Source organism: Miniopterus natalensis, chromosome 2, assembly GCF_054644295.1.
Source record: "Miniopterus natalensis isolate mMinNat1 chromosome 2, mMinNat1.hap1, whole genome shotgun sequence".
NCBI lineage: Eukaryota > Metazoa > Chordata > Mammalia > Chiroptera > Miniopteridae > Miniopterus > Miniopterus natalensis.
Genome location: NC_142082.1, coordinates 138,593,850 through 138,665,938, shown reverse-complemented (window position 1 = coordinate 138,665,938; position 72,089 = coordinate 138,593,850). Strand labels below are relative to the sequence as shown.

General features: G+C 41.0%; 1 protein-coding gene across 1 annotated transcript; it reads right to left on the bottom strand.

Moving 5' to 3' along the window:
- Positions 1-12,039: 12,039 nt before the first annotated feature.
- Positions 12,040-32,385, bottom strand: TESPA1 (thymocyte expressed, positive selection associated 1). Its single transcript, XM_016214344.2, is given in 10 exon segments — positions 12,040-12,245; positions 19,798-19,891; positions 21,000-21,805; positions 23,539-23,747; positions 25,508-25,606; positions 25,876-25,912; positions 26,667-26,720; positions 27,313-27,362; positions 31,285-31,327; positions 32,223-32,385. Coding segments are annotated over 10 exon segments (1,761 nt in total).
- Between the last annotated feature and the right edge of the window lie 39,704 nt (positions 32,386-72,089).

The following is a 72,089-nucleotide window of genomic DNA, read 5'->3' as shown; positions in this document are numbered from 1 at the left end:
GAGGGAGAGAGAGAGAGAGATAGAAACATCAACGATGAGAGAGTCATTGATCAGCTGCCTCCTGCACGCCCCCTACTGGGGTTCGAGCCCACAACCTGGACATGCCCTGACCAGGAATTGAACCCCGATCGCCTGGATCCTAAGTCGATGCTCAACCGCTGAGCCATGCCTGGCCAGGCTGTATTGCATTCTCGAAAGTTACTAGAAGAGATCTTAAAAGTTCACATCACAAGAAAAAAATTAAAACTATGTGAGATGCTGAATGTTAACTAAAATTATTATAATTATTTCACAATATATACATATACCAAATTATTTGTACACCTTAAATTTATACAATGTTATATGTTAATTATATTTCAGTAAAACTGGAAAAATAGCATTGGATACTTCTACCAGGAAAAATTCATGTTGGGTGGTGAGTCCTGAAAACCACTCATAGGCATAGAGATGGCTAGTTGAAGTTGGGAGCCCTTGAGCCCTCCTAACTGTGAGGTCCTAGACATGTAACAGAATATTTCTAATTTCATTTTCCTTTTTTTGAAAAATGTGAAACTAATGAGAATTGACTCACAGTGTTGTTGGAAAAATCTCATTACATAAATGTTAGGAAAGCACCTGAAATGCATGAAATGTCTTTAGTATTTGCTAGTATAGCTATAGTATGTATCCCCCTTTTTCTTGGTGAGACTATCTGGATTTACACTTGAATATTCATCTGCTCCTTGTGGTTCTGGGGAATCTGAACCTACCCAGGTCTCTAGAGGGTGAAGCATGTGGCTGAAACCTAAACAAATCAGCATATCTCAACCCCACAAAGTTCATTGTTCAGGAGTGGAGGGATGAGTGAGTGGCAAGTGACCAGGGTGAACCAATCAGACTGAAGCCCAAAACTTTTGTATTGACACAGGGGGAAGAAATTCACTCTTCAAGTTATTTATACTCAAGGAAGCATTTAGCCCAGGATTGAGTGGCCTCCATTTTTGGATTATGAAAGGGAAAGCTATTGAAAATAGAACCATCATTAAAGAAGGAGAGGTATTAAATGGGAAGAATAAACTGTTTTGGTAACATCATTTGAACTATAAGCTCAAGATTCATCTAAAAACCTCTCTACATCTGAATTTCCCAGGCATATGAGAGAATATTATTTCCATTATTATTTTAGACAGTTTGAGATTTCCCCCCTGCATATACAATTAAAACAATGTTGTACAAACATAAGACATTTAAAAAACTACCAACCAGCATGTAGATTAGTGACTGAACATGATAAATGTATTTGTCTTAAAAATGTTCTTGTATTAATAATAATAGTTAATTATTGTTATATATAATGAAGGAACCAATATTCTGCCACCCTGAAGCTGCTTTTTGGATATTAACTCAGAAAGAAACTTTGACTACCCTCCCTCCCGTTCCTGCCCAAGATGTTCAGACAGAGAAACCTGCTTCAGGAAGGAGAATTTAGGATGTCAGCTTAGCCTAATTAGAATTAAGTATGGTAAATCAAAGGGCTTCAGGCAGGTACCTGTTTGCTAGATGCCCGCTGTGTCCCATTGCTTCTGAGTTGCCTAGCAAGGATGTTCCTGCCATATGAGTTTGCACTTCCTCAACTACCTGTAAATTTCCCATTTTCACTTCTGAAATCTAATACCCCATTCCCTTCCTTTCTTCTTTGTCCAAAAATGTCTTAGATACCCAATGTTGCCTCACCGTCTTTGGAATTTTTATGAAATTATCATGCCTATGTGAATTCCCCATGCACATGTATTAATCTTTGATTTTTCTCATTAGTCTGTCTCTGTTAATTTGCTTATTAGCCCAGGCTGGAAGAACTTAGAAGGTGGAAGGAAAAGTATTAAATTTTGTTTAGCCCCCTTTTTATTGCTATATTAACAATAGTTTAATACAGCAATAAAAAGAATGATTACTTATGTGTTCATCGCCAACACCTACAAATGCATAGTCCATGTCTCAATAGAACATGAATAGATCATTGGCTCTTAAACTTGTCCCCTTTGACATTTAGACAATCGATGCTTCTCTTATTCGCCATTTATAACTTTCATAGTTTAGCATCTTTACGGGAATGCTAAAGGGGTACAGCCACATGAGGAAAATTGGTCATCTGGGATTAATCACACCTTTCTAATCCCAATACTTCTCCCTGCCTACAAGCATATGTGCTCTTTAACAACATTTCTCAATTGCCATGAATCTTTGAAGTTTTTCTGAGCTCACAACAACTTGAATTCTATGGAGAATTTTTGCTTGTTTTTGTTTGCAAGTTTCCAAAGCAGAAATTTATTGACTAAGCATCTTGCTTAGTCATCCTCACCATGTTGCTTCTTCATTATTGCTGACAGTTAAGCCCTCCCTTGGGTTTAGTCATAACTTCCTTCTGCTGAAATCTTAGCTCCCATCCTTTAGAGGGGAGGAACAGCTCTTGCCCGTTCTCCATAGGTAACAATGTGGCTTCGACATGTAAGCACTGACTCAATTCTTACTCAGTCTGCTCTTTCCTCATCTGAATCATCCTAATGCCCACTGGACAGAATGAAACTGTCCAGTCTATTTTTACGGCACTTTTGGCCACAGAGAACTTTTAAAAAACCATCTCTGTATCTGGGCAGGATCACTTCCTGCCAGGCAGAGCATTATTCTTTCTTCATTTGAAGCACTAGAATTGTAGTAGGCCATTAGACAGGCATGAACACAGCAAGGACAATAGGCCAGGTATGGAAAGTCACCAGGGCGAAAAGCCCTGGGTGCCTAGTAACAGGCAAAACTGAAAAAACAAGGACCTTGCCCTCAGGGTAACCTTTCCTTCCCCAGCATATCATTGGTCATGAGGTTTAGATCATCTGACCTTTCATATTGCTGGTCATGCGGTTCAGACCCTCTCCTGACCTTTCCACCCCTAGCATGTCACCAGTCATGTGGTAGACCCCTTTAAAGGAGGAACAAGGGGACCAGAGAATAGCCTCATATGACTCCCATATAAGCCCTTGCATGACCACTCCCTTAAGCATTAAGCCCTCAAGACAATGAGATTCTCACCCGCATCAAATAATCTTAGGATCAAGGCCTCAAGTCTGTTGACCACAGAGACAGTTTGGTCAAACTAGAGATAAAATCTAGGCGTCAACTGTGTTTCATCTCCAGGCCCAGAAAAGCAGCAAAACCAGATGAAGCAATGCCATGGCTGACATCAGGATCAGATACAATGACTAATGAGCCTTCCCTTAGTACCAACCAATCAGTAGAGACTAAGACCCTGAAAGGACACACCAGAGAGGGGATAAAAACCCTTAAGATGAAGGGCCCAGCATGTGTGCTCTCTCTCTCAGAACAAGTTCATGTCTTTCCTCGTTCTTCTTCCTTCAGGAGAGTTACCTTTGCCTTTCTCTTAAGCTCCAAGGGCCCTTCTTTTGTCTCTGTAACTTGTTTCCTGATCCCATGCAGCCCAGCTGGATCACTTCTTCCATGGCTCGCTTCTACCTCTGTGACTTTCTAGATAAACATTTACTTGTATTTGAATCTTGGCTCTGAATTCTTTCTTACCCAGTATTCAAGTACTAAGGTTGCTGACTGAACTGAGGTCCAATCACCAATAACATTCTGGTTCTACTCGCTGCTAACAGAATTCCCAAAAAGAGAGAATATGTCCCAGGCTTCCCTCACACCACTCCTTCAGATAGTCACGAAAGCCCTACTTTTAAATTGTTCACTTCTTTCTTTGGGTATATAGATAAGTTCATGAGACAATTTATTACAGTTCATTTGGGGAGGATGCTACAAGGTGGAATAAAACCAAAGGATGACATGTCTTATGACTATATAAGACATCTGAGCTAGGGATGAGCTAAGGTGCCTTGAGGCTTCAGAAGTTATTGCAGGGAGAGCACACATTCAATAATTAGTAGTTTGCCTTGCCTTTACAGGTAGGTCAAAAGAGGTTATCTCCGGTTATCTTATTATGAGCAAGACCCTTAATTCAAGTTCTGGGTAGTTAAGGGAGAGGCAGCAGTTTCTCTTGAGCCTGAGGCTAAAGCTGTTATTACTAAAAAAAATCCACACACCACAGAGGCACATCTTGGAGTGACTTGCTCAGAACCCCCATATTCACTAGGTACTTTTCTAGCCTTGAGGATACAGTTTTGAACAAAACAGACACAAAAAGAGGCAATAAATAAATTAAGTAAACATAGAATGTTAAATAATATAAGTTCTGTAGAGAAAATTATAGCAGAAAAGGGGGATATGAATTTTGGGGGCTGCTAAAAGTGTAACAGGAAGTCAGTGAAGACCCAGAAACTGAGAGATGGAAAGAGACTTGTCCAGGGTTGGGCAGCAGCTTAGAGTAAAGGTTTCTTATTCAGTCCTGTGTTCATTCCTCTATTTCTCCTGCATGTCCCAAGGTCAGAGGCACCCTTATAAAGGTTACTGCATCCTGATTTACACTGATGGGAGTCAACAGGGAAAAATTCTGAACAATATACTTTCCTTTTTTTTTTTTTTTTTTTTAATATATCTTTATTGATTTCAGAAAGAAGAAGGGAGAGGGAGAGAGAGAAACATCAATGATGAAAGAACCATTGACTGGCTGCCTCCTGCATGCCCCCAACTGGGATGGAGCCTGAAACCCTAGCATGTGCCCTGACTGGGAATCGAACCTCAATTTCATGGATCCTAGGTTGATGCTCATCTGCTAAGCCATGCCCGACTGGGCATACTTTTCTTAAAATATAGATACATTAACCTTGATTTTAATTATGGAATAAAAATTAAATTTACAGGTAAATTTGGGGAGTGGCAGGGATGTAAAGAGAGTAGCTGTGCCTTAACTGCAACTTGTAAAAAGAAATAATACAATTCTTATAATGTATATGATTTACAATTTACAAAGCACTCTCTTATTCTTTTTTCCAACTTTCATGACAATAACCTGAAAGTAAAGCAGCTTTCTTTCATATTATTAGTTCCCATTTTTAATAAATGGAGAAATTGAGGATCATAGAGAGTAAGTGATAAAGTTTTCAACTCCCACCTGTTTTTCTGACTGGGCTAATAATAAATTTAATAGGGATTAACAGGAGAAAGTCAATGTTTTAATACATATGTGTGGGGAATCCACATAGGCATGAAAATTCCAAAGACAGTGAAGCAACATTGGGTATATAAGGCATTTTTGGACAAAGGACAAAGAAGGGAGAAACAAGGTATTTGATTTCAGAAGTGAGAATGGGTGGTTTACAGGTAGTTAAGGAAGAGAACATACACAAATCCTTGCTAGGTGACTCAGAAACGATGGAACACAGGAGTTACCTAGCTAGCAGGCACCTAGTCCTCTATTTATCATAATTAATTCAAATTAAGCTAAAGTGACATCCTAAAATTTTCTTCCTGAAGCAGTGTTTCTCTGTCTCTGTCTCTTGGGCAGGAAAGGCGGGAGGGTCAAAGGTTCTTTCTGAGTCTTGTTTCTTAATAAACAGCTTAAAATCATCCCAAAAAACACCTCCAGAGTGGCAAAGCTCTGGTTCCCTTCACAAAATCCAAACTGGCACAGAACTTTTTAGGAGTTTATTTGAGCCAAACTGACAACGTACGTCCAGGAGCAAGAACTCAAATGCTCCCGAGAATAACAGGTTTTTTTACACATTTGAAATTAAGGGTGGAATAAAGGAAACTTACATGAGGGTGGGAGAAAGCAAGATGGGGTTAGATTATAGGATAGTTAAGATTATTGCTCTCTTGAGGGTGGTCAAGCTTTAGAAGGAGGGGACTCTGTCTGAAAGGGGGCATTTCAAAGGTGTGTTAACCTAGATGCACAGGGCTTTGCTTAAGGCAAAGACAAGCCTTTTATTAAAAAAGTTATATGCCTGGGGTGTGGCAACTCACCAAGACTTGCCCCATTAGGAATGTACCATCAGATTGTTAGTGTAGGTAGTTAGTTATTAATAAAGGGGGAAAGGGAATCAGACAGTAAGTACAATCCACTAGGGAGCTGAAGAGGACATTAAGCCAGTTTCACTAGGAAGTTGCTGCATTCATAGGCTCCCCAGGGGACTTCTGCGTCCTAGGCCCTTGGGACCTAATCCCTTCAACAGGCAGGAAGGATCTGTTACTGGCCATTAGCCCTGATTTCTGAGGGGGAAGGGTAAAAAAACAGGGGAAATTCCCTTGCTGGGCACATGTGCAGTAGAAGCTAAGATGGCAACCTTTGGGAAGGTGTCTAATCTGGGACCAAGACCAGACTGGTTAGGGGGAGGGCCCAGCACAAACCCCAGAAGGACTGGGGAAGAGATTGGTCAGTTTGAAAGCCGAGGTAATATAGTCAAAGCCTAACAAAGGCCTCTTGCTTGGTAACAGGCATTCGTTGGTGCACTCACCTGCTTGTTCATGAATTCTCCCCATAGCAGCCCAGCAGGCCTAGCAGCCTCATGGGCCCAAGTGTGGGCGCCTAGGCACAGCTTCAAGTGTGGCCTGGCCGCAGTGCAAGCCCAAGCGCGGGCCCCAGCCGCAGACCTGGGTACAGCAGTGCAGTGCCAGCCAGCGCACAGCCGGGAACAGAGACTAAACTAGCCGGGTGGGGACAGAGACTGAGCGGAACAAAGCTTTGGCATGGACTGAACTCAATGGCACAGAATTTCTGGACCCTGGCCCTTTTCCTGGGCTTGGTGAAGACAAGGTTGGACTTCTCGCACAGAGGGACAGAAAAAGATGAGACACCGGGAACCTGGGGCAGTCTTTTATTTCTATTCCAATAAATCTTACCATGACATCTCATCCTCCCATACGTGGGTCCTGGAAATGCTTTTCTTGTGACTCCCCGGAAGGACCCCATTTCCACCAGCAACAAGATCATCCTGTGAGGTTACTTTCCATAGAACCCCTTTCACAAAATTCACTTGGTAGAGTTTACTCAGTAATGAATAACCTCTGCTGCTGAGACCAAGTCACTCTCCCCTAATCCGTTTGATTGAGGTAGGATGTGTGCCTATGGGTGTTAACTCATGCAGCCATGTTGGCTTTTTGCTTTCGTGCATAGAAATCACCTGCTTGCATATGATTATTGATCGGTGACTAAGTATAGTCATAGTAATGGAAGAGAAGGTTGTATTAGGGAGTAGTAACTTTATCATGCACCTGAGAGGTTTTATCAGGATAGAAGATTATTGCAAAAGTTTCACTGGCATTGCCTGGAGTCTTTTGCCATCCAAGCTCCTGTCTTTTGCCCTTTGTCTCCTGTCATAGCCCTATATGGAAACATGTCCCCATGAAGAGAGGACTGAGGAAGGATGGATCAAGCAGAGGTCTTCCCTCACCACCTCCATATTATTAATTCCCATCTTCACACCAACAAAGAGGTGGGTATAGGGAAACAGGTCATGCCAGTCAGCAGGTAATACAAGTATTTTTAATTAGATCTTAACAAGCACCCAACATCAGCTTCTCCATCCCTTGAAGATTCACATATTTAATTTGGTTTGGTTTTTAAAGCCTATGAAGTCAGTTTATATTTCCTGAGACCTTAATGGCTGTGCATGTTTTCAAACAGTCAGCAGAATTTATGCTGAGCAAGGACAGAAAGGTGGCTGGAGATTGAAAGTTCACCTTGGGAAACTGCCTAAGTACAAACTGGCTTATAGTTGTTTCATGAGAAAATATTGTTTTCCTGCATTAAAGAAGAATTAATGAACCTCAGAAATGGAAGAAATCTGTTAAAATTATTGTAACAATAATTTTAAACCCTTCTCTAGTGATTAATAAGTGCAAGGCATTCTTCTCTGCTCTTTACATAGAAAAACTCATTTGATGCTAACAGCAAGCCCATGAAGTGAATATTACTATTATTGAACAAGATGAGCTTAATATTCCCTTCAACTTTTAGTTAGGCTTCTTTGTGACTCTAGGCCTTTGACCTCCATTTTAATGGAGCATTGACTTTAGAAAACTTGTCGTTGTAAATTCTTCCTCTGCCCCTTTGAGATGTAAATCTCCCTTTAGTCTCTTGCCAGTTTTACAACTCCTGGAAGTCTTTCTCTGGGACAGGGAACCCTCTCTTTGAAATGTAATCCTCAAAGATTAGCACTCTTATCTCCCAGTTTCTATGGGAGGCTAGCTCCGAGTTGCAAAACTATCTCCCATAATAAAGATATGAGAGAGATTTTTCCTTTGGATAAAGCCAATTAACTAATACAGGTATGGCCTACAATCCCCCCTAAAGTCCTCCAGTACTTTCCCATTAGCTCACTCCAGCTCTTTTTTTTTTTTTTTTTTTTTTTTTAAACATATCTTTATTGATTTCAGAGAGAGGAAGGGAGAGGGAGAGATAGAAACATCAATGATGAGAGAGTCATTAATCGGCTGCCTCCTGCACGCCCCCGAGTGGGAATCGAGCCCACAACCCAGGCACGTGCCCTGACTGGGAATCGAACCCCGATCGCCTGGATCCTAGGTCGACGCTCAACTGCTGAGCCACGCCTGGTCGGGCTCACTCCAGCTCTTAAAAATTCTGTCATCCTTACTTTAGCAGAGATGGGTTCAGACTTAATTCTGGTCTCTCTCCTCTATTGGAATAGCCGTGAGTAAAGCCTTTCTTGCCTGCTTAACTTTGGTGCAGTTTTTGCTTTGACAGTACCCACAGTTTATTGATTAAGAAACTGAGGCACAGGAAAATTGAGTAACTTGCCTAAGGTCCCACATTAGCGAGTGGGATTCTAGTCCTACCTCACTTTACTGACACAGTGATGCTGTCAGTCAGGGCTTTCTGTCTGTCTGAATTCTTCCTAGAATAAACATGACTGTGTCGAAAGCACTTTTACATCATTATTTTATTTGATCCAACCTAATACACTAGGCAGGGCAGGTATTTTTGTATCTTTACTTTACAGCTGAGAATTTAGGGAGGCTAAACACCTGGCCTAAATCCCACAGCCGGCAGTGAATGATTCCAACAAATATATTTGTTTCCACAGGTTTAGGGCCCCAAGGTTGAGGGTTCAATCCTCACCACACTCTTGAGCTGTGAGTCTAACTAGAACCAGGTACCTGGGAAGAGCTAACTCCCACCTGACTTTGGAAGCCTATGCCCTCTGCAGGCAGAGAAGGGCCTGTGATCCCTTCCTTCCAGTTCCAGTAGTCCCCCAGCCCCCCTCTCCACCCAACAGCCTCAGGAGGCCTTTCTGCATGTAGTTTAGAAAGCCGCCGCCTAAAGCCTTTCCCACCCACACGGCTTTCCTCTGAACCAGCTCCCTGTAGCGATCCTGCCTTTCCCCAGCCTCTTAGAACTCACTGAGGAGCTACGACTTATACAGGGACACCTGTCACTTTGCCCTGTGAGACCACAAGTATGAGCTCCAGCCTGTTTCCTGCGGGTGTCCTGTCTCCCAAACTGGCTTCTCTTCTTTTCACAGGGCTTCCCACATAACCCAGGATGGCAATGGGGGCGGTGGGTGGAGTAGGTAGGGGTCCTGGCAAAGATAAACCAGCACCAAAAGGGTGTTGGTGAAAGAGGATTGTGTGGAAATGTTTTCACAAGAGAACGAATATAGTAGAAAATAGTCTTCCCCTCAGGTCGGACTGACCTCTAGCTCTGGCTGCCGGAGGGTGATTTTGGTCCCGTTCGTTTCCTTTCTCTGGGTCTTTTCCCCCTTTACAATCTGACCATTGGACTAGTCCTTTCAGGCTGTGATATTCTGGGATTTCCAGGCCTTGGCTTTCCCAGTGGGAATGGAGGTATTTGCCCCCTCCCTGCTGGCTCACTGGGAACTCAGTGGTCCTTGTGGTCAGGCAGCATGTCTTGTAAAGAAGAGCCGAGCAGGACTTGGAGCTTTATGAGACCTGCAGTGGCTGCGCTTCACTGAATGAGCACTGCGTGGCCACGCCTCAAATCCATTTATCCTAAATGCTGCAGGCTGTGCCATCCCCCCCTCCACACACACGCACACCCACGTGCCAGCGAGGGGCACTGCCCACTGAGACCCGCCAGGGAGCTCTGTCTCACACGCCCCAGTCACCACAGGGACAGTTTGTGGCTGGGAAGCTAGCAGAGGAGCTGGCTCTCCTTGGGAGGAGGTGGAGCCCAGCCACGTGCTGGAGAGAGGGGGGGGGCAGGGAGGGGAGAGAGGGGAGAGAGAGACAGAGAGAGACAGAGAGAGGGAGAGGGGAGAGAGAGGAGAGAGAGAGAGAGAGAGAAGCTTTTGTTCCCCGAGCTAATAATAGAACCTTCAGCAAATGATTCTGATTCCTGTCAGAGTTCTTCAGACTCTGCCTGGGAGGGGAAGGCACTTGGAGGCAGAATGCATTGTTTCCTGTCCTCCCTCCCTGGTATTGCCTGTGCGGATCCACCAGTTACTTCTCAAGGGCTGTGGGCACTGAGGGGAGCAAAGGAGGTTGTCCCGACCATACCCGACCTCTAGAACGCTGTCCCCACCTCCCGCCAGACACACCCCTTGGAAGCCTTCAGTTGTTTATTCCTGTATCTAGTGGTGGCTCCTGGTGAAGCTCAGTGTAGGGATTGCCTCTTCCGCAGCCCCAGCCCATTTCCTCCACCAGATGTGGGCAGGCGCCCTCAGTCTCTCAGGCTCTTTAAATGACTTAATCGCAGGTCCTTCTGTCCTCTCTCAAGACCAGGATGGCTTTAACATTCCCTCAGCTTGACTGAAGTTTGGGCAGGCTTTTTCCTGGCACTAGCCTCTGACCTCTTTTCATTAGAGCATTGGCTTTAGAGAATTTTATTGTAAATTCTTTGTCCCTTTGAGATGTAAGTCTTCTCCCTGCCTCATTCCAGTTTGACAACCCAGGAAGGGACCTGAGAACCCTGCCTCTATAATGTAAAGCCCAGGAAGATAGTGCCTTATCTCCCAGTTTCTGTGGAAAGATAAGAGCCTAACTTCAATGGTGGGGACAGGGAGGCCCTAGCTCCAAGTTGTCATGAAGATACTGGGAGGTTTACTTTTCCGTTGGGTAAGGCTAATTACCAGACACAGATAGATGTCTAAGGTTCCGCCATCCCAGCTCTTAAAAACTCACAGCCTGTTGTTTCCACCTAGGTATTAGATGTCATCTCTGCTCTCTCCCCTACTGCTGGCAATAGTATCAGAATAAAATCAACCTCTGTCAGCACGCTGTATTTGGTGTGATTTTTTTTTTCTTTAACACTCATCATGGTTATGATTTCCCTCAAATCGCTCTCTTCTGGTCTTTGCTGTTTTGCAACTTATTAGGCAACCAAGTAATACATTACTGGAAATGTGTGCGTGTGTGTTTGCGTGCGGGAGAGAGAGAGAGAGGGACCTCTCTCACTCCACTAAAATTTTTTTTGGGGAGCAATGTATCTAAGATGTCTGTACCACATACTGCCTCATGGTAGAGCACTGCAGGTGTTCAAGCCCTGTTTGTTGAAAATGTTTTGTCAACATTTTCCATCCAACACAAAGCATGACTGTTAGTTCTCTAAAAACATGGCAAGGTTTTAAAACATTTTTATTTGTATTCTTTTCTGCCAGCAGAAAATACCATAACTTTTTGCAACGGCCAAGAAGAGAGAATTTCACTCATCTCTCTTCCTATGAAAATACAAAATTTGGGATAGAGGGAAAATCTGGTTTTATGGGGGAGGCTGCAAGTGGGTCTTCTTGGATGAAGCCTCAAGAAGAAAAACAGGACTCTGGTGTTGTGCAAGACACTCTGGAATTTAATTGGGAGCACGTAAGGATGAATAGAGGCTCAGAGGGAATCCCACTGTGGGTTGCATCATGGCTTCAGAGCCTGAAAGTGGGATTTTTCCTTCCTCGCTTGGCTTGAGCCCTTTGAGAGCATTCCAGTAGCAACCCTTGTCTTTCAAACTTCATCATCCTTAAATCCTCTCACTGTCCTAGGCAGTGTCAAAGCTCGGGAGAAAATTCAGTCTTTGTCTAGTTTATCACTTTTCATAGAATGTATTCTAATACCCAGGTAGTAGAGAAACCAACACGCAGAGAAATGAAGAGACGTGCCTAAGGTCCTTCTCTGTGCGTGCACTTGATGACGTCAGGACGTAGATTCCAAGTCTCTCAGCCTGGTCTTCCCTGTGTACCATGCTGCCTCTCTCCTGCTGAGGGCAGGCGTTTGTAGGGCCCTGGAGCAGGAGCCGGATGTCGGAGGCAGTGTCAACTCCCGCTAGAAGAGGTGGGAATTAGGCTCTTCCACGAAGCCACTGCTGTCAGAGCATGTGCTGTTGTGCTGGTGGAGAAAGCCTGCGGTGCGAATGAAAAGGAAGCACATCATGCATTTTTGAGACAATTTTGGGTATTGGCGTTGGTAGAAACTTTTATGCCCCACCTGTGGAAATGTTTCTCACTATATAAGTAATATTTAAAGTTATTAGCAGCAGCAGCAGAGTCATGTGACAGGCTTTTTGCTCTTCTCACTAGGAAGTGAGATTTCTGGAAGCATTTACTTCTTTTTTATACTTATAAAAGTATACCTATACTTTATTCTTATTCTTATATATATATTACTGAGCACTGCTGTAGAAAATTATAAGACCATTGCCAACCCATGTTCTGCACCTTGAGCTGAATCCCAGCATTTTTCACCTTTTAATCCCAGCATTATTAAACTGTTACTACATGTTTCTGTTAATAAATATTTCTCTTATCCTTTCTCCATAGTGACAAATCAAATCTTCCTATCTTCCTGAAATTCCCTGCATCCCACTTTTAGGGATGACACAACAGGAAAAAGAGAGAAACCAATAGGCAGAAATTTCTTGGCTTCTTCCCCAAATGACCGATGTAACTGTATTCACACCTGTCCTTTTCCCTTTCCTCTAATCTCAGACAAAGATTTGCACCGGAAGTTCATGACTAACCCACCCTTCACCCCAAAGTGCTTTGGCTCCCAACTCATTCTAATTCTCCAGAGACCTCAGGTCATCATTCTCCCTTCCCTCCAGAACTATACTCTCTCCCACCCTGTTGATTCTTTCCCTTTAGCAAATATACATGCTCAAACCTTCCCCATCCTAAAAACAACAAAAAGCAAGAAACACTCGGTAGAGTCTCTTGACCCCTTTACTTACCTTATTTGCATAATTTCCTATTCACTTGCATTAATATTTTAAAGTCCTGTCACACAAATAAAAATAGTCTTATCAAGGTTCCTAATCATTATCGAGTTGCAAATCCAACGGCATCTTTGCTTTCTCATTCCTAATGGGTATTTTATGACATGTTACCGAGGACTACACCCTCCTTCTTAAAACCAACTTCATTTGGCTTCTATCGGAAACTTTCTTTTCCCAATCAATAAGACCACTCCTTTATGAATATCTTTTGTTTGCTCAGTCCGTAAGTGCTAATGTTCCTAAGGGTTTCTTTTTCATTTTAACTCCTGTTTTCCCTAGGTGAGCTATTATTTTCATGCCTTCACTTATTATAAGTAAGCATTGAATTTCAAAAAAGTCTCCTCAAATTAAGATATTCAGCTGTCTTGTGGACTTTTTTACTTTAGTATTTCAGAAGTGCCCGAACTCATCGTATCCAAATCTGTACTCATCAAATTGCTCTAAACTTGAAAATAGGCAAACAAGATTTCCAGGTGTCCTTTCGGTATAGGATTAGTCTTGAGTTTCTATTTACAGGGCTATCTGCTAACTCTGTAGGGGCAGAGATTACCTTGAAAATTTATGTTGAGCAGAGATGCAAATAATTTCTTTCCAGTGTGATCAGTATTCCCTGACATTAGAATTTATGGTGTTGTTGAATATTAACCAGTTTTGTAGCTAACGGGGCAATCTATTAGGTTGTCTGTATATAACTAGCTTCTCAAATACTCTCTGGACAGCTCAAACATATTACTTTTACACTTATTAACTAATGAGTAAAATCTTTAAACATGTTTATCTTATGTTTGCATGAGAGTCATTTTAATTTTTAAAAATTTTACTTTAAAATATTTGCCTTCCATTTTGTTACTTCTACTGTAGCCTGTTTTTAATAAAGAGACATTAATATTCACTTAGTCACCCAATAAAAAAACCTGGAAATTTCTGTTTCTTTCTTCTCACCTCATGCCTCCTAAACACTAGGTTTAGCCACTGTATATATTAAAAATCCCACTCTTCTTCCCCTCCATTCCCAATACTCTCAACCTATTTCTGCTCATCACATTTCTCCTCTGTGGTAAGCTCTTGAATGACTTCCCTTCCTCCACTGGCTCCCTAGTCTGTCCATTTCTTATACCTCTGCCAGAATTATCTTTCTAAAAGATAAATCTAATCATATCATTCCTTTGTAAAATTTTAAGTGGTTCCCTATCTTCCTACACTGAATCAAAATACTTAAAACAACATAGAAGACTTTGTTTCATAATCTGATTTCTATTAATCTTTCCTAGTCTTAATTTCGACCTTCTCCCACATATCCCCTTTCTCCCACTAGGCACAAGGTGAAGTTTCTGATGACGCTGTGATTTTCCATTCCTCTGCCTTTGAACGTGTTCCCTTGAACTAGGATATCAATGTCCTGCTGCTTCTTCTGTGTCTGCCCACTACCTTTACTCATCTGTCCAGATTCACCTGGAAATGTCATCCTCTGGGAAGTTCATTTTTCTATGTCCCCATGGCATCTAATGAAATTAAATCAAAGTAATTGGTGATTTTCCTGAACTCTGAGCCACATGCATCCGGTGATCGTGCCTGCTTAATCTGTCTAATACTCCCCTTGCCGGTGAGTTTGTAAGAAGGCAAGTGGGACCAGTGGTGGCAAAGCTCCAAGCGTTAGGGCAGGTCCAGGCCCCAGATGCGAGACTTGCTCTGACCCACAGCCACGGCCTGAACTCCTGCACACTCAGGGCAGTGTGACCTCATGAAAAGAGCATTGGCTTGGAAGTCAGGAGACTTGAATTCTGGTACTGATTATGATATTAACTAACTAGTTACATGATCTTGCTGGGTCATTTTTCTTCTCATATGTAGTCTGTATGATTCTAAGATTTACATGAGATAATATCTCTGACAGTGCTGTATACTCCCTAGAGGTACTTTCTACCTGAAGGGCTGGGTAAGACAGTGATGGAGCCAGGCCTCTGCTCTGCGCATCTCCAGGAGCAATGCTTACACTGCAGTCTATGTGAATGCTGACCTGAAGTTGCGGGGCTTGCGGGCCTTGGATGTAGCCTCGGTAAGCCATTGAAACATTTGAAATGCGTAAGCCAGAAAATGAGCGTTATGCAATGCAGAGAGAGACTCTCCTGCCTCCCGCAGCTCTGAGGAAGAACGGGGCCATACAGGTGAAGGGAAGGCCAGGGAAGGGAGGAGATACGCAGAGGTGAACCGGGGACACAAATGAAAAATAAGCTTAATTTTCCCGGGTGTGAAGGAGGCCTCCTCCCCTCCCCCACCTTTTCTTAAAGCGTGTTTCTTTAGAAAACCTCTAAGCTCTTTACTTGTGTCTTTGAAATGTACGCAAATCTTTTTAAACGGCTATACTAAGCCTCTGGTCACCTTTACAATCCAGGAATGTGTTTCTTAAGGGAATGTAAGCCTCAAGTACCATGGCGCCCCTGCCTCTCCTTCTTCATGGGAAGGTAGGAGTGTGACTTAGGTGCTTGGCTCCAACTCACAACTACCTCTGCCATAGAGAAAGGAGAGCTTTTATTATGCCTTTGGATAAAGGCTATTAGCTAACGCAGTGGGCCACCCAAGTGACCAGGTACATGCAGGACGAACGGTGTGTGACCGATGGTGCTGTCAGTCCTCTGACTTGAGGACTAGTTATTATTTTGATATGTGTGTAATGGGTTGTATTTACTTGGCTATATAGGAAGTGAAATTTCTTTCTGACTTTGCAATCTCACTTGTGGTTTGCCTGTGATGCCCATCATATTCTGGTTTAACGCTTATTTAAAAATAAAACTGTTTTCTCTCTCTTATATATTTTTTGTAGAGGCTTTCTGGGATGGAAGAAGATTTTTGTTTTTAATTATATTTCCCCAACAGGCACAAAACAACCTTGATAAGAATTATAAATGGGCAGAAAATAATTGTCACATTCTAACGATGTCCTCTCTCCCTTTCCCATCTCTCCCTGTACTTCCTATCTAGTAGTTTCTCTTCGGAATTTATTTAGGTATAAAAATAACTGTCCAGTGTCATTGTCTACAAAGTGGGAAACAATAAAAAACATACACCATAAATGATTTGATTCCCATAAATTGCTAAGGATAGTAGTGTCTGACATGCAGTGAACCCTATATATATTTGCCATTGTTAATATTATCATATGGAAAAATCTTACATCAAAGAGCAAGTCTATAGCTACCTGGCCCACATAGGTTCCACCAAGCACTTTGATCAATCCCCTATGGGATTATGTCACACTAGTTATCTTTTTTATCCTATGCGCTGTACCAGCCCCCAATCCTTCCTGTCTCTTCTGTCACTGCCACAAGAAGAGTTGACCATAAAATGAAACCTCCCATATCCATATATGATCACTTCACAAATAGATATCTATTGGCTTGTGTTACCTCAGATCTGGTAAAAAACAAATAGCAAAAATTAAAAACCTCCTTGGCCCTGCCTTTTATAAATGTGGTAAAGGTCAGTTGGTTTAAATTTCAGCAATAGGGCACCAATAAAAGGGCTATGAATTTGAAATTTTTGAGCATGGTGCAAATGATGGAGAATGATGACAGTCATCCTTTCCCGGGAACTTGGAGGGAGAGTAAGGCTTCTCTGGTAGAGACTAAATGATAGAGTGGGAGGGAAGAAAGCTAATAGCTGGGGACCAGATCCTCTTTTAACAGAAAAGGTGCCCTTGTGCTAGTTATGAAAAGGTACTCACCTTATGTAGATGAATTAAGAGAAAAAAGGAACTGATGAAGACTCTTGAGATTTTGGGTGGTAAGCTCCGTAGAGCTGGATTTGAACCACATTTGCCTCTTTCAGTGGGTGTCTTTGTGCAATGTGAGGACTATACAAACTGGACACAGTGGCTGGTTGGGTGTTGCTACCACTTCCTACTCATGCTCTCACCCCTCCCATGCCTGATAATCAATAGTAGATTAACTTCTGGGACTTGATACAGCGATTTTAGGAGATAATTACAGACCCTAGAAGAGACAGTGGGGTTGTTTTTCAGTAGATCTGAGGGACTGTCCCACCTAACTCTACCTTTGATGGTGGTAAGTGAATTTCCCCTTCCATATTTCTCATGCAGTCTTTAATTTTGGCAGAACTGAGCTGTTCTCGTGGCTATCCTCTCCTTCCTGTGATCTCTTAAAGGATGCTTGAGAGAGACAGTCCATAGCTTTGTGAAAAGATGATTAAACAAATTCACAGAGAACTGGAAAGGTTTGAGAACCACTGTGATCCCTGTCTCAGCCAAAGAATGTGTCAGTGAAGACAAGATCTCTCATTCTTCTAGAGAGGCATAAAAAAAAAATCAACAAAATCACTTCCTCGTTTACCTGAGAGACTAAGTGCATTTACTGCCTAAAGTTACTGTGCTTCGTTGAATCTGATAAGCCATCATTTGTAAGACTTATAATTATTTTATATTCTACTAAGGAGGCCAAAAAATTAGACAAGTACAGTGGCTGACAATGACAATTGTTAAGATCCATTCTATTTGAGAGATTAAAGTGTGGAAAACTGTACACATTAGAATAAATGAAATACAGCACTTCTAACTGCAACCTCTCTTGCTGTAATGAAATCACATCACTATAGCAGAAAATGGGATCTAGTAACTTATTTGAAATATGTAGCTCCTAGAAATACTTCCTCCCTGGCATAACCATATAGATCCTGCACAGGGCCTGTGATGCTGGACATCTTGGTATTTTCTTGTGCAAGGCTGACATCTGCTGGACAAAGAGCACTTGAGCAAAGCTCTATACATTAGTCCCTTGCTAATCTGTTGTTTGGCTTTCTACGATTCAGTTACCCATGGTTAACAGTCTGAAAATATCAAATGAAAAATTCCGGAAATAAACAATTCACAAATTTTAAATTGTATGCTGTTCTGAGTAGTGATGAAATCTCTCACAGTCCTGCTCCATCCCACTCGGGACGTGAATCATCCCTTTGTCCAGAGTCTCTACACTTTAAACATTCCCTGCCTATTAGTCACTCAGTAGCCATCTCCATTTTCAGATCAACTGGCAGGTTATCACAAAGCTTGTGTTCAAGTCACTCTTATTTTACTTAGTGATGCCACATTTCCATAACTTTTATTACAATATATTGTTACAATTGTTCTATTTTCTTATTAGTCATTGTTAATCTCTTACTGTGCCTAATTTATAAATTAAACTTTATCATAGGTATGTATTCTCAGAAAAACACAGTACATATAGGGTTCAGTCCTACCTGCGGTTTCAGGCATCCACTGGGGGCCTTGGAACACATGCCCCACGGGTGGTGGGGGAGGCTACTGCCTGTGTGTGTTATTCTCCTATGTAGTAAGACAAAACTAAAGTGATTTCTGCAAGAACTAGTAGGAGTTGTGTCTTTTGTTTCCATATCTTAAACTTTTTCAACCACATGTAACATATTACTACTGCCTTCTGATATTTACCTCTTTCGTGAGTGACTAACTGCATACATACAAGCTGTAAACCTGGAGATGAAGGTAATGGGTAAGGAGAAAGGAGAGCCATTAGGGACAAAAACCACAGAGTTAGAGCTCAGAGAGTTAGAATTGCAAAGATCTTTGTGACACTGAAATTAGTAACACTGAAATTTTGGAGTATTAACCAAAAAAGCTACTGTGCTAGGAAGGGCAACAAATAGTACTAAGATATGCAAAATGAAGGGAACTGTAAGCCAGATGAATCTGGATTCATTTACTTAATTCGAGAAAGGTTTCAATTCCTATTACCTTGGAAAAATCATTATCCCTGATGTCATGTTATCTGTGGTTCTAGGATACAGGTGGTAAAAACTACATGAGATTAAGTTTCACTTAGTTTAAATAATAAATCTTTAGCCATAATGTTCAAATGTATAGGGGATGCCTCTGAAAGAGTTACTGTTCAAAACTCACATCAAGAGGAAAGACATTTTAGGGGCAATAACTTCGTATGTGAGATTCATTGTCCTTTGAGTGGGGGGAGAGGAGCTACATGCGTCAGACCCTCATTGCAGAAAGGGACACAGAGCCTAAATGAGCAAAGCTGTGAGATACACTGAGGAGTCTTCCCTAAGTCCTATGATGTGGGCTGATTAGAAAGTAGCTAAAAAAGTAGGTGCTGGCATATAAATCTCCATGATCATTCCTCACCTGTTACAAAATTTTTACAATGCTTCTCAAATTTCAATGTGCAAAAGAATCACTAAGGATCTGATACAATGGTGATTCATCAGGTCTGGGGCTGAGATTCTAAATTTCTGACAAAATTCCAAGTGATGTTAATTCTGCTGGCCTGCAGTCTACATTTTGAATATTAAGGTTATACAGAATTTCCCCCAGGACAGCAGTTCTCAGACTGTGATCTCCAGACCAGCAGCATCAGCATTACCTGGGAACTTGTTCGAAATGCAAATTCCCAGCCCCTGTCTAGACCTAGTTAATCAGAAACTCTGGGAGTTGGGGCCCAGCCATCTGTATTTTAACGAGTCCTCCAGATGATTCTGATGCTAACTTCTGAGAACCACTGATTTAGAGGAGTATTTATCCAGACATAGTAGAATTACCCTAGGAGCCTATAAACAAAATATCAGCCAGGTTTGAGAGCCACTGCCAGAGAGGGAGAAGGAAGGAGGGAGGGAGAGAGAGAGGGAGAGAGAGAGACACTTACTTCTTGAGTCTTTGCTGTCATAAGTCCGGTAGAGGTGAGGGGGTCTGGGTCTGTGGGCCCAGTGGGTCTCCTCCTCCTCGCTGTTGCTTTGCACCTGTAACCAAGATCCCAGCAAAACTAGTCAGAGCAAGTGGTGGGGAAAAGTGCAGGATGGCAGGCAGCTGTAGAGGAAGGGGTCTGAGTATACTTGGAGGACTTGGCCTCTTCTCCTGTGGCAGGAGCCCAATAGGGAGAAAGGCAGGAGCTGAGGTATAGCTCTCAGTGAGAGGTGACACACACACAAATAATATATTGAGTCATCACACATTCTCTTGGTGGCAAAGACTTGAGAGCTTTTCCAAGAGACCCTTGCACTTGGTGGCAGTACTATAGACCTCAGCAAGAGGAGTCCTGGGTTTTTGAGAGTCCATGGGATAAAGAGTTGGTGGACCTAGGGAATGTGCCCACCTAGATCCTTCTAGACCATGTTCTGGTTACTCAGAATCTCAAATATGCTGCTCAAAAGGCCCTAAGCCTGCTTCAGTGAACTGCACTGGTTTTGCTTGGTATCTGTTCTCTCAAGTGCCATCTTCTCTATTAGTATATGCACTCTGGGGCCTGAGTGATGGCCAATGGACGGCTATTTGTGTGGGTAGGGCGTATGAGGCATTTGGATTTACAGACTGGGCTGTTCACACACTTGTATATGAAATCCCTGATGGTTCAGGACAGATCTTGGCACGGAAAGAGAAAGGGACAGACCAGGGGCTGGAGAGTGGCTCTGCCCACACTGCTATGTTCTAGCACAGAAGTCCTAAGCGTCTAAGAATTCTAGATTTGAACCTGGACTTCCAGGTCTCTATGGTTACATATTTGTCAAGGTAGGAGTGAAAATATTTTATTTAACAGTGTTTAGCTTAGTGTATAACTGATCTCTACTCTTGTGTGGATCCCACAAGTGATAGGGGCAGGGGTGCTTGATGAGAAACTCCAAGAAGAACGGATCAGATGAGGAATTAGAAAAGCAGTTCTGGTCTCCTCCTCCTTGAGAAACCAAACCTGTTTCTTTTTCTCCATTTATATTTGCTCACTCCCAAAGGTTTCTGAATGTAATTCAAGAATCGGTATATCTGATGAGGACAGGGAGGCTGGATTCCCTTTACCTGAGGACAAGAATTCCGAGCCTTTCTCTGCCATTCTTGCTGCACCTCCAATCTACTCACCTCTTCCAAGTCAAAAGTGTCCTGCGGCCGTTGGGTTAGAGACCGGCGCAGTTCCGCTCTCTCTAGGCTCTGCTTCCATTTCTGCTGGCTGACGGACAGGTCCAACGATTTAACCTTCCTGACTGTGGGATTCTCCTGAAACAGGCTCTTTCTTGCTCTGCTCTTCCTTTTCCAGAAGGTCTCATCCTTGACTGAGTGGGCTTCCTTAGTGGTGGCCTGCAGACCCCACAGTTTTCTCTTTACCTGTGCAGGGTCTGTGCTCCACTGTGGGTCTGCTCTGGGCAGAGAACATGTGTAACAGGGTGTCTCGGGGTTCGAGTGCAGAGTTTGTGGCGGGGCGCGCACTGTGGGCATCCCCTGCTGTGTGTCCTCCTTAGGGCTGAGGACACATGAACAGGTTGCAGGCAGCGTTGTGCCACTGACAGGGGGCTCAAGGCCTTCCTGTGAGCCTGGCCCAGGCTCGGGGTCTTGCTGAAGAACCAGCTTCTCTCCCCTCACTCTGTCCATCACTTCCCACACCACTTGGTCCAAACTGTTCTTTTTGGGAGTATTGTGGGGTGGTGATAACCGAACTCGGGGGCACGTATACAGGCACATTTTTGAGATGGCTTTCCGGAGACGCTCTCTGGGTGACTGAGGTTCAGGTTCTGGGGCCAGAATCTTGATGGATGGCACATCAGGTGGGTTGCAATTCCAGAACATGTGGGATGGTGTGAACTTTTGGACAGGTGTCTTAGACACATAGGAGTAGAGACAGAAGAAGGCATCAGCAGTGACAGCCAGTGTTTGCACCTGCTTAAACCTGCCTGGGTACAAGGGTTGAAGATGGTGAGTCTGGGGGGCTATCAGCAAATTATTTCTTGAATTTCTCCCTTCAATAGCTTTCCTAAACTTAAAAAATCAAATTATTTCTTGAATTTCTCCCTTCAATAGCCTTTCTAAACTTAAAACACAATTTCCTCATTAGTGTTTCTCTCACTTCGATTTCTGACACCCAGAATCCCTTCCCTTTTTTGATTTTATTGATTTGTTTTTTTAATTTTTATTGAATTTATTGGGGTGACATTGGTTAATAAAATTATATAGATTTCAAGTGTACAATTCTATAATATATCATCTGTATATTATATTGTGTGTTTACCACCTGAAGTCAAGTCTCCTTCCACTTTCTTTATTTCTAAACTCCTCATACCAAGTAGGTATTTTACATTATCCCCAAAATTAATTTTATACGGGATGAGAAACATTTCTATATCTTGAGTTAGCATATCTTTGTGCTGTAGTATATTCTAAACAATGACCTCCATCACTGTGTTTGTTTTAGATGAAAAACATAATAAGAAACAACAAAATAACATTTTTTTATAACAAAACTTTAAGATTATAGAAGGCTTCTCGACAGCAACAAATCTGAGGATAGCAATGACTAGGCAATGGATTAGAGTAGAGAAATTTAGATGCACTCTATCATTTCTATCAGACTTTTGCTTCTCAAAGCGTGACTAGTAGTCCAGTAGCATCAGCATTGCTTGGCAACTTGTTATAAATTCAGAATCTCAGACTATATCCCAAGCATTTTAACAGTATCCTTTGGTAATTTATGTGCACATCCATGTTTGAAGAGAGCTGTGATAAACCATAGATCCATTATATTGTAACCTTCCTGAAGGCAAGAATCATGTTCCTCTTATCTAGCTATTGTGATTCAGGAATTTAACACCTAATTATGTACCTGGCACATACAACAAATTCAATAATCATCCTCAAGAGTGTGACTAAATCATCTATGTTGTGAAAATACTCCAATTCAAAATCCTTGTTTCAGCAGGTGGCGCTCAGGAGTCTAATTTCTACCAAGCTTTTAGGTTGAATCTCATGCAAAGAATTGGAAACAACACTGTCAGAAATGCCTTCATGTTTTGGGTGTAGCAGGATATGATTTGAAATATATTCTAACATATAGAATCAAATAGAGTCTTTTATACCTCATCAAGATAGACAAGCCCTCTCACATTTTTCCTTAGTATGGAATCAGTACAACTTAAATTATCATTTCCCTAGATGTCGTCTAAGGATTACCCATAAGAATCATCTGTGTGCTTGTTTAAAGTAAATATCCCTGAGCCCCTCTTTCTCTGGAGGAAAAACCTGTGAATATGAATGCTTTGTAAACTCCGTGCAATTTAACATATTGAACTTTGAGAACCACTGTCCTAAATGGAAATTATTTTAATGCAGTGGCTGTAAATGGGTACATTTGATAATTCCAACTAAGAAATAGAAAACAAGGGTGAGATTTAAAGATATTGTTCCGATTGGAGAAGGCTTACAGAAAACTACGGTGATATGAGGTCTCGAGAAGAGAATTTCAAGAGAGAGAAGGAGATGTCAGCATTTCCCATCTGCACTGAAGACAACATAAGAGAAGACGGACACAAGAGACAAAGTGAAGCTAATCAGGAGAAGGTAGGATTTGGGTCCATCGGTCTCTCCCTGGAGGCTCGGGGAGAAGCAGAGCACGGATTTGGGGAACACTCACTGGCCAGCATGAGGCAAGGGTCCTCCATCTCGATCCTCCGCACCTGGGCCTTCAGGAAGAGCTGGAAATCAATGCCTCTGGCCTGGGAGGGGTTGGTGAAAAATCGGGCAGGAATCCGAGAAGTGTCTTTGTGGTCCTCCTGACCAAAGCCCAGACTGAAGAGGACATCTTCTGCATCTTCTTGCACCTTGTCCAGAATTTCAGAGATGCTGAAAAAAGGGAGTTTAGGTAAGTAGGGGCAATTTTGAGGCACAGTGTAATCCAAGTATCTTTGACTTTGAGAAAAGCTTTTATTTCTCTGAACCTAAATTCTCTGTCTGAAACATGGGAATTACAATGCGGCTGTGGTTTAAAAATTGAATAAAAATCTATCATAGTACTTTGAATAACTGATTACAGGTGAATGAAAATGTACTAAGAGAGGATTTGAACAATCAAAATCAGTAGAGATGCAAAGAAATCTGTGGCTGTGTTATTAACCAATCAGTTCTGACTTGTGCATATGTACTATGACATAGCTGGCTTCTGCCAAGTGCTTTGCAACTTGTCACCCAGTTTGCCCTTAGCAGTTGTCTGGGAATGTGTGTGTAGGGGACATAAAACTCATTTTATTCTCACTCTGAGGATAAAAGTTTTTCAATATGGTAGGTCCTCACTTAATGTCATCAATAGGTTCTGTGACTTTAAGCAAAACAACATGGAATGAAATCGAATTTACCATAGGCTAATTGTTATAAACAGCTGTTAAGTTTCTCTAATCAATGCTGTAACAAAATGGCGTTGAAAAAAACAACGTTATATGAAGACGTGCTGTATAGGTATGTTCAGAACCTGATTTTGAGAAGTAGACCCCTTTGTAGCACCATTTTCAGTACAGAAGCCCTACATTACAGAAGATCAAGCACTCTCTCTTTATGGCACCAACACTTATCTACATCCGAATCTGTGTTCCTCCAGGCTGGGTGACACAGAGCTCAATAACTATACATCCCAAACAAGAATGGGGGGGGGGGCCTGTGGATTATTTGAGACTTTGAATAATCACTGTCTCTTCAGAAAAGATGCTGGGCTTTTTAATCCAAATAGATACCATCTTATTTAATTAATAGCTGGATAATTGGAATCCCTGGCTCTACTTTCATGTTTGTTACCTAAGTGCTGATTTTATTTCCCTGGTCTCAAGTTTCCTTATCTGAATCGTGAGCCTAAGTCTGGATCATTGGTTGTCAACCATGGCTGAAAATTAGAATCACTTTGGGTGGGGGGGCTTTAAAAAATGGAGATGTCTGGGTCTTATTTTAAGAGATGCAGATTTAATTGAACTGGAGTATGGCCAGGGCTAGGGCTCTGTAAGGACAAGTCATTAAAGATAGTTATATGGCTAATAAGTCTCAGAACCAGGTATCAAATTCAAACTTTGACTTGAAATTCCAGATGCTTTTAATCATACCACATTAATTTTCATCACTTTCCATCTTGTTTTAAAGCTATTTTTATGTTATTTTGTTCACTCTATTGGATTATTGAACTCCTGGTAGCAAGCTCTTCATCTTCTTCATCTTTTCAAATTCCATATAGTCATTGCCTGGCCTGCATTAAGGAATATAAAATTGCCTGAATGAATCAATATTTTGTTGCTTCCTTCAATCAATAAATCAATACATTTATTGATTGTTTATTGAAAACTTAGTAAGACTAAGCCCAGGAACTGTGATGGTACCACCTCCTGGGGTATAAAGTTCAGTGAAAAGACACCTGTTATTTCTACACCTAGCATCCAGTTCTGAGCAGCAGGTTCCTCTGTATTCCCTACTGTTCTTGAAGAACGTATGGTCATACTCCTCAAGCACGTGACTATATAAAAGCTCCAGTAAGATATCCCAGAAAAAATGGGCAACGGTACTTGGTTCCATTCTTTTTTGCTTCTCATCTACCCCATCCTTCTACCCCTGCAAAACTTGGTACTTACCTTGAGCTAGTCTTGTTGGTCCCACCAGTCATGCTGCTGGAAGCCAAACTGCAGCCAAGATCTAGTAGGTGGCAGGGCCGGGCTGTCTCTAGGAAACTCCTGCAGGGGTCAGACATGACGTCATACTAATCTTGTATGCAATCTGCACTCTGGCTCCAAGACACCCCTGCCGGGCATAGTCACTCCTGACTGGGTACCTTTGAACCATCTACTGTGAAAACTCAGTCTATGACTTCATTACTGATTGGAAAATATCACTCCATTGTAAAATTTTAGCTCTTTGTTTTTAATTTCTTTGACCCTGACACTTACCGAAATTCAGTAGCTCCTGAAGGAGAGACCGTTTAACCTGCTGACCTTACACTTACCCAGAGAAGAGTTTGCCATTGGTGGCCAGCAGTGTGGCTGGACAAGGAACAGAAAGTGAAGAGGAAGTTAGAAGGGAAAATGACAGTCACCTAAGCTGCCCCTCTGAATTTAAAACTCAACCTCCTCTGTTCCCCTCTGCCACTAGGACAGGATAGCTGAACCCCATGAACTCCACTCTTTACGGAGGAATCTAAAGATTATCAGGCACCGACCTGGAAGGTGGACTGATGTGGCAGAGAACAATTGGCCCTGAGCCTCTGAACTTCTGAACCATGACTGGTTTCTAGGCAAGAGTTCCTCTGTCCTGAGAATGATAGCCATTCAGCTCTCCAGGCTACACTTTCTATCGTATGACTCTCTTCAGGTCCCAGGAGACACGAGGAGGTTGCTATACCTCCATCTTTATTCAAGCCCTTATCTTCCTGCAGTGCGGTCTCTTTCATACCCACTACTGAGGCTGCTTCAGGTTTTCCTACAGAGAGAAAACTATTTTCAAAGATGTCTGGGCAGCCAATGTTATTGTGATTTTATATGTTATTTTCCCAGGGTCCAAAGGAAAACTCCAATTATGAACCAGTAGACAACCTGATAAGTTGGTGTAGAAGTATTTCTGGGCATGTGATATTTTCTGAGTTCCACACTAGCTCTTATTGAGACTGTTCTTTCCCTATGGATAAGACCCCAGGAATGGGCTGCTTCCTTTTGCAGTTATTCCCTTCCATTCTATCTTTAAGTAACCCTATGTATAGTCTCTGATTCAATCTCAACCTCAGAGAGCTGTGCCATTTACCCTCTGCTCCAAGCGTCAAGTCATCTTCAAAGCTGGTTCCATGGCTGGGGCACCCTGTCAAATAATCAGGCAAAGGTCACAGAAAATCAGGCTTACACACACACACACACACACACACACACACACACACACAACCACACAGTCACTTCAGACATCCTCAGTTTGCAAAACTATCCCAAGCTGTACATACATATACTACCTCAGAAATCACATTATTTTGACTCAGAAAGAATCACATAGACACTCATCTATAGTTAACCTGTCCCCTACATCACATCGTCATGTATACAATCCTCTGCCAAGTAGTAAGCACATGGGGATGTGCACTTACACACATATACACACATTTTATAAAGCTCTTTTCCCATAGCAGTGATTGCTAGTTGAGTAACCACTAATGGACAATAACCTCCAAGCACTGGTGAGCCTGTGGGCTCTCGGCTAGTGCTTACTTTATCTTCTGGACCTTCCTGACTGCTTGTGACAATTAATAGGTATTTTGCAGGTAGTTATGAGAGAGTTAGGCTTCTTATGGATGCACTTGCACGTGCATATCCATATCCATTCACACACACACACACACACACACACACACTCTCTCTCTAGGGAGAGGAACAATAGGAGGAAGAACAGAGCCTGTGCTCACCATTGTAGATGGACTGTCCGGCTTCCTCAAAAAACCCTTCTTCATTGTATCTAAAAACCAAAAATAATCTTATAGGTTAAGATCACTACATTTTCTAAGGAGCTTTTCCTCAAATATGTGCCACAAGTTCACATAATTTCTCAATGTGAGTCAGTAGTATTTAAATTGATTTTATGTTGAAGAAAACCAGACAGAATGGTTATCTGACTGACATTCAGGGAGGTAGTCAGGGGGAGCTGGGACTGCAGTGCTGCCATTATACTGACCACGGCTAAAGTTAGCTTAGCAACAGTTCTCTAGGTAAGCTCCTAGCTAAAGAAAATAGAAACAAAACCAGAGATGTACATTTATAGAAGCATGGGTTTGGGTGCATAATTTCCACGTGGCAGAAGCAAATATAGAGATTAAAAAAAAAACTTTTAGGAGGTCATCTTATCTACCCACTCCCTCTTCCTTCTCTCTGAGTCATATTCTTGCAGAATATCATGTCTTTCATGAAGCAGCAGAAACTGTTTCTTGGTTAGAGATTATATTTTTACATTTCAAGATATGGGCTTATCAAACATTTACCATCTCCATAAGAAAAACAGATGGAAATCAGCATAAATGGTAATGAGAAACAACTCAGTTTTATAAACATGGAAGACATTCTCTGTCTAAAACAGGTGAGTTCCAAAGTTTGTGAAAAAACTTTGAACTGGGACCAGAGGACTTGGATTCCAGTCCTGGCTCCTTGCTGCGGCTAGGTTCTCAAATATTACACAGGGGATTGGATGCCTAGATATTATTATTATCTAAGCTCCACTTCAAGCACTGATGTGTTGTGAGTTTTATCAAGTTTGCTTTCCTGGGAGTTTTAAAATGGAAGTTGCACATGATGCTTTGAATGTAATCTCATATGGAGCAGAGAAGGCTTGTTGAAGTGAGTTATCAAGGGAATGGACTGGAGTGCATCCGTCCCATTGGAGTGGTCTTAAATGAGCCTTCTCCTTTGCCAGTTCAAGCAATCCAAAGAAATCTCAGGCTATTGGAGCATCACTTCATGAAATGTTTAATAATGGCATTGGGCTTACTAATTGAACATCTGAAGATTAGTTGGGTTTACATTTTACAAAATAAATCCCTCTCCCTCTCCCTCTGTTTCTCCCCCCCCCATATATGTATGTATATGGTACTTTTGTTTCAATACAGAAAAAATCAACTCTGTTTTCTAAATTCTCTATTTTTATATATCCTTATGAAAAAAAAAAACGTGCATCAAGGTATGATATAAAATGTGAAATGATGCCCAAGCTACTTGAGAACTGGCAACTCTAATACTACAACTTGAACTACAAATATATACTTTCTTTCTGATATATAATATTACACAGAAAGCATTATTTTATTATACATATAACATTATTACATAAATATATTTTAATATAATGCTACAAATACATTAGTATATATAATACAAATGTTAATATAAATTAATATTTACTATTGCTACTAAGACACTATAATAACTAATATAATCAAATACTAGAATACTGAGATTGACTATTGCATTTAATGCTTGTGCTGTAGCTACTAAAGCCAACTTTTATTATAACTACAATAAAAACAGCCTACTATTGCACTTCTGTGTGTGTATCAATGGAAAAGCCTGTATATGTTCACCAAAAGAAATGATTTTCATAACCCAGAATTGAAAGACCCAAATCTCTAATTATTGTAAAATGGATAAATTGTAGGATGAATATATAATCTAATGCTACACAACAATAAAATGTATGACCTATTGCTGCTTGCAAAACATGAACATCACAAACATAATGCTGAACAAAAGAAACACATAAAACAGTACTTGTTATATGATTCTACTTATATAAAGTTAAAAAACTGAAAAACTTATCTATGATGCCATAAGTCAGGCTACTGGTTACCTTGGAAGCAGGGTAAGTATACCTTTCTGATAAAAAGGTAGATAGATAGGCTGGCTGGGTGTGGCTGAGCGGTTGAGCATCCACCTAGGATCCAGGAGATCGAGGTTTGATTCCTGGTCAGAGCACATGCCTGGGTTGTGGGCTCCATCCCCAGTAGGAGATACAGGAGGCAGCCGATCAATGACTCTCTCACCATTGATGTTTATATCTCTCTCTCCCCCTCTTCCTTCCTCTCTCTGAAATCAATAAAGTTATATATATATATTTTAAAAAATAAGTAGATAGACTTATTTTGTGAAATTTTAAAGTAGCATAATGCCCCTGCTTTATAAACCTTACCCTTCACATATCTCTACAGAGCATACAGCACTTGTATGTACATCATACCATTTAAATCTTTGAAAGCTTTGAAAACGATTGAAACTTTTGAAATTATTCTAGTTCTCCACTTTATAGGTGAGGAATCTGAGATAGAAAGAATTTCAGTACACAGATAGTTAGCAAAAGAATTAGGCTCCAATCTTGGAGTCTTTTCACTATCAGGCTACTTTTTAAAAAAATATATCTTTATTGATTTCAGAGAGAGGAAGGGAGAAGGAAAGAGAGAGAGAGAGAGAAACATCAGTGATGAGAGAGTCATTGATCGGTTGCCTCCAGCGTGCCCCCCACTGGGGATTGAGCCCAAAACCCAGGCATGTGCCCTGACAGGGAATCGAACCTTGATCTCTGAGCAATGCCCAGGCTACATTTTTAACATATGTTTTGTATCATGGTTTATCTCTGTCAAATACAGTTGGGGAAAGGTGATTTCTGAAGTTTACAATCTCATATTTCTGTGAATTTATTCTTTTCAACTAGAATATAGTACGTTTGAAGCCAAGGAGCATATTTTAAACTATTTGGCAACCCTGTAGACCATTTAGACAATCAGCAAATGCACACTTAATAATTGTTGATGTGAATTGACAAAACTCAAGAGTAGTTAATGAGATAAAGACATTAACTGAGACAGCTGGTTCACTTTGACATCTGGTGAGGCATTTTAAATCTTAGGACACACCAAAACTTGCAGACGTTCCTATTCCTACATTCACTTTACTTCTCTATATTTTGATTACCCTTAATTGACTTTGAAGTCATTGAATTGTGAACCAGATTAGGACTACAAGGATGATATGTTTTGTAAACAACAAAAACACAAAATCAATCCTTCCTGACATTGTGTTCTGGGTTATAGTTGAAATAAACATTGGATTATTCAGTGCTGTTTATTTCCTACCAAATAAACAAGGATGGGTTTATGTATATATTAATAGATGACTTTAGATTAAAGGCTATATAAAACTTGAACTGTTCCTGGAGGGGAAATAAGGAGCAGGCAGGAGTTATAAATTCTGAGACTTCATTATCACCCAAATGATCAGGCTTAAATAGGTCACGGTCACGGAAGTCTGGGTAGACTGAGACTAAAATGGTACAGGCTGATGGGGTACGAGGCCTTGTATTTTAAAGTGTTTCTGAGGAAAGAGATACTATGTTTTGCCTTGAAGTACCTGCTCCAGTTCTTCACTGCTCTGAATGACTGGAGTAAACCCTTAGCCCCTTGTCCTGTGTTCTGCAGGAGAAATAAACAGCATAGTGATGAATTACTCTGATCATAAGAACAGTTAGAAACCTAACCTCCTCTGTTACACAGTGTTAGACTCTAGTCTGAAAGGAAAAGCAGTAGAGAAGGGATCTGGAGCTCAGCCCAGCCGTTCCCCAAAGCTGCAGATTTGCATCATTCTTGGCTTTAGACCAGATCCAGCCTGTATTTCCAGACCTCCACCGTAAATTTGTCTCATCCCCGAGCTGCACTTGATTCACAGCCCTAATGCCCACACTCACCCCAAACTCTTACCCTCCCACCCCCATTTCAACCTCACTTCTAATCATTAGGCCCAATTCAAACCCATTTTCCTGTTTCTGAGTTTCCATGAGTCAGTGCTTGTTAGCATATCCAACCATCAACTGCGTTCAATCCCATTGCTTCACCAGCACTTACCCACAGGACTGCAGCCAGTCTTTAATCTTAGTGACTGGATTCCCTAGGAAAGTCAGATAAGATCACTGTGAGAACTGCAGGAAATCAGATTGCCTCCCTGCAATTCACCCCATTCTCAAGTTTATCCTTATATAAGCCACGTCACAAATCCTTCCTTTCCCTGCCCCCATAAAACTTTCTTTAAGATATGAGAGGAGTATACTCATGTATAAAAATAGTGGATATTTCTTTTCTCTCTACCCCCCTGTCCCCTTCCTCCCAGGAACCTGGAAAATGCCCAGGATGTCAAGCCCACTGCTCTCTTTCCCCTAAGGTTTGGGAATAGAGGTGGATCCTTCCCCTTGAAAAAAGGAAAAAAAAAAAAAAAAAAAAAAACCCACAGAAAATAAAACAAACAAAAAGCATAATATTGTATTTGAGATTTTTGTTTCCTAAGTAAACAAGAATGGGTTTATTTATATAAGATTTCCCCCACTTATTTGAACCTGAAAGAAGCTCTGAGAGGCATGTAAAAAAGGCACTATTACTATTTAAATAAGACAATTATGTCTTAGAGAGGTGAGGGACTTGCCAAAGTCACACAGCTTGTTAGTGACAGAGCTGTGGCTAGAGTCTAGGCATTTGGGTTGTGTGACCTTGTTACACGGACAAAATAGAAACACCCCCAAACACTCACAGAGGACCCTGGCCTCAAGTCCTACAAACAGCTTCTCAGGCTGATGCAAAAATGTGCCTCCTCCTGTTTCCTAATCTCACGCCTGTCTCTTTTTTACATAATTCATATTTTGTATTACTTTACCCTTCTTTCCTTAAACTTATTTAAACCAGTCAAAATGAGCCCCCCCAAGGGCCTAGAAGGGACCCACTGCCCACCTATTGCCACACTTTCCCTACCAAAGACAACGTGGAAGTTTGTTTGGTGTCCACCTGCCTCTTACCTTCCTGGAAGACATCGTCCAGGCTGGAAGGCTCAGGATCGGGGACACCCTGCAGGGCAGCCGCAGCCTCCTCTTCCAGGACCTGGGTCTGCCAGTGGCGGCTCTGACGGAGCCAGGCCCGTCGCCTCTCCCAGGACTCGGGGCTCAGCACAGAGCCCTCCATGGCCCTGGCTCAGACTTCAGGGTCTCCTGCCACCGTGAAGCTGCCCTGTGAGTTGAAGCACAGTGATTCTCCCTCATCCTCTATCCAGAAACCACCAATCCCAAGGTGTCCCCCGGCCCCCCATCTTCCCAGATCTGCGCAAAGGAGCATGACCCCTCTGCCCATTCAGGAGGAGGAAGGAGGTGTCTGGCCCTTATTCCATCTTCCGAAAAAAGGAAATGCTCTGAACGATCCAAACCCCAGGGCAAGTCTTTCAAATCAGTAAGTCTAGAAACTTCAAACATGATTTAAGGGGCATTGCAAGAGCTCTTCCTACTTAAAGAATTGCTACTTCTCATGATAGCTGAAATGGTGTATTAGAAAACATTTTCTTTAATCCTTAAGGATTCTGCCTCAGAATCTTCCACTGACATTAAAATATCTATAAATTTGCAATTTATAAAATCCACTTTATTTGATCCTCATGAGGGTATATGAAGAAGTCTCAGATCTCAAAGGCTGACCAGCTTTTCAAGGTCCTGCAAATAGGATGCCACTCTAGCCACAGTCATTCTGGGTCTGCCTTGGTTTGTTTCCTCTTTTATATATTAGGGGTCCACGTAGGATTTCTCTCAGGGAAAAAAAATCTCTGAGAGCTTGCCTTAAGCAGTTAGCAGCCACCACCTTCAGGATCATCACTTTCGACTTCATGAACGTGGGTTTCTCCATAGCTATGAGTTAGTTCCCTAGTTCATCCACGTGTTTATGTTTTCTTAGCACTGCCTAATCAACACCTCTGGATTCTCCTGAAAGCCTCATTCTGATGGCACTAGCCATTGATTCAAAGAGGAAGAAAGAGGAGAAGAATCATTTAATTGCCCAAATAGAGCTTAAAAAACTGGAGGCGAATGAGCACTTATTGGCTTTTGCTCTGTCCTCCTGCCTCTTCCCTCCTGCCGCACTCAGGACAGCTAGTCAGTGGAAGCGGGACCACTGTCCTCCGCTGCTTGTCCCTCTAGTCCCTGGAGCTGCCACAAGGCCTTCATTGTCATGCACACTTTTAACCGTTGGGGTGTGTGTGTGGGGGTGTATAGGGGAGTGCCAGTTTCAGACACTTATGCTCTGCAGACATTTAAAAACAAAATCTTAGTGAGTCATTCAACAATTTAGGAACTAAAATAGCTATTTTTGAAGAGAATAACCTGAACATAAAATACATTCCTAGGACAATAGAATTGTTTTGAATGCCTCTGCTTGCTACACACAAAACCTATCCAGAGAAAAATAATACATGACTGCTGTTGTCTGATCTAAATTCGTTTACTTCTGGTCTAACCTAAGAATATTTTTCTTTAAAGTGTGACAGCAGCTGGCCCTATGAAACGTTGTTAACTCTGGGTACCTGGCCTTTTCTCCACTGCCTGGGCCTTTTAGGGGGGAATTAAATGATTGAATTAAGCGTTTGGCATAGGGAAGCTGCAAAGAGGGGTAGCAGAGAGTATTTGTCCTTTGATCAGAGCTGTTGTGAGGTGATAAAAAGAGGAACTGTCACTAGAAAGATTTTAGGAAAAGAATCTAAAAAGCCTTGATCTATTTACCTGGTTAGTTCTGCACCTCCAAGATATTTAATTGGTTCATGTCAGTGAGCCCAGGAGGAAGGGAGGAAGGAAGAAAGGAAGGAAGGAAAGGTGGGAGGGAGGAATACTTGAAGCCCGCACTTTATTCTGCCTCTTGCTAATGGTATAACATTGGAAAATTCAATCCCTCTTGCGAGTCTCAGGTTCTCAGTCAGGACACTCTAGTTTAGCATAGTGCCTGAATCTCACTAACTGAGATGGCAGATGGAGGCCTCTATTTATGCTGCGATTCAACATCCTCTGTGATATGAATCTATTCTATATTCTTCCCACATGTTTGAAACTACATCACACTCATATAGGCTAATTTCCCCTCTGCCCCCTGAAAATGCTTATCTTCTTTATTAATCCTAGGTTTTTCTCATGTTCTTCACTCTCTCCCCTACTCCTGTTCTTCAGCCTTTGGCACACTTAACCAACAAAGCTTCCTCTTAACCAGCTTTCTCAGTGAAGTCAGCCCTGGTTTCTAGAACCTACAATAGTCACTTCTCATCGAATTCCTCACCTGCTTGATTTTTTTCTTATTTGTTATCACTGACATAGTTTACATTTTATTTGTTAATCTAATTTATTGTTACTCTTCTGGTTAGAATATAAGCTCCATGAGGACAGAGATTTTTGTTGGGGTTGTTCACTGCTGTGTCCCTAATGTCTAAAATAGAACTTAACTCATAACAGTTACTTAATACATATTTATTCTCTAAATGAATGAATAATTTTGGTAGGTATCTGCCCCCCAAAGGAGTCTGGTGTCTTCCAGAGTCATCATAGACATATGTAGGAAGACCAACTTCAAAACTGTGACAATAAGCTTATAAATTATGTGTTTGTTTACTAAGAATGCAGAAATGTTTTGGGCTACAAGTTGGAAAAAAGAAATGAATTTGAGAGCTATTCTATGACCTGCTTTTACTCTTGGAGTTCCTATAATTTTGAACAGAAGTTGTATTTTCTTAACTATTTCTATTTGTTGTTCTGTCCTATGCAGAAAAGTTGTACTTAAAGTAAAGCTAAAGAAAAATTCCTATGGAAAGAGTTTAAGAGTTCCAAAGAAAGGCTTACAAATAAATATAGTTATGACAACCAGAAGGCTGGACAAGTTAAGGACTCTACTGCCTATTGAGAATGATAACATTTTCTAAGCATTTTGGGTGAGAATTGAATAATTTCTTCTCTTGAAAAAGCAACAATGATCTCAAGTCTGAAATATCAGATGCAAGGTATATCTAAGCTCATCTTTCCAACTGTTGCCGAATTGACACAGAATTGAATTAGCTAATTTTCCTCAATCTCTGCCACACTTGGGTTGTAGAGACCTGGTCATGGGGTATTATATGGGAACACTAAGTACAGTGATATTATGAGACAGGGAGAAATAGAATTTTCTAGTTAGCGGTAGCAGGAGGAAGCTGTGCTGCTGAGAGATAAGAAAGTGGGTATTTGTGGAAATCTTGAGGAAGCAGCAAATGATTATCAGACAAGCACATCAGCAGTGAGTGTGTTAGAAAGAATTGAAGGATGGGGGTGAACACAACCATCAAGATGGCACTTTGAAGACCTTGGGGCCCCTTGTAATAGAGAGAAGGGCATGGAGATATTTTCTACAAACAAGTCATACAAAAACATACACCTATCTGTACAATGGAGTTTGGTGCAGTGAAAAGAGCACTGACTAGGCATCAGGAAACTTGGGTATCCTTCCAATTTTTGTGTCCAATTAATTAACTTCTGACAAGTCAATTAGATTTTCTTTTTATTCTGTAATGTAAAGTTCTTTTTAGTTAAAGTATAGTTGACATACAATATTATATATGTTTTAGGTGTATTACATTGTGATTTGGCATTTATATACCTTACAATGTGATCACCACAGCATCCATCTGTCATCATACAAAATTATTATGATGTTATTGACTGTATTCCCTCTGCTGTACTTTACATCCCTGTGACTCATTTATGTTATAACTATAACTTTTTACTTCTTAATACCCTTTACATTTTTGCCCATTCCCCTACCCCTCTGGCAACTATCAGTTTTTCTGTATTTATGTTTTGTTTGTTCATTTGTTTAGTTTTTAGATTCCACATATAAGTGAAATGATACAGTGTTTTTCTTTCTCTGATTTATTTCACATAGCATAATACCCTCTAGGTCTATCCATGTTGTTGCAATGGCAAGATTTCATTCTTTTTCATGGCTGAGTAATATTCCTCTGTGTGTGTGCGGCCGCGTGTGTGTTTGTGTGTGTTGCTTCCATGTTATGACTATTGTAAATAATGCTGCAGTGAAAATAGGGGTGCATATATCTTTTTGAATTAGTGTTTTATTTTCTTCAGATAAGTGACCAGAAGTGGAATTGCTGGGTCCTTCTTTGTCTTTTGTTATAGCATTTGTTTTAAAGTCTATTTTGTCTGATGTAAGTATTACTATCTCAGCTTTTCTTTTTATTTCCATTTTCATGAAATATCTTTTCCCATACCTTTACTTTTGTTTGTGTGTGTCTTTTGACCTGATGTGAGTCTCATATAGGCAGCATATGTAAGATCTTGTTTTTTCATCCATTCAGTCACCCTATGTTTTTTGAATGGAACATTTAGTACATTTACATTTATTGATAGGTATGTACTTATTGCAATTTTAATTGTTTTCATACTAGGTTTAAAAGTGGTTGGTCTACTACCTTTGCTATATGTTTGCCTTTACTAGTGACATTATTTTTTCTTTCATATACTTTCTTATTTCTAGTTTTGGCCTTTTCTTTTCCACTTAAGAATTCCCTTTAACATTTTTTGTAATGCTGGTTTAGTGATGATAAACTCCTTTAGTTTTTGCTTGTCTGGGAGAATCTTGATCTTTTCTTCAATTCTGAATGTTAACATTGCCAGGTAAAGTATTCTTGGTTTTAGGTTGTTACCTTTCATCATATTGAATATATCATGCCACCCCCTTCTGTCCGGCAAGGTTTCTGTTGAAAAGTCAGCTAGTAGTCTTATGGGCATTCCCTTGTATGTAACTAGTTGTTTCTCTCTTGCTGTTTTTAAGATCCTCTTTTTATCTTCAGCTTTTAACAATTTAATTATAATGTATCTTGGTGTGGGTCTCTTTGGGTTCATCTTGTTTGGAATTCTCTGTGCTTCCTGGATTTGGATGCCTGATTCCTTCTCCAGGTTGGGGAAGTTTTCACCCATTATTTCTTCAAATAGGTTTTACATCCCTTTTTCTCTATTTTCTCCTTCTGGAACCCCTATGATTAGAATGTTAGAACATTTGATGGTCCCAGAGGTCCCTTATGCTCTCCTCATCCTTTTCAATTCTTTCTTTTTGATCCTCCAATTGGATGATTTTCACTCTCCTGCCTTCCTGATTGCTGATACATTCTTCTGCATCATCTGATGTGCTGTTGATTCCCTGCAGTGCAATTTTCATTTCAGTTGTTACATTCTTAAGTTCTGATAGGTCCTTTTTTGTAATTTTTATCTCTGTTGGAGTTCTCACTGAGTTTATCCACTTATCTGAAGAGTTTGATGAGCATCTTTATGATTATTACTTGAAACTCTTTATCTAGTAGACAGCTTACCTCAGTTTCATTTAGTTGTTTTTCTGGGGATTTGTCTTTTTTTCTCTTTTGTTTGGAACATACTATTTTCTCTTCTCATTTTGCCTTCCCCCCTCCCCCCCTATGTATTAAGTAGGTCAGCAGCGTTTCCTGGTCTTGAAAATGTGGCCTTATTTAGAAGGTGTCCTGAGAGGCCCAGTGGTGGAATCCCTCTTTTCACCAGAGCCAGGTGCTTCAGAGGTGTCTCCTGAATGGACTAGTGTGGCCTCCTTTTGTGGATGAGCCACAACTTCTATGGACACACTGGCAGACAAGCCTGGCCCCTGGCTTACTAGCTGTGGGTTTGGACACAACTGTTGTGGGAATACTGGTGTGCAGGGCAATCCTCCAGTGTGGCTGGCTGCAAGGCCCAGACAGGATGTTGCAGATACACTGCTGTGTGCTGGTGCTGACTGAGGCTGCCCCACTGGGTGTGGCAGGGCAGGAGCCACTGTAGAGAGGTGACAGCCTGCATAAGTCCTCAGGAGAATGTCAGGGTGGGGTAAATAGTTAGCAAGGTTAATAGAGAATGTCAGAAATGGCTTGCTTGGCAGCATCAGACCAGTTATGTGGAAGGAGAATAAAGAAAGGGGAAAAAATGGTGCCCACCAGAACTTCTGACTCAGGAGAAAGTTCCAATAGATCCTTGTCCCTCCAGCACACACCGTAAAATTAGTCAATATATTACCTTCAGGTATGACTTAGGTGCTTTTCAAACTGCTGCCTCTGTGCCTGGCCTTATAAAGAGTGCAACATGAGTTTTCTACAGCCCTTTGGCTCTCCCAGGCATAAGCCCTGCTAGTTTTCACAGCCAGATGTTCTGGGACTTCTTTTCCTGGCGCAGGTTCCCAGGCTAGGGATTGGACACCTTGTTCTTTGGGGGCAACCTCTGCAGTTGTGTTATCCCTTCTACTTGTCAGTTACTGCATGGGGAGTGGGGCATAGGGTGGGTCCTGACTAGACTTAGTCTCTACCTCTCATACCTGTCTCAATGTGGCTTTTTCCTTATGTCTATAGTTGTAGAAAATATGTTCTGAGAGTTTTCCAGTTGTTCTCAGAGATAGCTCTTCTATATGTAGTTGTAGTTTTGGTGTCAATTAGAGGAGGTGAGCTCAGGTTCTTCCTACCCTGGCATCTTGAACTTGAAGTCAATTTGGCTTGTCCATGAAATGTTCCTTGCAATTGGTGCACTTCCCCTCAACAAACATGGCTCTGGATGAGATCACTGAGTCACTCTAGGTTTTCTATTTGGGCATTGGTTTTTGCCTCTAAAAAATGAGTTGGTGGGACTCAATGTTGTATAAGTTTGCTGCCAATACCAATGTTTATGAATTTATTTTAATGCATAATGTTTATGAGTTTGAAATATTTACAGAAATAACACCTGCAAATATGCATTTGTATCATTTTCCTCGTAAGAATTAAAAAATGCTACAGTAGCCTCTGAAGTTACTTTCCATTTAGCAAATTCCCTTTAAAACGAACAAATGAACACTGACTTATAGGGTTTATGGACTTCCAACTTTCACTGACCCAGGAAAGTAGTGAGCCTGATGAGAAAAGCTAAGAAGGAACCCAAATATATGTGATTCAGTCAGGTGTTGCTCACTAACCTCCAGCACTTGCACTTTTCTGCTTTTTTTCTTTAGCTTGTACAGCTCTGTCCACCTTCCTCTCCATCCAAATTCTATCTGCCCTTTGAAGGCCTACTCAAGTCATCTGCTTTCTATTACCTACATCTAAAAACTAGCACATGTATTATAATATAGACAACAAAAGATAAGTGGCTACCTTTCTCTTTATTATCCACCACTTCTTGTGGCCTATTCTTTAAATCTTATTTCATGGCACAGCACAGTACCTTGCAACAGAAGGGGCTCAGTAAATGCTGTACCTGCAGAGGAGCAAGAATCACACTGGTGCTGAAAAATTATCCTTATATTTCATAGGACAGGTGCTACTGACTTTTCCTATGGCCTCAATTCCTAATGTTTATATTTTGCATACCTTGTAGTGAAGAAGAAAGAGGCTAGTGAATAGTCAAGCCAACACTTTGTTGCTATAATATAGGGGTCATACTAGTTGAACTGAATTTATAAGCTTAAACTATCAAATTTTCCTATCTTGATATAGTTTTCTAAAATTTTCCATTCTGAGTTTTCATTTCTTGGTGAAAAGTTCTTTCTGGAATCTGGATACCATCTTTCTGAATGCTAGTGTATATTACGATTTTATATTTAATCTATCTCCTATGAGGATGGGAATATGAAGCCTGCTGATATCTTTTCTCTGACATTCCTAATACCACCCCTCCCCCCCAAAACAACAACAACAAAAAACCTCTACACTGGTTCTATAGTTACTTGCCTGAATCACCCCAAAGTCCTATTTTTGCCCTCTGCTATCATTACCAGCCCTTTGTCCTTTCCTCTTCCCTACATTTCTTGAAAGGCTCACTCCCCAAATATTTCTCCACAATCTGTCAAGTGTTCTGAAATATGAACACAACCAAGTAGAGTAGGAGAGAATTCTTTGTTCTGAGGCTGATATAGTAAAGAGCAGAAATTGCAGCAGACAGGGTTAAAGCTAGACAAGAGAAATCACCTCTAGTGGTTTAATATTAGAGAGTGGTTTAAGACCTTTGAAATGAGTATCCAAAAAAATAATCACCAGGAGCAATAATTTTAGTAGCAGAGAAAACCTTTATGGATATGTTATTATTACTACACTGAGAACATCACATACTTCCAGTCTCTCTTTTTTAAAGGATATAGTCAGAGCTTCCCTACATATTAACATGGGCAAGTCAAAACAATAGGTACTTATAATAACTCATAAGACATCATAAGGTGTATTGAGTACCTTATGTTTATTCATAAAACCTTCCCACAAACTACCTCACTTAATCCTGACAATCACCTTTGAGCTAATTATTGTTATCTGAAGCTCAAAGATCTATGTGTCTTATCTAAGATCATATATTTAGGATCTTACAGTGTTGAGATTTAAACTGAGGTTGGTCTGACTTGAGGTACAATCTTTCCACTAATAATATAATAAAAAAAAAAAACCCTAATATCACCATTTAGGTGTCAGTGGTAAATATAATTTGGGAGAAACTATTTTAGTAAAATCTCAATTTCATGTTACTTAAACTCTTCATTCTATAACCTGGTATAGAAGATGCAGCATAAACCAAAAGTAATTTATACTTGGCTTTATGACAGTCGTGGTGAAGGAAGTGCTCCTTTGTTTGATTATTAGCATAGTATTCCTTCTTGACTCCAACTAGGTGATTATGAAGCAAAGTTGCCTTCCTCAGCCTTATGGAGTAGACTAGCACCAAAGGCCCAACTAGGTTCTAGATAAGAGGAGAAAGTCTGATGGAAATTCACATCACTTGTAGATTGTTGTGTCATTCAGTACATTTAACAATGGTGATGGGATGGCATAGATCAATCAGAGTTGACATCAGTCACAGCCTTATGGCTGAGTCCTACAAGTGCATGGCTGGTGTGACACTGAGTTTTTGGAGTTTGTGGGAAGGGCTAGGATAGCAGGGTTGGTCATGGGAACTCAGAGGGCTTGGAACAATGGGTATTTATCATAATTTGGTGTGGTTATATTTTAATATTTAACTAGTATGGGCCTACCAATTTGTACCTGCTAAATACATATCAGCTCTGCTTACAGTTATTGCACCATGGGAATATTTTCAAAAGGCTCAGGAAAAGCCTGGGCCTGGTGGCTCAGTTGGTTGGAGCATTGTCTTGTACACCAAAAAAGGTTGTGGGTTCAATTCCTAGTCAGGGCTCATACCTAGGTTTTGGATTTGATCCCTGGTTCGGTTGCTTATGGGAAGCAACCGATCGATATTTCTCTCTCACATAGATGTTTCTCTCTCTCTTTCTCCCTTACTTTCTCTCTCTCTCTCTCTCTCTCTCTCTCTCAAAAAAATAAAAAATAAATAAACATATCCTTGGGTGAGGGGAAAAAAACAAGGCCCAGGAACAATGGTCAACTCTTTTTTTTTCTTCTTTTAAATATATCTTTATTGATTTCAGAGAGAGGGAAGGAGAGGGAGAGAGAGAGATAGAAACATCAATGATGAGAGAGTCATTGATCAAGCCCACAACCCAGGCATGTGCCCTGATTGGGAATCGAACCCCGATCGCCTGGATCCTAGGTCGACACTCAACCACTGAGCCAAGCCCAGCCGGGCAACAATGGTCAGCTCTTAAGAAAGAACATGGGCCATGGAATCAGAATAAATTTTGTTTGGACTCACAGTTCTGTCTACTTACTGCATGTGTCCTCAGTAAAATTACTTATCCCCCTGCTAAACCTAAGTGTCTTCATGCGTAAAACAGATAATGTATCAAACTTGTTGGGTTATGGGAGATTAAAACCCAACGTAATCAAATAATATACATGGTGGGTCAAAAGTAGGTTTACAGTTATTTGTGTGGAAAATAATACAATAATTAATATATAATAATACAAGAATAAACTTTGTGTTTCACATACTCCAACTGTAAACCTACTTTTGCCCACCCTGTATATTAAGTCCCTGATGTATAAAGGAGGCGCTTAATAAGTGATAGTTATTATTATTATTAATCGTCCCTCAGTCTAAGCCATTTACTAAAATTGGAACATTTTCAGGCATAAGGAAATAAGGAAAGGGTAGGCAGCAGGGTACAATAGTGTGTGTAAAATCCAGATGGTAAGAAAGGGATGCGGCTGTTAAGCTCAGGTGAAAAGTAAGCAATGACTTGGTCCTTCATTTTTATTTAATGTCCAAAGGGATATGAGAGATCATCTAATTCTGGTCACTCATTTTGCAGTTGAGGAAAATAAAAGAGAAAGAAAAAGAGAGAGAGAGAGAGATTAAGAGAGGGAGAGGTTTATCTGAAGCCATGTAGAATATTAATGATTGTAAATGGAACTCACACTTATAAGTTCTGAGTCCCAGGTGTATGCTTTCTTCTTCTAAATCAGATGGCCTTCCTCCTGCCGTTCTTGGTTTCCAAGACCCTGCCCCAGATTTTTGTTTAACACTCTGGACCTCCTCCCAGGGACAGGTATCAGATAGATGTCTCTTCTCTTCTGTCTGTATTGTTCCTACACACCAAGCAGTTGTCTGTGAATTGGGACTGAGAATGAAAACAAGCGTGGGAGGAGAGAAAAAGGAAGCCGAGTTTCCATTATGGGGCCCATAAGACCTTATGCATCTTATCCACATTCACAGCCAAGACACACATCACCACCATTGCAAAGGGTGGTGGAAAATCCCAGGACAGCTGATATTTCTTTGTTTGTGGATGGCACAAACTCTATCTCAAGCCAGATTGACTATCCCCCATTCTACACACCCCACTACAACACCCTCTCACATGCCTTCACAGATAGAAAATATCTTCCTAATTTCAAATCCTCTTTCATGCCACTGCAGTTTGTAAGATCATCAGAACAAAAATTACTGAGAATAGCATTTGAGCGTTCTGTGACTTCTATGGCCAACCCATTTCAGGGAAAAAGGGAGATTTTATTTGATAAATAATACCAGGAAAACTGAGAATTTATCAATATGAAATTTCCCCTCCTTTTTCATCCCCTCTCTCCCAAAATAAGCTTAGCTGAATAAATACTAACAGAGGACCACCTAAGACCTCTTTTTCTCTCCTCCTCCTTTGTTCTGACTTCTACTTCCACAAGGTCGATGAATTTTATGAAAGGCTTACAAACTGCTACAGGACATATTAAAGTTGCACATTTGGAAAAAAGTAATCCTGTTCTCTGTGTTGGGAAACACTAAATTTTATTCATCTGAATAGGTTCTAAAGAATTAAGAATAACATAAGTGTTGGAGAGGTTGTGGAGAAAAAGGAACCCTCATTCACCACTGGTGGGAATGTAAACTGGTACAGCCACTATGGAAAACAGTATGGAGGCTCCTCAAAAAATTAAGAATAGAGTTATCATATGACCCAGCAACCCCTCTTATGGGTATCTAATCCCCAAATTGGAAAACATGTGTTTGAAAAGGTATATGCACCCCTATGTTCATTGTAGCATTAGTCACTGTGACCAAGATATGGAGAAAACCAAAGTGTCCTCTGATAGATGATTGGATAAAGAAGACGTGATACATATGCACAATGGAATACTAACTACTCAGCCATAAGAAATGATGAAATGTGGCCATTTGCGACAACATGGATAAATCTTGAGAATATCATGCTAAGGGAAATAAGTCAGATAGAAAAAGTTAAGAACCACATGATTCACTCATATGTGGGATATAAAACTGAATAAAAACCAAATAAACAAACAAGAAAAACAAACAAAAACTCATAGACACAGACAATAGTATGGTAGTTACTAGAGGAAAGGGGGTGGGGGGTTAAAAGGGAAAAGGGGGTCAAATATATGGCAACAGAAGATGATTTGACTTTGGGTGGTGGGCACACAATGCAATATACAAATCATGTATCATAGAATACACTTGAAACCTATGTAATCTTATTATCCAATGCCACTCCAATAAATTTAATTAAAACCTTCCACAAATACTAAAAAAGGAAAGAAGAAAAAGAAAGAAAGAAAGAAAGAAAGAAAGAAAGAAAGAAAGAAAGAAAGAAAGAAAGAAAGAAAGAAAGAAAGAAAGAAAGAAAGGAAAGAAAGAAAGAGAAAGAAAGAAAGAAAGAAAGAAAGAAAGAAAGAAAGAAAGAAAGAAAGAAAGAAAGAAAGAAAGAAAGAAAGAAAGAAAGAAAGAAAGATCAGTTCATCTGGACTGGCTAACAGCTTAGTCTAGAGATGAGGAAGAACGAGCAGATTTTTTGATCATTGTGTTCTATGAATTCATATTTTGGATTCTTCAGTCTTATTTCCTTGGCAATGAAGCTCTTTCCCTCATGTACTAATTTTTATTCTTCCGTCTTTTTCTTTTACAATATCTGAACTTTCTCTTCTCAAAATCTGAGTTTAAGCCTTTCTGCATTAGGCCTGGGCATGGGCAGAGCACAGGGGATAGTGGGTGTCATGACCCCATTTTGGTCTTGCCCTTCAGGTAGCAAACAGTTGTCAGTTATCAAATGGAAATAAATGTCTGATCTTTTTCCTTTACTGTAGCCCATAGTGGACCTTGTGGATCGTCTGAGCTGGGACCAAACTTTCTCTCCATTCTCTATTAGAATGTGAATCATAAGCCTTGAACTAAAAATGATGGTGTTGGGTCTCTATGGCCGCTGCATAATGCTTCATCACTGGACTCCGTCCAACTTTCAGAGGGCCAAAGGAGTTATGAGCAAGTGTTCTTAGTATGGTTGTAAAGAATTTCTAAACTCCCTGGGGTGCCTGTGAATAAGAAATCATTTGTTAGATCTCTTTCTGTCCCTTTTGTTATATCTTCAGCTTGTTATCTCTGATAATATGTAGAAATAAATGATAAACCTGGCTTACTCTCTTCCTAATAATGCCTCACATTACAGGAAAATCACACCGGATCTTCATCTCTAATCACTCAAGCCTAACAACTGTTAAGTCTGAAGCTTGAACACACAAGTTGAAAACTTCCAACCTCCGACCTCCTGGCCTTGGCACTGCCGTGTACTGTCTAGAAAGTCCCCGGGCCTCTCTACTCAAGGCCATTGGTGGTAGATGGAGTCACTGTTACTTCCCTGGGTATCTCTTCCAAATCCTCGTGGTCTTATCGAACAGCTCCTGTGGGGCTCTTTTATCTTGTCCTTGTACTGCACTGGAACCTACCTTTCTCCTCCACCCACTGGTGAGCTCAGTAGCACAGCAGGGTCATGGGAAAACCCCAGTGTAGTGGATCTTTCCACTCCTCTACCCTCCCCAAAACTCACGTAGGTGGTGACGTGTTCAGTCTGGCTTCCACTGAGATAAGAATGTTGGAGAAGAACAGAATCCCTCTCCCTCCCCCAGGATTATGTAGGTCATTAAGTAGTCAACATAGCTACCCATCTCTGACATGCACGACTGAAAACCAACCCTGATAGGTAGTCATATATCTTGAGCCTTCCAGTTAATTTGACCTGGTATTGTCCAATTGTGTAACTTCATATGCAACCCCACTCTATCTGGCTGCAGTTTATCTCCTCAACAGCTTTGTTCCACGGTTTCTGAAGAAAGTTCACACCCACAAAAAGCAAAATTGATTTAGGCCAGGTAGTCTCAGTGGTCAGAGTTATGGACACTAGAATGAGACGCTGTAACGAAGCTAAGAAACTCTTCTCCTAGAGAATCTTTCAACGTTAGAATCACATTGAACTTACAGCAAAAGTGAGTACAGCAAAACATAGAGATAAACTTCTCAGGCAAGGAAGATGAAAAATTCCTAAATATTAATTCAGGCCATCAAAGGAACCTATGCTTTGTGACCCTAGAAAGATACTCCTCTGGTAATGGGATAAAAAAAGAGAGTAAAGGGATTCCCTTGTTCCAAGAGGCATTATGATGAATTTTTTAAGGTTGCAGTCAGGGGTATGGGAGATTTTCTCCTGACCTTTCCCTTTTCTTCACAGCCCGATTTTTCTCTGACCTGTTTCCTTCTGTCTCCCAGCATCATCCTAGATCAGTATAGTCTGAAAACTGAAGTGGAAGTTGCACTCACCTGTCTGCCGGTAGAGAGCTGAGTTTGAGGCAAAGCTGTTATCAAAGCTGGGCCAACCCTCTCCCAGGTATGGGGGTCGCAATGAGGACAGTGAGAAAGTATCATATTGCATATTGCACCTTTCTCTCTGTCCTCATTAAACGGCTGTTGCAAGCTTGAAAGGGGAAGCGGAAATGAGAAAACACACAAGCACGCATACACACTTGTGCACAGTCCCCGCCTCCTACCCCAGCCACATCCTTCGCTCTAGCTCAGGAGGCTGACTGAAGAACAAAGTGACCAAGTGTTGAGCTCACCACTAGTGAGCCCTTCCCATCCGAGCTGCCTTGGTCTTTCCAAAACAATGATGTGTGTACAAGAAAGTCTTCCTACCATGTAACGAGAGTCCCACTGCTGCAAAGAAAGCTTTCTGTTCCCAGGAGGGGAGGTGTCTAAAAATGATGATAAAGCTCTCTTTGGAAAATTATCTCCCATTTTTCTCAGAGAAGATGCTTACAGCTCTATCACACTTGAGATGGCTCTTCGCCAAAGTGGATCTGTTTCCATAGCTCTTTCACACTCCAGTAAGTTCCCCAGCAGCTTGTTTTCAAAAACTGCATGCCATCATAAGCCACTTTTTTTCTGGATTGACTTCTCAGCACTTTGTTTTTATGTTCAAACCACTTTAAAGTTTTCCTTTTTTTTTTTTTTTTTTTTAAATAGATGATTGCCTTCTCAAGGAATTTTAAAATCTGGATTAAAAAAAAAAAAAATCCATCACACCCTGGAGATATCTTCAGTTTATTGGCTTTCAATTTCAAGAAGTCGTATTAAACTCCAAAAGGTTTCCCCCAATCCTCATCGCTTCCACCCTGACTAATCAGCAGGATCGACTGCCTTCCTCCCCAATTCTTCAATATGTACTAATAAGATTTCTTCTTTGCTGTTGCACCATACCAACTTTCTCCTATCTCTCTTTCCTGATCCTAGTCTGTTTCTTTCCCTGATCATTTATTTACAAATATTCCTCACAATATTTATTGTACAAGGCATACCTCTACTGTGCTAAATGTGACTGATTCTCAGATGTTCATTCTTTTCTTTCTAATATTTTGGTTATAACTACAGTTGGGTCCCTTTTTACCATACTCCCAAATTCCATTTCCAGTTGCTAATAGACAGCTTCACTGGATATCCACATTACAGCTCTGATATGGTGGAAAGAAGCCTAAATAAAAGTGCTGCTCAGCAAGTTAAGTTTTCTAAACATTGTTTTCTTCAAGGATAATATAAGTAAGATAATCATTCTCTCTGTCTCATTCTCTCTCACACATACACACACATACTACACTCATTTACATGTAGGAATGAAAGTGTCTAACATATATTCCAGTATACAGTAGGTGCTAAATACATGCTTTTTGGGGGAGGGAGAATTACCTCAAAGTCAACAAGTAAAAAACCAAACTTAGCCCTCTGTTGGTATCTTTACGTGCAAGTTAACTACAAACACTAAACTAACAGAATGCTTAAAGTTTTTTTAAACTCTAAGTTTCTGAAATTCAGTATTTTCCTTAACAGTTATTTTCAATGTGTTGGGGTTAGGGAGAGTACCACCTCTAGATGGAGTTTGTCAATATGTGAGGGCATTTTAGGTTTTAGAGTGGTAGGAAGCTGCTCCTGCTATTTTGTGCTTGAGGGCCAGAGACACTGAATGTCTTCAAAGATGCAGACTGTTCAGCATAAGAAACAATTATTCTGGCCAAAATGCCAACATTTTGATAAACACAGGTAGGCTCATGGTACACTTTGTAGCAAGAGAATATTTGAAGATATTTATACAGGGTAGACCTCCGAGTAGACTCTGGCACCAGATAGTTCTGTAGTTGTAGACTCATTAAATAACATCTCTAGGCCTCAACTTCCTTGTCTGCAAAAATGGGGATAATCTACCTAACGGAAGAGTAGAATAAAGCTATAGAATAAAGGAATGCAGAGCTCCTAGTCTGGGGCCTAATTACGGCAAATGCACAACAAATTGCATTAGAGCCTATTTTTAAAGGCTCTGATACAATGCTTTCAATTTTCCCCAGCATGCTAGATATCAAAATGACCTCATTCAGAAAAGAAGCCATTTCACAAGCAAATTTCTAGAGATTTTTTTGTTAATTAAAAAATTGTTATTTTGACTTATTTTTCAAAGAAGGAAATGTTTTCTTCTTTATAAGTAGTTGCTGAAAGACAAGGATGAAGGCTCTATGTATGATTCCTAGGAGGAGAAGGAAGTCCGGGGTATTCTGCGTTTGCCTTCTCTCTCTCTCTCCCTCTCTCTCTCCCTCCCTCTCTCTCCCTCCCTCTCTCTTCCTCTCTCCCTCTCTCTCTCTCTCTCTCTTCTCTCTCTCTCTGCCTCATCTACTCTTCTTCCATCCTTGGAAAACATTAAGTGCTTCTGTGTTGCTGACATTGTAAAGTTCTCTGATCATGTATTCCACATGCATCCTGAAAACTTAACCAATTGCCCTTTTTGTGCAGATGCAGTTCAGAATTTCAGAAGGTTTTAAGACTTCGTTCATCACCCCCCCCCCCCCCATGCCTCAGTTAAATATAAAAACCATCACACTAAATGAGATGGTGATAGCTCTCTATCGCCTATGCGCTTCAGCAGTTTAGTGCCTCATCACATAGCCAGTTTGTCTTTCTAGGGAGCCCTCCCTCGTGCTTTATGGGATTTAGTAAAACACTGAACTGGGAGTGAAAGAGCCTTCTGACTTTAACACTTGCTATAGGATAGCTACTTAATTTCACTGAGTATCAGTTTCCTCTTCTGACAAATAGAGCAGTATCTTCTAATATTCTCTTGCTTCTAGGAATCTATAATATGTACACACACTATTTTTCTCTACTCTCTTATAACTATATGTGCTTTATTGTGGAAAATGAAAATATTAAGTGACAGATCTTTGGTACGAAATCATTATAAATGTAATAAAGAACGCGTTAGAAAAAAACTCTTGTCCATTGAAAAGTCAAATAAAAATTGCTTTTGAGTGATATTATCCTCTAGACACGTAACCTGAAAGCACTGATAAGAATAGTTTCTCAACAGGGATTTGTCCATCAAACAGATGCGCTGGGTTGGGTATGAGTTCTGAAGCTACAGGAGTGAGAGCTGAGCTGGCAGGTTGCCCAGCTAGACCTGGGCCAGAGCCAGGATAGCTGCCCAGGGAGGCTGTCCCATGAGAGATAGGGTGCTGCTTACAGCTTCTGCTCTGCACTGAGCAGCTGGGTCCCCCTGCTCAGGCCCAGATACATGCGGTCCACTTCCATTTCAGTTCTCAGCTTTCTCCTTCCACAGGTCCTGGGGTTTTCAAGCACCTATTTTCCACTGAGTCTGTTCCTTCAAATTGTTGAAGGGAAAGTTCAAGGGAGTTTGCTTCCTTCCTGTGTCAAAAGCTCAAATGTGGGAAGAGAGAGTGGATAGAATCCTAGAACTCGGTGGTGGTTTAACCAATCAAGGGTTTTCTGAACTTTCCCCAGGCAGAAAAGGGTCCACCAAGGTCACCCTGTTCTTCTCTCTGCTTCTATGTTCTGGAAGTAAATCATTCCAAGAGATGGGATTTGCTAACTTTTCTAACACACCCATTCTCCTGAATCACTCAACTCAATTGCTGGAAATTTCCTCTTGTTTTGCTCTATTTGTAAGTTCAGCAGAACTGAAGAGCAATCTGTCACAGGCCTCTGCAGAGGGCATTCCTTTAGAGATTTGAAATTATAATTCTATTCAAATTGTATTTTACTGGATACTGTCTAAGTGCCAGAAATAAAGTAGATCCAGGGGATATACAGAGAAACAATATAAAATGCTGTCCTTTAGAGGGTTTACTCTTAGTGTGATCAAACAATTTTGGTAAATATATGGTTAACAAAAGACACATCTGGTTCATTTCTTTCCTGTTTCACTAACTTTATTCCCAATGTTTCTTTATCCATTGTTTGTTTTCAAACATCTGTTTTTTAAAAAATTAAATTTATTGAGGTGACATTGGTTAATAAGGTTATATAGGTTTCAACTGTACATTTTTATAATACATGATCTGTATATTGCATTGCGTACCCACCACCCAAAGTCAAATAATCTGTGACTGTATATTTGACCCCCTTCCCTCTGGTAACTATCATGCTATTGTCCATGTCTATGAGTTTTTGTTTGTTTGTTTTTCTTGTTTGTTCATTTGTTCTTTCAGTTTTATATTCCACATATGAGTGAAATCATATGGTTCTTAACTTTTTCTGTCTGACATTTCTCTTAGCATGAAATCCTCAAGGTCCATCCATGTTGTCCCAAATGGCAGTATTTGCTCTTTTCTTATGGCTGAGTAGGTTTCCATAGTATATATGTACCACATCTTCTTTATCCAATCATCTATGGAAGGACACTTCGGTTGTTCCCATGTCTTGGCCACCATGAATAATGTTACAATAAACATAGGGGTGCATAAATCTTTGTGAATAAATGTTTTCAAATTTTGGGGGTAGATACCCAGAAGAGGGTTTGCTGGGTGATATGGTAGCTCTATTCTTAATATAATGAGGAACCTCCATACTGTTTTCTATGGTGGCTGTACCAGTTTACATTCCCATCAACAGTGAATGAGGGTTCTTTTTTCTCCATAACCTCTCCAACACTTATTATTACTTGTTTTATTGATAATAGCCACTCTAACAGGAAGACACACCTAATTCTTAAAGGGACAACTTCTTGAAACTTTCAACAAGCTGATATAAATCATGACTTTTCTAGGATAGAGTTTGTATTTTACAAATGTATGTTTTTTCTGAGGTTCATCTCAAGGAAATTACTTTTGGGAAAGTTGTTATCTATCATAGACACTTCAGTTGTGTCTTCTCTTGATTAAATAATGTCTTTCATGTCATCATTCTCAGATGTTTTGAACACAGAAAAAAATATATACATATATATAAATTTATCTTCATTGTTGAAACTATTATAGATGTCCCCCTTTTTCTCCCATTGACCCCCTCCACCCTGCACCCACAACCCCCCCCCCTCCCAGGCCTTCACCACACTATTGTCTGTGTCCATGGGTTATGCATATGTACATATAAATTCTTTGGTTCATCTCTCCCCACCTCTGCCTTCTCTCTAAGATTCTTCAGTCTGTTCCATGCTTCTATATCTCTGGATCTATTTTGTTCATCAGTTTATTTTGTTCATTAGATTCCACATATGAATGAGATCAGATGATGCTTGTCTTTGATTGGCTTATTTCGCCTAGCATAATACTGCCTGGTGAGCCTATGTTCTTTCTTTTGATCAAGCCTGTTTAATTTAGAAGCACAGTGCCTCTTTGGGGTCTCAAGTTTGATTCACATAGTGAGTGCTCAGGATTTTATATGACAATTGAGGTGGACAGAGCCTGGGTCCCAGAGGATGTGAGTGTAAGTGCAGAGGAGGAGGAGGGATACGGGGATTTAGTAGGATGGGAGTCAGAGGCCTTTGGGAGCTAGGACAACCCCATGGACTCGATCCAGGACAATCCTAGGGACTTGAGAACCAAGAAATGTGGGATAATTTTTATCTTAGTCTCCTTATCTAGAAGAAAACAGGGCTTCAGACAGGGTTTCTTTTTATACAGGTACTTGGTACTCATAGTGATGGCATAATTGGTGGTGGAGAAGAAAGAGGAAAATGACAGAAAAGCAATACAAATTTTTGGGTGAAAGAGTACTTAAAGTGGGTTGAACCTTGGAGAAACTATGGAGCAAGTGCCAGGGAATTAGTGACATCATGGATTTGGGAAATATTTAAAATTTGGGTCTTTCGGTCCAGTATGCTGAAGTCTTAAAAAGGGTAGGCATTAAAAGCCACAACAGCAGGTAGAATTTGGAGGCTGCTGTAGATTTGGTATAAGGGGGGAAAATGTAGGATGATGTGAGGTTAGGGTTTAGAGGCAGAACATGAGAACTTGGGTTACAGTGAGGAAGAGATGGCTCTTTTCTAAGCCTATGTCCTTCTCTCATCTCTGTGAAAGGGAAGCCTTGAAGCTCTGAGGCCATCCCACCAAAGCTAGACAGCATTCCCCAGCCACAGTGGGCTAGAGACCCTGGTGGACAGAGAGAATGCAGGGGCAGGGGAGCATGTGCGGCCGAACCCAGTGATGGACAGGAGAACAAACCAGGATTTCTGGAAAAATGTTTAACTGTTTCATCAGTGTTGTGTCAGTTAATCAGAGGAAGTGGGATAACTGTCACCTTCTGACCAGATCAGAGGGAGTGTGGCAGGTGGGGGAAATCGCATGTGTGTCAACCCCAGCTCTTGGTCCGCACAGGAGTCTGGGCTCCAGGGAGAGTTCTCTTTGTTCAGTTTAGAGAAAAAGAAGGAGGAAGGGTGGAGGAAAAGAAAGAAGAGAGACTGAACGAGAGTGACACACAGAGAGAAGCTGAAAGGAAGTGATTCACACACAAGAAAAAGTGAAACTGAAGTGTAACCACCCAAACTATGAAAGGCAAATTGGTCTACTTTGTGGGAGGAAGCATCTCATTTTCGCAGACACCTGTCCCTGCCACTACCATCCTCCCCCTCTTTCACTGAGAGAACATTCTCCCCTGGTGCCCCTCCTGCCCTGACCTACTTGGAACCAGCAGCTTGCCAGGCCTACCTTAGAAAGTAGGAGTAAATGGGAGGGTGGGTATGGATGAGATGTATGGGCTCTACAATTACATACTATCATTTTTGTTATACTCATAATAAACTTGTTTCTTCTGACCTACGTTCAGTAACGGAGTGATGAATCAAAAAGCCTGTCCTTTAGGCCTTGCCCTGCATCTCTGCTGGATTTCAGGTTCCTTAAATATAAAATGACAAAATGAAAATAAAGGTTCTTTAAGGTTCTTCCCAGTACAGTATTTTGTTTCTAATAATACTAGCTACCATATATTTTTTTAAAAATTTATCTTTATTGTTGAAAGTTACAAATGTCCCCTTTTCCCCTCATTGATCCCCTCCACTCTGTACCCCTCCCCCAAGGCCTTCACTCCACTATTGTCTGTGTCCATGGGTTATGCACATATGCATATAAGTTCTTAGGTTAATCTCTCCTCACCCATCTACCCACCCCTGCCTTCCCTCTGAGATTTGTCTGTCTGTTCCATGCTTCTATGTCTCTGGACCTATTTTGTTCATCAGTTTATTTTGTTCACTAGATTCCACATATGAGTAAGATCATGTGACACTTGTCTTTCTCTGACTGGCTTATTTTGCTTAGCATAATATTCTCCAGGTCCCACCATGTTGTCTCAAAGGGTAAGGGATCCTTCGTTTTTACAGCTGCATAGTATTCCATTGTGTAAATGTCTGAGATGATATTTGATATAATTTCAGTCTTCTTGAACTTGTAGAGACTTGCTTTGTGTTCTAACATGTGGGCTATCTTTGAGAATGACCCATGGGCACTTGAGGAGAATGCCTATTCTGCAGCTTTGGAGTGGAATGTTCTGTAAATGTCAATTAAATCCACCTGATTTAGTGTGTCATTTAGAGTCACTGTTTCCTTGTTGATTTTTTGTCTGGAAGACCTATCTGGTAAAGTCAGTGGGGTATTAAAGTCCCCTACTATGACTGTACTGCTGTTGATCTCTCCTTTAAAGTCCTCCAGAAGGTTTTTCCCCCCCAGCATGTGTGAGTCTTTTGTTCTGAGGTGGGCCTCTTGTAGACAGCATATATTTGGGTCTCATTTTCTTATCCATTCAGCTACCCTATGTCTTTTGATTGGGATATTTAATCCATTTATAGTTAGGGTTATTATTGATAAGTACTTATCTATTGCCATTTTATTTCTCTATGCGTATGTTTCTCATTCTCTCTATTTCAATTTTTTATTACAACATTTCCTTTAACATTTCTTGCAATGCTGGTTTGGTGGTGATAATTTCCTTTAGCCTTTTTTTTTTTTTTTGTCTGAAAAGCTCTTTATTTCACCATTTATTTTGAATGATAGTCTTGCTGGATAGAGTATTCTTGATTTCAGGCCCTTGTTTTGCGTTACCTTGAATACTTCATGCCATTCCCTTCTGGCCTATAGAGCTTCTGATGAGAAATCAGCTGACAGCCTTATGAGAGCTCCTTTGTAGGTGACAAGTTTCTTTTCTCTTGATCCCTTTAATATTCTCTCTTTGTCTTGAATTTTTGGATTTTAATTATGATGTCTGGGTGTGGTCCTCTTTGGATTCTTCCTGCTTGGGACTTGCTGTGCCTCCTGAACTTGTGTGACTTTTTCCTTGACCATGTTAGGGAAGTTTTCTGCCATTATTTCTTCAAACAGGTTCTCTAACCCTTGCTTACTTTCAACCTCTTCTGGCACTCCTATGACGAGAATGTTGTTATGTTTTATGTTGTCCCACAGCTCCCTTAGACTGTCCTCCTGTTTTTGTTGTTATCGTTGTTGTTTTAAAAAAATATATCTTTATTGATTTCAGAGAGAGGAAAGGAGAGGGAGGGAGAGAGATAGAAACATCAATGATGAGAGAGTTGTCATTGATCAGCTGCCTCCTGCACACCCCCTACTAGGGGTCAAGCCCACAAACCGGGCATGTGCCCTGACTGGGAATCAAACCACGATGTCCTGAATTCTAGGTCAATGCTCAACCACTGAGCTATGCCTGGCCAGGCTGTCCTCCTGTTTTTTAATTGTTTTTTCTTTTTGGTTCTCTGATTGAGTGATTTTTTTTCTACCATGTCTTCTAATTTGCCGATTTGATCCTCAGCTTCTCCTAATCTGCTGTTCACTCCTTCCAATGTTTTTTATTTCTACTATGTCATTCTTAATTTCCTTCATAGTGTCTATATCTTTTTTCATGCTTTGAGCATCCTTATGATCACTATTCTGATCTCTATATCTTATAGATTGCTTATTTCAATTTTATTTAGCCCTTCTTCTGGAGAATTCTTTTGTTCTTTCATTTAGGGCTTTTTTTTTTTTTTTTGTCTCCCCATTTTGGCTGCCTGTTTGGATTTGTTTCTATGTATTAGGTAGATCTACTAGGATGGTCTCTGGTGGAGGCCAATGTCAGACACTGTTTGTGACTGGCCTTGAGTACCCTGTTTAAAGTTTTCCACACTTCACAGCTTCTGGTTTCCTCTTCTGGGGCTGGGTGTGTTTGGACAGGACCAAAATGTGCACCAAGGTCTGTTTATCCAAGCCCTGGATCCAGAAGCATTTCAGGCAAAGACTCAAGCACCCAGAGGCTGTTATTCAGTCTCTTAATGAGCCTCAGGCTGTAGAAACTCCACAGGGTGGGGCCAGAGGTTTTCCAGCTGGGCGGGGCAATTATTTCTCCCCCAGGCAAAAGCTGCTGGAAGGTAAATGTCTGCCTGAGAAAGATGTCCTCTGCTGTACCGGGGAATGACTCAGCACAGGAATCCAGAGGGGTACCCTCTGAGCTCTATCTCTAGAGCCCACAACTCTAGATTCTCCTCACACAGCTCCAGTCCACTCTGCCTTCCCTCTGTTGGAGCCCAAGGTGAGTGGCTGCACACAAAGCTTTGTGCATTGGACCTTGAAGAGGGTGCTTACATTTCCAGCTGTCTCTCCCTGGCAGATAGAAACTTTGCTGCTTTTCACAGCCAGATGTTATGTGGACACCTTTCTCAGTTCTGGTGCTGTGGAAGGGCTCCCCCAAACCCCATATTGGGGTATAGACCCCAGAGTTCTTAGTGGGAACCCCCAACAGCTGAGATATCCCTCCGAACCTTCAGCTTCTGCCTGTGGGAGCCTGGCCAGCCCTCTCCCGCCTGCACACTCCCTCCCAGTCTCTATGCAGTCTCCACTTTTATCCTTGGTTATGAGGGTGCTCTCCAGCTTGTCTTCTTCAGTTGCAGTTGATTATTCAGGGTGTTTTTTCTATATTTTAGTTGTAATTCCAGTTTGATCCTGGGAGAGCATCAGTGTAGCTTCCACTCAATCCACCATCTTGGATCTCCTAGGCATCTATAAGCTGTTTCTCACTAGCTACTACCTGCTGAGTGAATATTCTGTGAAAACAATAATATATCTTAACTCTAGTCCTTAAAACATTTTATAAAGTGGATATTACAAACTACAGATGAATTGAATGAGACTCTGAGCAGAACATGTACATTCTGACTTTTCTCATTCTGCAAACCTCCGCGGTCAGATGCTCCTCAAATGAATATATTCCTAAAGACCACCAGGTGGCAGCCTATATCCATTCTCTGAGTTCTGCTTGTGGTTACTCAGGCGGAATCTGAGACTAGCCCAGAAGGTTGACCTAACCCAAATTGATGAATTAACCTAGGAGCCTGGATGGATTTAGGGGCTGAGTAAATGAGAGTTTCTTCCTTAGATTGGGTAATTTTTATTAAGGATGTCCAGGGTTGAAGAGAATTTCAAAAGGTTAAGGAGTAAAAGGAAGGCTGTCCTGGCAGAGGAGATCTGAGTGAACACAAATGTACAGTGGAAAATAGAGGGGATGCTTGAATGTTTGGGAAAAATCAAGTAGCTCAATGTAGCTATAATGAGAGTTTTATGACAAAGAATGAGTGGGACATAAGATTGTTAAGATAGTTTAAAGTTAGATCTAAGAAGTCCTTGGATGTCATATTTCAGGGTTTGAACTTTGTTTTATTTTGTAAATTCTTGTTTTGAAATAATTCCAAACTTATGGAAGAGCTGTAAGAAGAGTAAAGAGAGGTCTAGTACACTTGTCACTCTGATTTACAATTGTTAATCTTTTGCTTTATAAATCACACCCTGGGCATGGATTTTCCGTCTCATCTCCTTTCATCTGGAACTGCTTCTCAGCTTCCCATTATCTTCATTCCATTGGTGTTTTTGAAGAGCACATTCTTTCTATGCTGTAAAGTGTCCTTCAGTTTGTTTGCAGTTCCATGTGAAGAGATTTGGGTTAGGTGATGTTTTTCAGATTGTAAATGAGATGCTGTATCCCTGTCGGTGCATTGAGTCAGGCAGCACATGCTGTCAGTTGCCCCATTATTAGTTACGTAAGGTGGCATTCTTCTTTTGTTTTGCTTTTTACTGTAAAGTTATCACTTTCCTTTTTTTGTTAATCCTCACCTGAGGATATTTTTTCCATTGATTTTAGATAGAATGGAATGGAGGGAGGGAGGGTGGGGGAGAGAGGTACGTGCTCTTGACTGGGAATCGAACCCAAGACCCTAGGGTGCATGGGCTGACTCTAACCACTGAGCAACACTGGCCAGGGCTCATTTTCCTTTTTAAATAATAAGTGCTATTAAATATTTTGCAACTATGTAAATATTCTATTCCTTATTTTCAACTTTCACCTACTAGTTTTAGTATTTTATTTGCTTAATGGTGGAGATTAAACACATCAAAACTATATTGAGTAGGGCAGGGTGTATTCAGAGACATGTTTAGAAATACCACTCTGGGAGACTTGTGTGTGTTTGTGTGATGTTACCATCTCTAACTCCCATACACTGTACTCCTCCTGCCCGGAAGTCTGGCACCGGAGTCCCAACCTGCTTCAGGAGATCTTTACCCTTGAGTCTAGCACATAACAACCTCGGTAGATTGAAGGGCAAAACAGACACCCTTCTTCCAGGCCAGTGCAGTCTGGTCTCAGAGTGCACACCTCGGTTGTATTTGTTCCCTTGAGTGGGCACCCTTGTGTAAGGCACAACCAACACAACTATAAGCCCAGGAGCCTACAGCTCTGGATTGGATTTGGGGAGCATTAGAATTTGGGAGAGGACAAATATGTATTAAGCTCTCACTACCCACCTACCTCTTTTAGGTGTTCCACTGTACAGGGTATCCCCTCACTTATATCTACAGGAACCCTTCCAGGCAGGCTTTAGTATTCCCAGTGTACATATGAGGAACATGAGTTCCAGCAGTCTCAGTTGAAGGCCAGGGTTTCATCCTGATCTGCCTGATTCTGATTCTGAAACCTGTAGCATGTCTGCTGGTTTATAACTCCACTCACTGTGATGACAGCACTGAGAGCAACCATCATTGCCTCAGCAACTGACATCACCAGATTCCTAATATATACTTTCCTCTCATGCTCACAGCTTTGTTGGAAATATAGAGCAGATATTATTTCTTTCATTTCATAGATGAAAATATTGCCTACACAACTAGTGGCAAAACCAAGCTTTTGGATTTTCAATCAAAAGCTCTTTCTAATTATAGCATGTGCGCTCTTCCGAGAGGTAGGGGAAAAGCTAGGGGAGTGAAGGAGAAGACAGAAGGAACAAAGGCTATAGGGCTGGAGGAGGTCAGGGGTAGGGGACCTATGAAATCAAGGTGCCTCTTTTGGCTTCCTGCACATGGCTGTGCAGGCACCCAGTGGTGCCCGCAGGCTTCAGGATGAAGGACACAGCTGTGCTTTTTTTGGCTCCTTTTGCCAAGGCCCAGGAGGTTGGCAGGGACCCTAGAGAAGACCAGCTCTCGGGTATAGACATATGCTGACCAGCTGAGCAAGTCGGCTGGGCAGGCAGAGTGGGCCAGCTCCTCCTGCTAAGTCGGTTTTCCAGAGGCCCCCGTGAACAGTCTCCCTCTCTTCCTCCTGTGGGAGGAGAAAGCTGGCTTCCCTCCCTTCTCATTCCCAGTGGCTCTCAAGGCCCCAGAGTGAGGTCTTTGCCTGGGGAAAGGGGGCTGAAGGAGTAACAAGACCTCAAAGTACAAAAGAAGAGGAAGAACCAGGCTTCTTTCCTGTGCCTTCTTCTAAGACAAGAGGCCCCTAGGATAGGACAGAGAACAAATACTTTCGTAGGGGAGGGAAAGGTTGAAAACCACAAGGAAAGTTAACTCTGAGAGTCAATGAAATGATCCCCAATACATAGTTAAATGTCTTCCCATTCCCCAAAGTGACAGGCTGAAATATGAGCGGGACTGGCTTAGGCTTGAAATGAAAGATTTCTAGGACTCTTCAAAGTTTTATGTTACTTTGTGGGGTGGATAACCTCCCAGAGCCATCGTGGACGCAGTGGGAAGATGCGATGGTGCCTGAAGGAGCAGTGCGCTTCAGAGGGACGTGGGGATTAAGAGGTGGGCTGCCCGGATTTGAATCCCTGCTCTGTCATTAACCAGTTATTTGAGTTTGGGCCCAGCTACATACGTAGCCTTGATGCCTTAGTCTTATCCCATGACAGGGGATAATAATAGTGGCCATCTCACAGTGTTGTCATGGGAGGGTGGGCATATAAAACTTAGTACGTCACCTAGCACATAGTGAGCAAGACATTTAGCTGTTATTCTCATGCCTCTTACTTATAGTGAAAGGAGCATTGGGTTGAGTGAGAGGAAAAGTGGTTTTTATTTCCATTTCTTTTAAGATACCCAGTTTTTTTGTTTTTTGTTTTAAAATATATCTTTATTGATTTCAGAGAGAGGAAAGGAGAGGGAGAGAGAGAGAGATAGAAACATCAATGATGAGAGTCATTGATTGAGCCCGCAACCCGGGCATGTGCCCTGACCGGGAATCGAACCCCGATCGCCTGGATCCCAGGTCAATGCTCAACCGCTGAGCCACACCCAGCCAGGCGATATCCAGTTTTTATCTTGGTAAATAAATTTTCTTCTTTCCCCTTATGCTCTCTATGCAGAAAGGCAGCATTGTGTGAGATCCAAGTTCTCTTTCCAGTTGTGATATCAACTCACATTTTGAACTAATGCAAATATGTCACTACTCAGAGCCTCAGTTTCTCCCATATGTGAATGGAGAGGATAATACCTATTTTGAGTTGCTGGTTAATAATAGTGTTTAGAGTCAGACAGGCCTTGAATCATACCTTCAACACTTACTAGCTTTATGCCTGTGAACATCATATGTAACCTCTACGAGCCTCAGTTTCCTCAGTTGTTAAGTAGGGATTATAATGCCAAAAACCTTGGTGACATACTCATAAAGTGTTAAAACAATGAAGTAGAATCTGTGTAACACAGAGCCCAGCACAGAGTAAAATCCCGGAAGTAAAATTAGCAGCTTTTGGGTAAACCTAAAATCACCTAAGAAGAATCCTTTTAATCATATTTCTTTGCCTATGACAAAAAGTAGATAATGAGTGTGCAACTTTACAAGCCTTATTCTGCTTTCCTCTTTTAGACAGGCTCACTGAAAAAGCATCCAAGAATATTTGTCCAGAATTCAGCTATAACCTGCTCCAACACCCCCTCTCCCTTCCCTGACAGTAACCAACCAGGCCCATCCATCAACTCTCAATCTCACCTTTGTCATGCAGAGTGGACTAGCCCCTAGCCACAAAGCCCCCTCTGCCCAAACACGCCAACACACACATTCTGCACACCACACACATAATTTCTCAAAAGCCAAATTAAAGTCACCTTCCATCCACTGACAGAAGCCTTTCTCCTATTCTTTTCTCCCAGGGGAATCCTCAGTCTCGATTGACATCAGCCTCCCCCCTACCCCATCCTCCAACACGGGCACAAACGGGTCACCATCCACTTCTCCTCCCCTTCTTCATTGCTCAGTAATTATATTCTCCGCCTCCCAGTGTCATGCTAATACAGGCTCCTGGCACAGCTGCCCAGATTAAATTAGAGCCCAAACCAGCAGGCTGACTAATTATATTTTCTGGCCTGGAATTCTCTTCCCCCACCTTTGGGGTACTGGGCCAATGAAGAGTAAATGAGCACGGCCAATATTTGCCGAGGATATTTGACTCTTCTTGCCTGGTGGTTTTGTCCTCACCAACCACTCTGGGCCTCTTGAATTAGATTAGACCAGAATGAGCGAAGACAGTTTTACTCAAAGGACCTTCCTAAATCCCACCCATTCTCCTGCTGGCTAGCTCAGCCGTGCCTGGCCACCATCCTCAGGCCACGGAATAAAGAATGGCGTGGGGCTCTTTCTCAAGACTTGGATTCTACTGCTACCTTTGTGGCTCCATCCACTTTTCCCAACTCCAAAGTTTTTCCTCCAAATATTGGTGGCCACTTGTCCTGCAATGATTGTTGCTGAATTCTTTCATTTCTGTCTCATGTGAAAAAGAATGCTGCTCCCCTTACAGAGCACAGTTTCATAGACTATATTCCCACTTTTGTCTCATTCATAACTAAAGCATAGTAAACATTTCAATTCACCTAGAGACAAAGTTTGCGGTCCTTAATTTCTTTATTTCACTAACATTTATTGTGCACTTGCCATAAGCCTCATAGTGAGATGGATCTTAAAGGATGTAAAAGTGTAAGTCCTGCTTTCAGGATGACCAGGGCCTCATGACTGGTCTAAATACATATCAGCGTGCAGATGGGGCCTTCAAGAAATCTGTGCCGAATACAGCGCTGGCGCTAGAGGCTTGGGGGTAGGACTCAGGACAGGCATTATTGAAGAGGCGACCCTTGAGTGACGTTTTGCAAAATTGTTCAGAAAAGCAATTTCATGACCTGCAAGCATGAGGAATGAGACAAAAGAAGCAGCCAGAAGGATGAGTCTTGACATCAGAGAAGTGTTTTATTTCTGGATTTTTCTGGGCTCCAAATTCTTGTCCTTTTAGCTCAGGGAGAACAACTCTGCTTCTCAAAGACCTGAGCTACCCCAGTTAGGGCTCTTTCCTCTGTTGCCAACTTTCCTCCTCAAATTTGCTTGCAGTGATGCCTCCCGCAATTATCCCTTTCTTGTGCGACTATTTCCTTTGGAGGTGCATAAGCAAGAAGTTAATATTTTAAAGAACTAAAGGGAAACATTCTGGCAGTAGAATTGCTAAAAAGAAACAAAAACAAAGCAAAACAAAAACTTCTGACTGGGTCTCAAATGTCTTCCCATAAAGTCACCAATCTCCTCTACCTCTTCATTCATTATTTGTTAATTCAGCACATATTTTTTTCTGGACTTTTTCTATATCAAGCACTATTCTAGACATAATCCAGAATAAATGATTAAGAGAGCCCTTCCATTTGAGGAATTCAGTGTGGAGGAGAATAGACTAATACACAGATAATTAAAAAGAAGGTATGTGAGAGCACAGGAGCCCTGTATTGGTTCCTAGGGCGGCTGTAACAAAGTACGGAAGACTGGGTGGCTTAATACAACAGAAATTTATTGTCTCACAGTTCTAGAGGCTAGAACTTCAAAATCAAGATGTCAGCTGGGTCATGCTCTCCTGAGGCAAATAGGGGAACCCCTCCCTTTCTCTTCCTACCTTCCAGCAGTTTGCTAGCAATCTTTGGCATTGCTTGGCCCATACATACATCACTCCAATCCTCTCTGTTCACATGGCATTCTCCCTGTGGTCTTTCTTCACATGGCTGTCTTCCTATAAGGACAGAAGTCGTATTGGATACGGGCCCAGCCCCCTCCAGTATGACCTCATTTTAACTTAGTGAACTGCATCTTCAATGTCCCTATTTCCTAAGGTACTAGGGGATGAGAAAACGCAACGTATTTGAAGAGAACACAATTCAATTTGTATCAGGTACCTAACTCTTCCTAAGATTTGATTCCAGAAAATGAAATAAGAATGAACCAAAAGAGTGATTTGAGTGAAGATGTTCTTATGGAAGAAATAACATTGGAAGGGGCATGAAGGTATAGAAAGAGCAAGTGTGAAGAATTTCTTGTAGCTGTAGAACAGAAGAGTCAGAAATAAGGTGGTTAATGATGGGCGTGAGCAGTGTGGGTGGATCAGACAGTGACAGGCGCTAAGGTGTGTATACTTTATCCCCGTGGTGCGAGAGGCTGCCTCTTACTTTTAGACTTGTGACTTACTCCCCTGACCACTGGAAAATGGGGGCCTGAGTTGTTAGTAAGTGTGATATGGGAAGGAGAAAGTGGTAGATGGCTCTTCCTGAGTGGCTGAAATGGCCCTCCTAATGCCCTCCTGCCCTCCTAGCGCTGGCATGGGCATCAGTCTTGGACTTCCCCATGTAATATAAATCCCAAAGGAAAAAGCCTCTGTCTTACACATCTTTATATTCCCAGGTCTCTGCACAACAACTGACACAGTGTGCATGGTAACTTTAGATGGGGTGAATGAATGGATAGGCAGAAAAGTACATTTAGAGCATCAAAACTTTTAGCAGGCACTGTTGGCCAAGCAATGCACCTAGGCTCATGCCATTTACCCATCCAGGTTCCCACTTCACTCCTCTCTCCTTACCTGTCTTTAAAGTTGTTTCATGGAGGGTTATAAAGAAAGACTCACAGAAATCTTCTTTAGTAATCCAGGCTTACGGTAAGGCTATGTGGAAAGTAAAGTAGCACAAGAGCACATAGCAGCAGCCCCCAATTACTCTCGAGTCCCAGGAACACCAGGACAGTGATGCATAGACAGGGAGGAGATAATTAAGGAAGCAAGTTGAGCCCTACAAGCTCATCTTCTGTGTGCACCTAAGTTCTCACTTTCCGAGAGCGGATCTGATGGTCTCCTCACCAGCATCTGAAATGAATGAAGTGGTTTCCTTCACATATAACCTACACAAGGCCTGCCTCTGACTCCTGGTCTACCTGGCTCCACTGTTGGGTTTCAATTTTTAGAAAAAGACTGAATTATAAATATAGAAAGAATAAACCACTATTCTCAGAAAGGGACAGTGGGCCAAGCAGACACCTGTTTTAAGTCCTTTCTTCAGAAGAAGCAATTGATTTTATCAGATCTGGGTCTGAAATTTCATAGCCCTTGAGGATTCTGCCACTTTCTCAACATGAACCTTGTATGAACTTCTTCACATTTTTTATGTTGCCTTTCATACTTTCTCTCACACATGAGCCTTATCTATCTTCCCAAACACTCTGAGTAATCAAAAGATTATGAACTTTGCAGTGAGGTAAATGTGGATTAGAGTCTTGCCAAGGCATTTAATAGACATGCACATCATTTGGTTATTTGCTGTCCTCTTAACTCCTCAGCTCTTATCTGCAAAAGACAAAATAATGTTCATTCACAATTTGTTTTGAATATTGTATCAGTCAAGGTTGTCCAGAGAAACAAAACTAATAGATTATCTGTTTATATCTATCTAATCTATCTATCATCTATATCTATCATCTATCTATCTATCATCATATATCTATATCTATATCTATCTATCTATCATCTATCTATCATCTATCTATCTATCATCTATCATCTATCTATCTATCCTCTATCATCATCATCTATCACCTATCTATCATCTATATCTATCTATCTATCTATCTATCTATCTATCTATCTATCTATCTATCTATCATCTATCATCTATCTATCTATCTATCTATCTATCTATCTATCTATCTATCTATCTATCTATCATCTATCATCATCATCATCATCATCATCTATCTATCATCTATCTATCACCATCATCTATCATCTATCTATTATCTATCTATCTATCTATCTATCTATCTATCTATCTATCTATCTATCATCTATCATCATCATCATCTATCTATCACCTATCATCTATCATATCTATCATCTGTCTATATCTATCTATCATCTATCTATATCTATCATCTGTCTATATCTATCATCTATCTATATCTATCATCTATCTATCTATCTATCTATCATCTATCTATCATCTATCTATCATCTATCATCATCATCATCTATCTATCACCTATCATCTATCATATCTATCATCTGTCTATATCTATCTATCATCTATCTATATCTATCATCTGTCTATATCTATCATCTATCTATATCTATCATCTATCTATCTATCTATCTATCTATCTATCTATCTATCTATCTATCATCTATCATCTATCTATCTATCAATCGTCTATCTATATCTATCATCTATCTATCTATCTATCTATCTATCTATCTATCTATCTATCCATCTATCATCTATCTATCCATCTATCATCTATCTATCTATCTATCTATCTATCTATCTATCTATCTATCATCTATCTATCTATCTATCTATCTATCTATCTATCTATCTATCTATATCTATCATCTCTCTCATCTATCTATCTATCTATCTATCTATCTATCTATCTATCTATCTATCATCTATCTATCTATCTGTCATCTATCTATCTATCTATCTATCTATCTATCTATCTATCTATCATCTATCTATCTATCTATCATCTATCTATCTATCATCATCATCTATCATCTATCTATCATCAATCATCTATATCTATCTATGATAGGTATTGGCTCACATGATTATGGAGGTTGAGAAGTTCTACCATCTTCTGTAGAACCAGGAAAACCAATAGTGTAATCCAGTCCAAGTCTGAAGGCCTGAGAACAAGGGGAGCTGATGAGATAAGTCTGAGTCCAATTCCAAAGGCCCAAGAACCAGGGGCACTGATATGTGAGGGCAGAAGAAGGTGGATATCCCTGCTCAGGTAGAGAGAGCAAATTTGTCCTTCCTACACCTGCTTGTTCCATTCAGACGCTCAACATACTGGGTGATGCCCAGCTGTGCTGGTGAGGGCTGTCTTCTTTACTCAGCCTACTAGTTCAAATGCTAATCTCTTCCAGAAACATCCTCACAATCACACCCCAAAACAATGTTTTACAGGCTATCTGGGCATCCCTTAGCCCAGTTAGGTTGACACTGGGCTAATTAACCTGACAAATATTAAATTTAAAAATGGTGTGAAACTGCCTAGGGCCATGCCAGTTTTCTTTCTCATTTTCTTTAGAGCAAAGATGATGCGTAAAAGTTCCTTGAGTCTGATCAGGCACACAACAGTTTACATAAAGATAAGCTAAAAGCAGTTTAAATATATTTCCACAAGAAAATATCTTACAAAGTGCTAATGAATATTACAGCTAATTACAACACAAAAAAATTGCAAAATATACAATTTATTAAGTGTTCAGTTAATGGCCCTGCCTTTAGAATATGGGAGAGGAATGCAGAATTTGTTTCTTCCTGACTTTGAAAATGCTGCAGGCCTCTGCGGTTTACTAGACGTGCCCCTTTGCCAGTGGTCCTTTGTATTCACTGCTGCCGTTTTCAGCCGCCCCACCCACACTCATGTCTACCTAGGCCAAAGGGTGTGTTGTCCAAGAGCAAGGTGTGGAGAGGAGCGCTGATATAGAAGGTTAACCTCATCCTGGCCTGGCGCAGCCTGGTCCATGCCACCTTCCCGTAGGCCGCTGTATTACCTCTTCCCCGAAGACTTGCCTTCATAATGCAGCTCATATCTTAAAAACACCTTTATTCAGTGTTCTCTTAATGTGATCTTAGAAAGTTAAATTAGGTATGAGAGAATAGTGATCATCTGGTTTATGACCCTTAATTCATAGATGAGGGCCAGAGAGGTCACAGAGTAAGTTATTAACAAATTCAGACCTGAAACCCAAGTCCTTTGGCTTCCAGTTAGTGCATTAAAATTTTTCTTGATCTTTATCGATACTATTTTGCTTATGTTTGCTTGGATCTGTCCCCTATTAAGTTGGGAACCCTTTGAAAACAAATATTGCCTCTTTCTGCTCTTCTCCTGCTATTCCTCAAGTGCTCCTCATAAAAAGTAGAGTAATTATACATGTATTGTCTAAATTGAGACACTTTAGAGAATGAAAAGGAAGTATTGACAGTAATTAAATCAGGACTTGAGCCAGATATATACTGATGAATGAGTTTATTTTACTGAAGTTCTCTTTCTCTGTGTGTTTTATTTTACTTTATTCTTTTAAAATATGTTTTTATTGATTTCAGAGAGAGGATGGGAGAGGGAGAGTTAGAAATATCAATGATGAGAGGCATTGATCGGCTGCCTACTGCGCACCCTGCTACCTGCAACCCTGGGTATCTGCCCTGACCTCGAATTGAACCCTGACCTCTTGGTTCATGGGTCGATGTTCAACCACTGAGCATCCTGGCGGGGCTGTGTGTGTGTGTGTGTGTGTGTGTATTTTAAATAAATTTATCTAAGGTGTTCCAAGACCCCAGTGAAAAATTCTGGGTAAGGGCAGAGAGAGAAGGACTCACATCACCTCCTCTTCTGCATCTTTCTCTCCTACTAAAACCATTCTGCCTTTTCCTTTTTTCATTCTAAACTAACTCCCTGGATAGGTTCTTAACATCTCACTTCACTATTTCCTCTTGCCATGCACATATACACTTTATAGCACATTTAATCCAATTGTTTATACAGTGTTTTAAGCATTTTATAGTCATAAGGTCCTTGAGGCCTGAAACAAGATATTTGTTTTGAGTAGAGAATTTTCAACAAGGCCTTCTCACTGGAAAAGTGAAACAGGATTTCGCTCATAGCTGGAGGACTCTAGGACTATTGAAACCAAGGTAGAGCATCCTGACTTTAAACATCAGGAGATTATTTCTGAGAACACTTGTGAAATTAAATTTTCTAGTTTGTATTTAAACATAAATACTGTCATGTAAATGGAAAAAAACCTTGTCACCCATTTGGGCGTGGCTCAGCGGTTGAGCATCAACCTAGGATCCAGGAGATTGAGGTTCGATTCCCAGTCAGGGCACATGCCCGGGTTGTGGGCTCCAACCCCCAGTCGGGGACATGCAGGAGGCAGCTGATCAATGACTCTCTCATCATTGATGTTTCTATTTCTCTGTCTCCCTCTTCCTTTTTCTCTGAAATCAATAAAGATATATTTCAAAAAAGAAAAAACCTTGTTACTTCAATTCTCCATTAGATCTCTTGTGCCTGGACCAGTGTCTGGCAATCATAGGTGCTCAGTAGAAATTTATGCAATGATGTCAGGTTGTCCCACCCATATTGTGTGATTCTTGAGATAATCTCTTCCAGTTCTGCTCAACAAATGTAGTAAATGTACTATGTTTTGTGCTGAAGAGATTACATTGAAAAGTAAGACACATTTTCAGCACAAGAAGAGCATGTTTTTTATAGGAGAAATGAACAAACAGCATGAATTATAATAATGCATCAGATGAAAATAAGTACATATTTAGGTATCATCACTTTTATCAAAGAGGGCTTTAGAGTGTAAGCATATAGAGTTAGATGCAGAAGGTTAGTATTAAAAGAGTTAGTATAGAGTCAGAAAAATAAGTTATAGAAGAAATATATAAAGCATTGGGATTTCAAGGTCTGAACTACCCTGTTGGATTGCTTTCAAAATGATTTTTTATTCTCTCTGCCCCAATTGTGTGAATGCATCTCAAGAAACCTGCAGGGACTTCTTCAGAATTATATGTTTGACTACTGACTTACTTTAAACTGGCAAAACATATTTTTTTACCATAAAATATTAAGAAAATAACAAACATAGTTTACTGCCTACATGACAACCATTGGAAGAGATTAAGCAAAAAAACCCAACCACAACAAAAAACAAAAAACTCACAGACACAGAGAACACTGTGGTGATTACCAGAGGGGAATGAGGGTGGGAGGAGGTAGAAGAGGGTACAGGGGGGATGAGTGGTGATGGAAGGAGACTTGACTTGGGGTGGTGAACACATGATACAATATAAAAATGATGTATTATACAATTGTACACCCGAAACCTATATAATTTTATTAACCAATGTCACCGCAATAAATTCAATTACAAAAGTCTGTTGTATTTCTTTCCTGCCTTTTTTCTTTGAATATTTTTAAATGCTGGATTTCTAAAAGATTCTATTCAAATAACCTGTTTATAAGACAAAGCTTAGTTCTTGTTTTCCATGACAAGGGAGATGGCTGACTTGCCATAGTTGTAAGAGTGTGGAGTTTTTTAGGAATGAGGTCAGGATATTTATAAAGTGGAGGTGTAGTGTAAGAAGGATCTTTCCATGTGAGGAGTGAAGGGGAATGGATAAAAATGATGGTATAATAGGACTGGAGAAGAAAGCAGGACAAGGGTTATGAGGTGACAATTTTGAAGAGTCTTGGATGATAGACAGTCATTTAATCCTATCATTCAATGTATATTTAAATTGTTTTTAGAAAAATTCCTGAAATAGACAGTAACGTTTTTCCTGGGCAAAAGCTTCCTGAGTAGGGAAGCCAAGTTAATGTGGAGAATAAGCTGTATGGGTGTAGAAAAACTTCAGGCCTTAGTATACAGTGTAGATAATTGAGATCCCGTTATATACAAAATTTTGTGTATAATGTTTTTTTAATTTAACCATTTTTTTGGTTTGTTTTAGAAATTTGCTGTAAATGTAAAAAGCTGGAGAGTTTTCTCTCAGGAGCCCACTGAAATTGAATTAGTTATTACACTGAGCCCATTTCAGTTAACCATCTTAACATATAAATAACACAGGGATGAATTTGGCATGGTTTCTTTATGATAGATCATTTGAGGTGAAATTATGTGATCAAAGGATTGAGGTTACATCTTAACACTGAAGTGGTGACAGTGCTTTTGGTTTTGTTTTGGTTGTTTCCAGACAAGCTCCAGTCACGGAAGTCAAGCCCTCTCCGTAGGTAACCTCGTTCAAGTCACTCTCCCTATGGGTATGTTATCTTTTCTTTTCTTTTTTTCATGCACAAAATAATTCAGACTTTCTGCCCAAGGGAAGAAAAAGAAGGCAGATTTTTAGAGCACTCTGCAAATATGGGCTTGCTATTCTCTATGGCTCCAAACGGTCAGAATCTTAAAAGCTAGCACTGTCATGCAACATATCCCCCAGAAAACAAGATACTGAATGACCCACCCCAGCCAGCCCAAAACGATAAGATGAGTAAATCTGATTCTCCTCAGCGCTCACAAACAAAAGGAAGAAACAAAACACCCTCGGGTGTTTATCTTAAACGCTTAAACCCCTGTGAGTTCACTTATGCACTGTATACAAAATGGTAACTGTGGGGCTTTGGAGAAAAATGCATGTAAATGCCCAGTTTCCATTTGGTGCTGAGTTATAGGAATACCCTGAAAAACCATGTTTGTCCCAAGGCACAGTTCAGATCCCATGTCCTACTGGAACCATTCCCTGAGTGATGGGACACCTTCTCCTGGAGTCCTGGAGCACATTTCTCACTCATCACCATTTTCCTGATAAAAGTCATTCATACATGTGAATAGCCTCCATTAGTCTGTGAGTCCCTGGAATCCCTGGAGCGCTTCCTATTTTATTCATGTTTGTGTCTCCAGCACCTCAAAGGATTTGAACAAATAGGTATTTGTTGAACGGGGTATAATTTTGGATTAACTGGTGGTTGCAATTTTCTACACCATTGCTCCCTACGGTTGGTGCCTAATCCTGAATTTACCAATAACCCAATACACTGTTAGACCAGCAAGTCTTAATTATATAGCATCGGGCATCCCAGTAGGAGAGAGGGCACGCAGCACCTCCACTGGACTGTACACTCTCTCTGACTTCTGTGACTTCAGTGGCTTTTCCTGAGGGGGTGGCAGGGATCAAGTTGAGTGAGGGTGGGGAAAGCAGGGAAAAGAAAACCCTCAAGGGAGGGCTGAGGTGGGAATAAGAGGGATAAGTGCAGTTTGCCTGAATCTCCCACAGCTCTCTCAGCAACTGCCCACGGGAAGGGGAAAGGGGGGTGATGGCTGGAGGCCAGAAAGGGATGGTGAAAGGCTGACAGATGGAGTGCTCCCTTTGAGGGCTCTCTAAGGACCAACCGTTGCAAAGCTAAACAATGTACAGAAGTAAATCAAATTGAGGAACATGTGCGCTAAAGAAGGGGGAAATGGGAGGGGGCTGGGAGAGTGAGATGGAGACCCCCTTAGAGCCTGAACAAGAGAGACCACAGGGAGTTAGGGAGAGAAACAGGAAAAGGAAGCCACCTCTTGGGTGGCTGGCATTTTCCCATTTTTCTGAAACAGTTAGGGAGTAACGGGAACAATTTGGACTGGGAGGGTCAGAGAGTCATAATATCCCAAGGCCTCAGGGAACTTAAATGGGTCTTTCAGTTATTCTCAAATCTAGGCAAGACTAAATTCTCAATATCACAGGTTAAGTACCTATCTGCAGGAAAAAAAAAAAAAAAATCTAGGAAAAGACTTCACCAGAACTCCTAACAGTATGTGGCAACTCTCCCCACAAATTACTGTAGAAGGGTCCTAGTGGATAGTGCCGTGGTTTTAGCCTGGCCTCAGCTGGTACCCACAGAAAATATTCAGAGCCTTAATTTAGCCTTTAAAGACATTAAATCCCTTCTAGCCTGGGGGAATAGACAGCTCCCACCCTTAAAGCTGGATTTGAGCTTCTCCCTCCTGGATTCAGCTGGGGGAAGGCGGGAGGTGGGGGCTGAATGTCAGGAGGCTGACCCTGAGGATATTTTTTCACGGGGTCTTGGGCTGGGGTAAGAGAGAGGTTCTGTGTTTGTCTGTTTTTCAACCTCTCCTCCCTCACCTTACTTTTCCCAATTCTCACTTAATCATCTTTTATTTATTAAGCCCCCTGCCTACAGTATCTCCATATCCCTCTAACTCCCTTCATCATGATTCTTCTCATCTGGGGAGTATGGTAGCCTTTCCCCCTTTAGTAGTGGAGTAAACTAATGTGAATGGGGAAGAGCTAAGGTCCCAAAGTCCAGGAATGAGCAAGTTTGGACCTTCACTGTAGTGTGAGTGGGGTGACCATACAATGTATATTAAGGCTCAGATATGTTTACAAGTAAAAGGGGCTCTCAAAATAATTAGCAGTCATTAATTGATCTACAATAGGTGCAAACTGTGAGTGTATTAAACAGACTGGAACTTATGGTCACCCTGGATACGAGTAAATTGGCATGGAACCTGTCGTTGTGTGTTGCCTCTGAGTGAGTGTGTGTACACACTGGTTTCTTTGGGGCGGGGGAGGAAAGGGGTGGGGTGTGGAGACTGTTCAGCTTGCTGCAGAGGAGCCGTCTTTATGGCGACTGTCTAGGACTGTTACTTCTCTTTATTTAACCAATGTGACTTCTCGGAGGAGGTGGGGTATATTTTGTTTCATTTTCATTCAAATTTATCCTCCAGATGCTGAAGGA